Source organism: Panthera onca, chromosome E3 (genome assembly GCF_046562875.1).
Source record: "Panthera onca isolate mPanOnc1 chromosome E3, mPanOnc1 haplotype 2, whole genome shotgun sequence".
Classification (NCBI taxonomy): Eukaryota; Metazoa; Chordata; class Mammalia; order Carnivora; family Felidae; genus Panthera; species Panthera onca.
Window position 1 is genome coordinate 5,350,676 of NC_138354.1, and position 71,503 is coordinate 5,422,178.

Sequence of the window (71,503 nt, forward strand, 5' to 3'; positions counted from 1 at the left end):
GTGCAAAACGCTTTATGTTTAGACCATGGCTGGGGCACTTTCGTGAAGTTCTATTATACGTGGTCTAAAAATCACATCAGTATTCAAGAGAAAAACCAACGTCTAGCAATTACTTTGGGCAAATGCCTCAGAGTTCGCCCCTGCAGGTCCAGTGACCGGGGCGGGGGGGGGGGGGGGCGGGGAGAGGGGCGAATTCTGGGAGCTCTAGCAGCTCTAGAAAATCCCCAAGGATGAGCCACAGCCAGCGCCCACTGGGCGGAATGGTCTACAAATAACAGGCGCGAGACTCCAAGCAAAACCAGAATTTTAAAAACCTTAACAATTTATTAGTCTTATTTCCCAGTAAAATATTCACATAATGTCAAAAGAATGGAATGACGGGAGATGTAGCCGACTACCTTTAATTATTTCCACATAAATATGTAAAATCTAAAAACCCCAGGGGATCATCAGACTGAGTAGAAATTTGATTCTTCAAAGCAAGTATTGCTTTACTATTGTCATTAATTCAGTCAATAATATGACCAAGAACCTGCAGTGGTAAACAGAATGCCTGCGGAGTTGTTTTTTTAAAAGATGTCCCGGCGAGCCGTTATCCGTCAATCCAGGAAGAATATGTTATTGAACTGCGTCGCACAAAGTTTCTTTACCTCTTCTGCAAAAGACAGAAACAGGGAGTGAGAAACAGAGGTTTTCACTGGAAAGGTTCTATGACACAGACTGGTCCCTTAAACTCTTCTGGAATACAGCTGCCAGTAAATGGCCGCATCTGCCGACCTTCAGCCTCAGGCCTGGGCAAGAAACTTTCACGAGTCAAGACAATGGGGAAAAAAAGCCTCGTGTCCCCGGGACCTCAGTTGCCGTGTCACAGCCACGGGCCGCTCCTCCGGGCCCGGGAAGCGCACGCCCAGCCCCGCAAGCGCCTGACACACCCACAGGCTGGGGGCTGCAGCCCAATGTCTAAAATGTTGGGCCATCGGGTGCCACGCCCCAGAAACCCTAGCTGCCGCCCGGGCCGTAGTTCAAGTGCTCCGCGGAGGCGGCGCCATCGTGACGCCACTCAACTCCCACTGCACCCGGGGCCGCGTTTCCTGCGGTTTCTAACGCGCACGAGTCTCACTAGAGGCACCGATGGGAGAGACGAACCGTGTCCCAGCAGACACGTGCGGAGAATGAAACCTCACACCTCACTGTTGTGCATGCGGCGCTCCCCCAAACGTCCACTCCTTGCTCCAGGCCGTATGCGGTGCAGCAAGGGAGCAGAGGCCGTGAAGGGGACACGCTCCCCCCGCGGCCAGCGCAAAGAGCCGTGAGGATCAGCCAAGGCCGGTGCTGGAACAATGCGCGCACGGGGGCCTGGAAACTGCCAGTGAACCGGCCCGCCCTGCCACGAGGTGGGTCTTCGTCACCGGGGATCAGAGTGGACATCTGTATACACACTGTATGAAGCCACAGGATTTTTTTTTTCTTTTAGCATTACAGAAAATCATTTCCTTTGGCCAGTGCCAAGTTTCCGAAACACAGGGACATTTCCCACAGGAAACGTGAAAACTTTTTCAAGGAACTTTTTCAAGGAACTGTGCTTCTGGAGAACAAAGGATGGATCAAAGGACGGTTCCTTTGACATCAACAGCCGTGTCTCCTCTCTAGCGGGTTTCCGACCACAGTGAAAGGACAGACAGCGGCGAAGTTCTGCACCACGCCCAGGTTCTATTTACCATTTACTTCGATCAGGTTTGCATTTTTTTGATTCAGGATAACATACAGCTCCCGCTGGTCAGACTTCTTCCCGACCACCCAGTAGTCGCTCATCGCTTTTACGATGATCTCCTCGTCTTCATCCACTCTGCAAGACAAGGGTTCCCAGAGGCAACAGTGTGTTAGCTGTTTAGTGCAGCGCGAGCGACACACACTCTCACACGAAAAACCGGAAACTAGGGGCGGCTGGGTGGCTTAGTTCACTGAGCGTCGACTCTTGATTTTGGATCAGGTCATGATCTCATGGTATGGTTTGTGAGACCGAGCCCCGCATCAGGCTCTGTGCTCTCAGCTGATTCTCTCTCTCAAACATTAAAAAACTAAAGCAAAAACCTTTGAAGAAAAACAAAAGAAACCAGAAACTAGCCATCTGAAAAGTCTGGGGAGTCCCATGCAAGTGGCCAGTGACCCGGGGGCCTCCTACTCTGTTCGCAAGTGGGGCCCTCTGCAGCGGCTCTGGGCCGCTCGGCTTCGATGAGGATTCCTTCAGCGCCTCTTCTCCCGTTAGAAAGAGGACACCTCGGGGCACCTGGGTGGCTCAGTCGGTTAAGCGTCTGACTTCGGCTCAGGTCATGATCTCACGGTCCGTGAGCTCGAGCTCCGCGTCGGGCTCTGTGCTGACAGCTCAGAGCCTGGAGCCTGTTTCAGATTCTGTGTCTCCCCCTCTCTCTGACCCTCCCCCGTTCATGCTCTGTCTCTCTCTGTCTCAAAAATAAATGTTAAAAAAAAAAAATTAAAAAAAAAAAAAAAAAAAAAAAAGAAAGGGGACACCTAATCTGAGAAGTCCGAATTCGAGAAGTTGTTCGAATTACCTGGTAAAGTCACTGTTGATGTCACCCAGAATCTTCATCAAATCCGGATGCACGGATGTGAGTGACACACTAGGGGTTTTCCTCATGTGAATTGTACTTTTCTCTGCTAAATTCATATGGTTGAAGTAGATAAACTTAAACTGGGGCTCTTTCTCAGACCTGTGAAAACATGTCATCAAAATGGTAACGTTCTCAAAGAATAATTCTCCAAACAATACAACCACATTGTTAAAACCTTAAATCCATGTAGCTACGTAAGGCCTTATATTTTCGACTGCTGGGCCTTCAAATCGAGAATCTCAGTGAAGACGTTAACAGGCTCTTCGTTCCCTAGTAACTCATTTGAGATCCATGAGGTATTCAATAGGATGGAATTTTCCAGAAAGCTGAAGCTTAGCTTTTGAAAAACCAGTACTATAACCACTTTGCAATAACAGTGCTTTGGAAATGGCAATCACTTGATTATTTGCTGCATTTTAAATTTTTGGAAATAAATGCAAACTCAATACAGGCCATCTGTCTTCTAGCAGAGGGGTCAGCAAACAGAGTAGTGGCCCTGGGACCAAATGTGGCCTTTTTTTAAAAAAATCAAGTTTTATTGCAACGTGGCCACCCCCGTATGTTCGGGTATTGTCTATGGCCACTTTCTGCAACATATACGGCCGAAAGAATCTGAAATATGTATTATTTGGCCCTGTGCAAAAGTTGTTTGCTGACCTGTTTTAGGAGAGTGACAGCTCATTTATCTCCGTGCTGGGGGATGAACGTGCCCCCTGTGTTTAATCTGCCACAGAACTGAAGTTGGCTAGTCTGAGTCACAAAGCTCTCATCACCCTAAATGGAGACCATTCTAAGGCATTTGAGGCGCTTCTGCTGAACAGTGATGAATATTTTCATTGGAATACATCTTATTATTTGGAATGGCTGGACAATGCTACTCCGCCGCCTCCCGGGTCAGAGGCCGGACCCCTCGGGGAACCACTCCGATGGCCAGGCCACAGCTCCCGGGGCCTCCCGCCCTCCCTCTCACTGCACCCTTACTTAAGTGACATTCGGGGGTCTGGGACAGCCTGAGCAGCCCTGCCACTGGAGGGGGCTCAGAAGCCTTCTCTGCTTACTTCAGGGTTAGCAGCCATGTTCTGGTGGGCTGAGGGTGCCGGAAATCCGACCTCCGGAAAAGTGGGTTACTACTGTAATACTTTACATCTAGGCAAAGAAAGAATGTGGATGGCTTAGTTTCCAGGAAAATGAAAAGAGAATTCTTACAAAACCAGAATATGTTTTCAGTAGGCCCCTAAAACTAAGAACAGCAAGTATAACCCCAAGAAAAACTGGAAAGATGAAACATTTAAGATGCTTGGCCAGAGCTGTGAATTTAGTTGTCTGAGTAGACAAACTTCCACCCAACCCTGATCGGGCCTGCAGTTCCGGTCTTCTGACCCCAAAACCCTCTCTGTGGCCTCCCTCTTACCCTCATTCAGAATGTGTAAAATGCCTTCTTAGAAGATCTAAATTATTTCTTTGGTACCCCTCATGGAGATTTACATTAGCGAATGTTGTTCAGTGGTTAAGACAGGGGCCAATGTGGCCTCTTTCCACCGCCTTCCATGAGGAGAACACAGAGAAACAGAAAAACTGCTACTTGCTCTTCCACTATTAACTTGTACCGCTGAAGAAGGAGAGGCCCACTCACAGTGAAAACAGGACAATGTCCACCCTACAGGCTCCTTAGCTACATCCAAAGCACCATGGGACCAACGGTGAGCTGGTTTGGAAGGAGCAGCTACGGTCACCTGGTATCTTTTCCCAAGAGCTAACACAGACGCCTCTTAAACACCCAAAGCAAGTTTCCCCCTAAACACAGAAACACAAATTTCTTGCCGCCTTAAAAAAGAACACGCTGCATACGGTTAATGACATCAATGTAAAACACACTGAACCCGGGGAAATCCTACAGAATTCTTGCTGACGGTTTGTTAGGAGGTTAGGCTGACAAGACGGGAGCACAGTAATGACAGCCTCGAAGAACACGGGAAGGTGGGGCCTGTCTTAAGTGGTTGTATTCTACGCTGAGTGTCCGCTAATTTTTTTTTAAAAGATTTTCTGTTTTCTGTCTGCCCTCTGCCCCTTTCTTCTACTACTGGTAGAAAACCCAAGTAGCTGTGATTGGCAGGGTCACAGGGACGTCTCCCATGAGTAAACGGCGTCAGTTTTAGGAGACGTTTAAGGACCAGGTACGTGAACACCTAGCCAAACCTCAGAGGCGTGCCAGGGAAGGTCACCGCAGGCTCTGAACCAAGGGAGGAGGTCAGCAGATGTCCAGCAGGTGTTTGACCACTTGCAGAGTTTCCCTGGGGACGTCAACGGCTGGCTGGGGCCCCGAGACCATCTGGTGGCTTGACCTGTTCTGGGCCTCGTTCCAGGCGGCTAAGGTTTGCCAGACGCACGGTTTCTAAGTGAGGATGGCCATTCCACACTTAACAAACCAAACAAAAAGGGAAGATTCCGAATTGACCGATATGGATATTGTAAGAAGGAAAACTGGTCTTCATGTGGGAGTTACATGTTACAGCTATTGCTCCTCTGCGTGTCCAGGGGGATTAGGAAGGGAGGCACAGCTGAGCCCTTGTACTATGCCCGTGAACCACGCCCTGGAAGGAAGGCTTCCCTGCCCGGGCCCCCCCGGCACCACCTCTGCACGCCCGCCAGGCCAACCCACCACCCTCACCTTCTTCCTGCCTGGCATCCCGTCCTGGGTCTCATCGTTACCAACGCTCATCCACGGTTGCACTCCTCACTTCTTGTAGAAAGCCTAACGTCCTCAACCTCCGGAGCAACTGGGTTGAGTTCCCCCCCACCCCCAAATTCATTCAAAAAGACTGATGAAAAGGATTATAAAAATTGCCCACAGCTATGAGGGCAGCCTTTTTAAAGTAGGCTTTGCGCTCAGTGCAGAGCCCAACGTGGGGCTTGAAATCACGACCCTGAGATCAAGAGTTGGAAGCTTACCTGACTGCACCATCCAGGTGCCCCAAGGGTCTCCTTTGCTAATACCTCTGTACTTCGCCCTCCTCACACCTTTTCAAATTCAGTATCACAACTAGCCAGTGAAGAGACATATGCAAAATAGAAACGAACGTCTCAGACTCAGCAAAGTCTCAATTTGGGGGAAAACTTAAGTTAGAGAGCTGCCTCTAGTCCTTAAAAATTCCAGGTGAAATGGATGAAAGACCTAAATGTGAGACAGAAAACCATCAAAACCCTAGAGCAGAAAACAGGCGACAACCTCTCTGACCTCAGCCGCAGCAATTTTTTGCTTGACACGTCTCCAAAGGCAAGGGAATTAAAAGCAAAAATGAACTACTGGGACTTCATCAAGATAAAAAGCTTCTGCAATGCAAAGGGAACAATCAACAAAACTAAAAGGCAACTAACGGAATGGGAAAAGATATTTGCAAATGACACATGGAACAAAGGGCTAGTATCCAAAATCTATCAAGAGCCCACCAAACTCCACACCCGAAAAACAAATAATCCAGTGAAGAAATGGGCAGAAAACATGAATAGACACTTCTCTAAAGAAGACATCCAGATGGCCAACAGGCACATGAAAAGATGCTCAACGTTGCTCCTCATCAGGGAAATACAAATCAAAACCACACTGAGATACCACCTCACGCCAGTCAGAGTGGCTAAAATGAACAAATCAGGAGACTATAGATGCTGGCGAGGATGTGGAGAAACGAGAACCCTCTTGCACTGCTGGTGGGAATGCAAACTGGTGCAGCCACTCTGGAGAATAGTGTGGAGGTTCCTCAAAAAAATAAAAACAGATCTACCCTATGACCCAGCAATAGCACTACTGGGAATTTACCCAAGGGACACAGGAGTGCTGATGCACAGGGCACATGTTTACAGCAGCACTTTCAACAATAGCCAAATTATGGAAAGAGCCTAAATGTAAATGTCCCTTGACTGATGAATAGATGAATAAGATGTGGTTTATATATATTATGCATGTTTATATATACAATGGAATACTAGTTGGCAATGAGAAAGAATGAAATCCTGCCATTTGTAGCAACGTGGATGGAACTGGAAGGTATTATGCTGAGTGAAATTAAGTCCATCAGAGAAAGACGGATACCGTATGTTTTCACTCACACGTGGATCCTGAGAAACTTAACAGAAGACCGTGGGGGATGGGAATGGGGAAAAATAGTTATAAACAGAGAGGGAAGAAGGCAAACCATCAAAGACTCTTAAATACAGAAAACAAAGTGAGGGTAGACAGCAGGGAGGGGGGAATGGGTGATGGGCACTGAGGAGGGCACTTGCTGGGATGAGCACTGGGTGCTGTATGGGAAGCGATGAACCACGGGAATCTACTCCCAAAACCAAGAGCACACTGTACACGCTGTATGTTAGCCAATTTCATAATAAACTATATTTTTTAAAAATTCCAGGTGAATTAGATTGAGACACAGAAGATAAAACCATAAAAGTCCCTGAGATAAAAATGGCACATTCTTAGGCTACTGGGGTGGAAAATCACAAGCATGACAGTGAAAACAGAAACCTAGAGGAAACGACTAATAAAAATGACTACGTATAAACCCCAAACATATTATAACAAACAGTAAAACCAAAGTTAGAAAAACACGTATGATATGACCGAAGGGTATTACGTTAAGAGCACTGACGTAGAAGAAAGGATACGAAGCGCTTCAGTGGGAAGAGCCAATGGACCCAGACTGGCAATTTGTGGAAGAGACACAACCACCAACCTCGGCGTCACCTATCAGGCATCAAGACATGACACGGAGAACTAGGGCTGTAGCCCCTGTGGGAGGGGACTCACACTGTCACTATGCATTCCCTGTGCCCCAGACCTCCACTCCAGGGACAGGTCCTAAGAGGAGGAGTAGATGTCTGCACCAGACTGTTTAATGCAGAACCATGTTAATGCTAACAGCCAGAGGCAGACTGCCCGTCGACTGGAACGGCGACTACACAGAACGCAAACCATCCAAGTAAGTACCGTGAAGCCACGGAGCAGAATAGGCAGATCCGTATTCGTTGGTTTAAAATGATGTTCATGCCACATAGTTTTTACAAGCTACAGATCTACAGCATGATCTATTTTTAAAAACCCATCAGTAAAGGGGCATCTGGGTGGCTCAGTCAGTTGAGCGTCCTCTTGGTTTTGGCTCAGGTCATGATCTCATGGTTTGTGGGATCGAGCCCCCCCTTTGGGCTCTGTGCTGACAGCATGGAGCCTGCTTAGGATTCTCTCTCAAAATAAATAAACAAACATTTTTTAAAAACCCATCAGTGAAGAACACTATATATACCACTGTTTACGTATGTGTATGTACAAGTTTAAAAAGATACAATATTTACACTTTTGAATTCAAAAATAAGGACACAGGGCGCCTGGGTGGCTCAGTCAGTTGAGCGTCCGACTTCAGCTCAGGTCATGATCTCACAGTCTGTGAGTTCGAGACCCGCGTCGGGCTCTGTGCTGACAGCTTGGAGCCTGGAGCCTGCTTCGGATTCTGCGTCTCCCTCTCCCTCTGCCCCTCCCCTGCTCACGCTCTGTCTCTGAATAATAAATAAACGTTAAAAAATAAATAAATAAAATAAAAATAAGGACATAAACTACTCTCAAAAAAAGAAAAGGTTTAAAATAATTGAACTCTAAGTCCTTGAGTAGAAAAAAGTTGAGGCATCATACAATAGAAACCAAAGACCAAACAAACCCACTTCATGCCATTCTGTAAAGGGGTGACCTCAATTTCACAAGGAACATTAAAAGCCGTAGCTTTTGTGTAGGGATTCGACATTAAATATTACGCCCTGAGCTGGCCCTACGGGTGCTGTCCAGTGGGGGTGGGGCTGAGACAACAGGCGGGCACGGAGGCCCTGGCACTGACCCGTCCTGCCGAGCGCAGCAGCCCCCCACCTCTCAGCAACTGTCTGGAGGGGCCGACGTGGGGGTCTTTTGCCTCCCTCAGGCCTCCCTCCCATTTCTCTGGGACGCGTCTCCCAGGTCCTGGGACTGGCATGTAAAACGGTTTGACCTGGGTCAGGAGGATTTCCAGGAGAAAAGCACAGTATCTTTTGTACTCGAAAGCATTTCCCTCTAGTCAGCTGATACTTATGGTTTGGCAGGTGAGAGCCGCTTACATATAAAATCTCAGATACATCCTTAAGGTCAACTTAAAAAACAAATTTTTTTTTTTAATGCTTATTTTTGAGAGAGAGAGAGGAGGAGCACGAGCAGGGGAGGCGAAGAGAGAGGGAGACAGAGGATCTGAAGCGGGTTCTGCGCTGAAAGCAGAGAGCCCAATGCGGGGCTCAAACTTAGGAACCCGAGAGCCAAGAGATCACGACCTGAGCCGAAGTCGGACGCTTAGCCGACTGAGCCACCCAGGTGCCCCAAAATCAACTTTCAAAGTAAAAAACAATACGCCTCTGAGTCCCTGTGCTTCGGCACAGCCTTAAATTGTATGCTTTACCGTCAAGTCTTCCAGGTGCCCCACCTTTCAGGGACTGCTAAGGCTACACAGTGGTTCTGGTAACTGTCAGAAACCGTCCTCCGTGACAGACGGAGCTGTGCCAAACCATACACGGCAAAGTGTTAACCGTGGAATCTACGTGGGGGGCTGTGTGTTCACGGAGTCATTTTTCCACCTTCCTATATCTGGAAATTTTCCTAATAAAATATCAGAGAGAAAACGGTTTCTAATGAAAATAGATAAGTAGATAATATCCAAGGCCCTGTCCCTTCTTGAAACTGTATCAATTTGGGGAAAAAAAATCTTCCTTCCTTTAGCCCTTAAAAATTCCAGGTGAATTAAAGACCGAAACACAGAAGATAAAACCATGAAAGTTCTGGAGATAAAAGTGGCAGTTTTTTGTTTTTTTTTAGTTTATGTTTTAAGAGAGAGCAACAGAGGGCAGAGAGGGAGGGAGGGAGGGAGGGAGGGGGAGGGGGGGGAGAGAGAGAGAGAGAGAGAGAGAGAGAGAGAGAAAGAATATCAATTCCAAGCAGGCTCCACACTGTCAGCACACAGCCCCCACGTGGGGCTCAAATTCATCAACCATGAGATCGTGACTTGAGCCGAAATCAAAAGTTGGACTCTTAACCGACTGAGCCACCCAGGTGCCCCCCACAAATGGTATATTTTTACGATACTGGGGTGGAAAGCCTCAGATATGACACTCAACACAGGAATCTAATGGAAATGACTAGTAAAATGGACTACATATAAATCTCCAATTGTATATTATAAAACCCAGCAAAACCAAAGTTACAAAAGGGAAAAATGGGTGTGATTTCCGTACAACCCCGAGGGCAGTGGGACAGAAGGTGCCTGACGGCAGGACCACCTCCCACGTCTGTCACCGAGTCACTGCACATACGGCACGTGGGAAGCACAGGCAGACGTGCCCAGCAGTGTCCCCGGGTCTTGGGGAAGCAGGGAGCTTCAGTTTCCCTCGCTCCACTCAACAGTTCGTCCTCACACGGTACCAAACAGATCTGACTCCTGCTTCCTTCAGAAAAGACCATCTGGCAGTTTCGCGGTGAAAACCTTAGACGACGAAGCAGCACTGAAAGACGGAGCGGGCAGGTGCGCTCACTTCTCGGCTTTATCTTTTCTCACGCCCAGTAAGCTGCGGCCGGGAACAATCCACACACAGGCACGCAGCCCACGCACACCTCCACCTGCACCCTGCCTGGGACCTCTCCACAGGCTGGTGCTTACGTAAGACCACACCCAGCAGGAGATCACCGTAAACACAGGTTATACGTAAATTCACATGTTAGTAACTTCTCAAAATACGGACGCCCATATGAAGAGGGCTTTTATTTCTCAAAGTACTTCCCCTGTGCTCACTTCATCTTTCCAGCAATCTGACCTTACACTAAGAGAGGAGGAGGAGGTTCAAGGACTCTCCAGTGTTCTCAGAACCAATGGGAGTTTAACGTGAGTCTCCCGATACTCGAGCAAGGGCCCTGCAAGGCACCAGACTCAGGCCCAGCGCCCTAAGGGCCCACATCACACCTACCTTCACCCCACACATTTGTGCACAAGAGGCAAAGTGCTTTCTGTCCCCAAGAGGCAAAACCCTGCTGGTTACCACTGCTAGTGTGAATTTCACAACTGGGCTGGTCAAGGGGGATGTGAGGGGTCCTCACGAGGTCCAGCCCACAGGCACAGCCAACACACCGAACCCCGTAGTTTACGCCACAGTCAGGGGAGAGTTGAGGGAACGTGTCCACAGAAGACTCAGCCCCACCCCCCATCGTGGAGGAGGAAAACTCAGGAACAGTTCTCCAGGGAGCTTTTCAGACAGGAGTGAACCACACATTTTTCTCTGGATTCAGAAAAAACACCATTGATAATACCATCCATATTCTTATACAAAAACTACCCTTATTCTTCCCAAACCAGTTAAGTGCTAGAAAGTAAACACGAAGCAAAGTACAAACCCAGACATTCTTTTGTTGATGTTAAACTGCTCACAAATGTCAGATGCCAGCACTGTGAGCTGGGGCCCAACAATGCTGTCCAGTCTTCGGCAAAAATCCAACGTGGGCTGTACAGAGGCTAACGAGTAATTTAAAAAATAGTGTTATAATTCTTTGCGTTGAAAAGGTCAATATTCATCTAACTGTCTTAATTATAGTATTCCAATGAATACGCTTCTGATCTGGAAAATCAAACAATTAAATGACTGGATCTCCCCCCCACCCCAATAGAAGAGAAAAAGAACAGTCAAAATCAGTTATATTTAAGGAGAGAAGGAGTCAAAGACTTGTCTCACTGTGAATATCGATTTCAGCACACCCTGTGGGGCTGGCTGTAAATGGGTGGCCTACCCCAAGTAGGCCTAAGAAGGTCAAATAGTTAAACACGACGGGGCTCTCATGGGCCAGGTGCCGTCTGGTGCTTTACCAACATTACCTCATCGAATCCCCAAAGCCCCCTTTGCAAAAGGTCCTCTTGTGACATTTCACAGGCAGGAGGCACAGAAAGGTGCCCAGGGCCAGCTGCTAGGAAGCAGGGAGGCTAGGATGTTAAATATATGAATGAGAGCTCATCACCACGGCAGAGATCACAGAGGTGAGCCATGCTCACAAGGGCCTCTGTGACGGCATGGTTATTGTTTAGGAAGAGGACACGGCAAATTGTAAAGAGAAAAGGCTTATCTACTCAGGCTCAAGTCAGATACAGGTGGGTACCTACCATCAATCATAAAGCACACGGCTGCACTCATGGCCTGGGAAGAGAAAACAAGCCAAAGATTACAAAATGGCACCAAAAAGGTCTCTGATAACCAAACGCAGTGGCCCTGCCTGAATTTGCAATTAAATCACCTTTTTTCTTTTTTTTTTTCGGTCAACTGGAGAAATGTGGACACGGAGTGCCTATCGGGGACGCTAAGGAAGTGTCGTTGATTCTGTCAGCTGTGCTGGTGGTTATGTGAAAACAGACGCCTTTATTAGAGCCAACTGAAGCCTTTATGAGTGAAATGACATGATCTAACATGCTCTAGCAAAAAACACACAGAGGAAACAGATGAGCGATTAGCATGCCGTTCATTCAATTAAGCTGTGTGATGGGCGCCTGGGGATTCATTATTCTAGTGTCTATTTTCGCGTATGTTTGAAAATTTTCATGAACAGTTAAAAAGCCCCTAGCAAATGAATGTCTCCTTGTCTCCCTTTTGATCACAGCAAATGTTACAGTTACGACGTTGGCTACAGGAGCCAGACCAGGAATCAACCCAAAATGTTTCCATTTTTCAGTATACAGTGTATACACAGTACACAGAACCTATGGCTTCATGGGAAAAAGCCACAGAGATCCTCCGGAGGCCCGCTCCTCTAGGCAGCCACTTCTGACCGTTTTAAATACCAAGGCTCTACCACTGTGACCTTCAGATGCCACACTGATTCCCTACTTGTACCATGACACAAGTGACCCTTCACCAGCCTTCCTCTTCTTCCCTGTCGTTCGGAGCACTCCAGTTTGTCCACTGGCCACCTTACGGTCCCAAATGGCCCATTTCTCACACCACAGCCCCAGGCATGAGCTCCTAGATTGCCATTTATCATTTGAAAAATTCATTTGGGGCGGGGGGTGAGCATGAGCCGGGGAGGGGCAGAAAAAGAGGGTGAATCCCAAGCTGGATTCATGTTGCCAGCACAGAGCCTGACACGGGACTCAATCTCATGAACCATTAGATCATGACCTGAGCTGAAGCCGGATGCTTAACCGACTGAGCCACCCAGGCGCCTGGATGGCTGCTTTTTAAACGAGAACACTTAACCTTCCCCCGTCTCTGCACCCCTCTCCACATCCACTTCCCCACCTCCAGCAGCTGTGACTTTATTTTCACACACTCACACTTGAGAACGTCTGCACTACTTTGTAACTGAATCACAATTATCACCTGCCTATCAACAGGCTGCAAAACTGGGGGCTCACAGGCGAGTTCCATCCAACGGGTGTTTCTTCCTGGGTAATTCTGACTTCGATGCCAACTAGTTTTCTACCAAAATTCCACCATCCAGCCTCTCCTGAAATATCAGCCAACCTGGGACCACTAGCTGTGCATTTCCAAGTGCTACCTAGCGGATGTGAGTGGCCGCTGGCCTCCTTGTGACACATACGACTCTGTTTCACAGAACCCTCCATCCTGAAGCCCCGTTCGCTTCAGGGCTAATGGAACCCATCTGCAGGGTCCCTGCGGGGATGTGCATGTGTGACCCCTCATGGGCTGACTTTTTAAATGTGCCTTTCAAGACTCTGTTTAAAAACCTGAACTCTGACTACACAGAAAAGCACAGAGAATGGCACGATGAACCCAACAGACCATCACTTTCCCAACAACTGTCAGCTGACGGACTGTCCTGCCCACCCTCCCCGCCTGCCACATGTTCATCTCAGACACCACATCAGTTACTCCAGACACAGACCAGTAGGTATCTACAGAGGACCAGGACTCGGGAGCACATCCAAAATGGCGGCATGAGGAGGTCCACACTCTCTCTTCAAACACCATAATTGGAGGAAATTATAAAAAACAGTAATTTAAATTTCCAGAGGGAAACTGTTCTAAGGGCAAACGGCAAATGGAGGTCTGTTTCTTCAAGAAAATCTACTGAGTCCGAGTATTAACTTCAGAGCCGTCAACACATATACTAAAAGGAAGAAAGATCTCAGATCAAGAACTTCAACTTCCATCCTCAGATTTTGGAAAAAAGAAGAGCAAAGTAAACCTAAAGCAAGCAGAAGGAAGAAGAGAATGAAGATTAGAGCAGAAATAAGTGAAAGAGAATAGAAAAATAATAGGAAAAATACCAAAAGTTGGTTTTCTGAAAAGATGAGCAAAACTGGAAAACCTTCAGCTCGGTCAGCTAGACCAAGTGAAAAGATGTAAACCACTAAACGAGCAACTGAAGAGGGGACATCACTACCGACTTATAGGGGAAAATAAGATTCTTAAGGCTTTAAAACTATGCAACGTTCTATGTGAACAAACTGAAAAACAAGCAACATGAACAGATTCCTAGTAGGACATAAGCAACTGAAACAGACTCAAGAAGAAAGACAATAAAACCTGTAACAAGTACAGAGACTAATAATTTTAAAACTTCCAACAAAGAAAAGCCCAGATGTAGATGTTCTACCATGACCAAATACTCAAAGAACCAACAGTAGTTTTTCACAAAGTCTTCCAAAAAACAGGAGAGGAGGAAACACTTCCCAGCTTATCCGGAGGCCAATTCTACCCTGATAGCAAGCAAAGCCAGATGACGATTCAAAAGGAAAGAAAAACCACAGGCCAACATCCCTTCGGGCCCTGAGCCCACCCGGCATCAGTGGACCTCTGGAGGTCAGTGACTCTGGCGGTCAGCTGAATATGCGTGGCCAACGCCCATCAAACACTCTGGACATCGAGGCCCATCAAGCTTCCCTGGATGACAATTCTGCACACACATCACACGTCACCGCTGGCAGTAACAGGCCCTGCGCTGTCTGCACGGTTCTACCGCGAGAGGACAACTGGAAGCTTGCGCCCAGTGCCTCCTGGATCCTGCCCCGTGTGCCTCTTCCCCGGGCTGTCCTTCACCCATACTCCTTTGCTGCCATTAACTTTAACTGGGAATGCACCGGCCACTCCGGGTCCTGTGAGTGCCTCTAAAGAACTCCTGGCCTGACGGTGGTCCTGAGGGCTCCCGAGCCAGCAGTGTGTGTCCGAAGTGAGGGTGGTCCTGGGGACCCCTGCACTGTGCGGTTAGAAACGCCTGAACTGAATACATTAAAGAGGCAAACTATATGGTATGTGAACTACAACTCGATAAAGCTGTTTTGAGGAAAAGAGAACACTGTGAAATAACTGTGATGTCCTCTCACCACACTTAAAATTCTATCTATTGATTTGACTCTAAAAATGGAAATCCCATAAGAGACTGTACCAGGGTATTTCTTCCATTAGGGTTCAAAGTCATTACCCTGAGTCACTCAGAGGAGAATGATTTTAAGTGTGACAGAGAGGCGGGCCCTTCCCTACCCCCGTATGCCACACTTCACTTCGGTTCATTTTCAGACACATCTGTTGGTTTGTCTTGCCTGGAATTCTCTCCTTCTGGGCCCCTCCTTCTGACACCCAACACTTAATCAAATCTCTTAGTCCTGCTATGTCATGAACTCAACACCTTTTTGTTCTGGAGCCCCTGACCCAGGACAGAGCCCCCTTTCCTCTGACTGAAGGAAGGACACATGGGGTAACCTTCCTGAAACTTTGCATGTTTAAGAACATCCTTCTTCGAGGTCACTCGTGATGGATAGTTTGGCTCAGCAAAGAATTCTACACTGAAACCCATTTTCTCTCAGAACTTCTCAAATGACTTGATTTTCCTTCTGGAAGTTTCTAGGATCCTTATACTTCTGAAACTGCCCATCGTATGGGTAGAAATATGTCTTTTTGGTTCACCGTGCAAGACATTCAGTGGGCCTTTTCGGTCCAGCAAATGTGTACCTCTTAAGCAAAAGGTGTCCCCATAACCACTTTGTTGCTCTCCTCTCCTCCACATTGTGAATCACACGTTGAAATTCTCCTCTCCCGTTGTTCTTCTGTAGTTTCATCTCATATCCTTTCATCTCATGCTCCAGGCAAGACAATTCATCTTTAACCCTTACAATGAAGTTGTCAAAAATTATAATTTTGGGGGACAGGGGCTGAAAAGGTTGTTGTTTAATGGGTACAGAATTTGTGTTGAAGGAAAGTTCCGGAAACAGTGATGATGGCTGCACAACAGTGTGAATGTAGTGATGTCACTGAGCTGTACACTTAAAGATGGTTAAAACGGCAGGGTACCTGGGTAGCCGAGTCGGTTAAGTGTCCGACTATTGATTTCGGCTGAGGTCACGATCTCACAAGTTTGAGACCAAGCCCCACATCAGGCTCCGTGCTAAGCATGGACACTGCCTGGCATATTCTCTCTCTCTCTCTCTCTCTCTCTCTCTCTCTCCCTCTCTCTGCCCCTCCCCGGCTCACACTTTCTCTCAAAATAGACATTAAAGGGAAGAGGGTTAAAATGGCAAATTTCATGCCACGTCCATCTTGCTCCAGTCGATACGCTTAGGAACTGTATTTTCAGTTAAGCCTAGTTTACGCTCGTTCACGCTCACCCGGACTCTTTCGTGTCTTCCTGGTTCTATTTTATAGATACACTTCTCTAATCTCTGGACGCAAACTTTTTCAAGTTCTCTCTGTTCCCAGAGTCATTTTTGTTTCTCTCAGGACCTACAGTTTTGTTTTTCCAAACATGCTGAAGGATGAGGGAGTGCGTGGCCAAGCAGGGAGGGGGGCTTTGCTCTGGGGACAGGACGAGGGCAGCAGTCACACGGGTGCCTGGGGACGCCACATGCTCCCAGGTGCTCACGCCCACACCGGCCGCTCTAGGGCTCCCCCGATCGTTCTTCTTTAAAAGGACCCTCGACTTTCACCCGGGGATGGGTGTCAGCTGCCTGTGTGCAAGCACAGGAAAAGGGGTGGCCGGCCGATTTATATACATTTCACCTACTCCCCTTCTTTCCAAGCTCACGTCCCCCTTCCGACTCCTCAGGTGTCCCCCCAAGCCGGGAGCTTCTCTGGGCTTCTGGGGGGCGGGTGGGCTCTTGCCCGAGCACACTCCCTCCACTCATGTCCTCGGCCAGACTTCCTCCACCAGCACCACACTTACACCCCCTTTCTGCCTTCCAGGGAGAGACAGCCCCCTCGTGCTCTGATGTGCACTCCCCCCTGCGCTCTTACAACATCATTTCTAGGCCTTTACAAGTTGAAACATAATTGTACTCTCAGGTGGGGAAGAAGATAAACATACACGCTTAGCTTTCTTTCTTGAACCAAAACCACCTTTAAAAAAATCCAGCTTCTGGGGCACCTGGGTGGCTCAGTCGGTTAAGCACCCAACTTCGGCTCAGGTCACAATCTTGCGGTCCGTGAGTTCGAGCCCCGCATCGGGCTCTGTGCTGACAGCTCAGAGCCTGGAGCCTGTTTCGGATTCTGTGTCTCCCTCTCTCTGCGACCCTCCCCCATTCACGCTCTGTCTCTCTCTGTCTCAAAAAATAAATAAAATAAACTTTAAAAAAATCCAGCTTCTAACAATGGGGCACCTGGGTGGCTCAGCTGGTTAAGCTTCCGACTCTTGATTTCAGCTCAGGTCATGATCTTGCGGTTCGTCGGTTCGAGCCCTGCATCGTGGTCTGCGCTGACAGGACAGAGCGAGCCTGCTGGGGAATTCTCTTTCTCCCCCTCTCTCCTTAGCCCTCCCCCGCTCTCTCACGTGCGCTCGCTCTCTTTCTCTCGCTCTCTCTCATAACAAAGAAATGAACTTAAACAAAAAAACAACCTAACAAGATGATACCCTGAAACAAACGGACACTAAGGTTATAGAATCAGCAAGTCCTCGGCTTTCAAATCTGCAAAAGCAGAATTCACTGAGGCATAGCCAGGCCCACACCAGAAGGCACCGGACTACCAGGTAACACAACCTTTGGTGGCCTCTGGTTTGTGAGCGCCCGGGACTTCAAACCCTGGTGAGCCAGAACAGTATTTGAATACAGATACAGTATCTGTCACTCTGATTCTTTCGCTAATAACAAAAGTACTGAAAAGGAGCTGAAAATAAGCCCACTGTTCTAGAGGAGCACTCATTGTGAGTTATACAGTGATTAGAACTCTCAACTTTTGTTCCGAGAAATAACGAAGAGGTATGTACGTGCACACACTTGTGTACACACGCAAGAAGGATTTACTTTTCGCGTTAATCTGCAACAGTGGAGGGAAAAACAGTTGTTACCTTATAAACGATTAAATGCAGGGCTTCATACGTGTCGTCCGTATTTACAAAAATCTTGGGGAATCTGCATTTTGCTTCTGGATCATTTAGGTTCAAGGGTCCAGTAAGAAATCTGCAAAGTAAGCACGGAAATGACTCCATTCAATTAGGTAAAGTACAAACAGAAATATATTCCTACTTAATATATATTCATTTTGGGGGGGAAGACACCAAATCAGAATACGATAAAGTTTTAACTCACTGGAGACATCAGAATTTCCTTTGCTGATTATTGCCAATAAACAGCACAAAGGTAATTCAGTATTGATGATTTTATCTTTACCAAAAGAGATCATAAAATCTAATACTGTTTTTCAGAGAACACAAGTTTTACCTTCCATAATGTTGAAGATTTCCTGGCATCTCTGCCCTTATTGGAGAATCTCTTCCCGCCAACTGTAAACAAATACAATGTTCAGAGATGACTTCTTAGATATTCCTGCTTTTAAAGCTTTGAAAACAGCACTCATATCTACTAGTTGGCTCCAGACCATTTTTCTGTATCATTCTCTCCTCTTATCCCACCAAAGAGAGAGAGGAAGGATTACAGAGGAAAGAAGGCACTGATATGAAGCAGAACCATCATAACTTGATCATAACCTCAGCTCCATACACTGACTTAGTCCCTTTTATGCCAGTAACCAGAATCTCCCACGGGGTTAACAGATGCTAGGCGATGACCACCTCATAGGACCCCTCGAGAGAACACACTCTTCCTATCTCCTCGTCATGGAAACTCAAGTTAGTACAAGTTCACCAACGCACACAGGTCCTACATGGCAGAGCCAGGCATTGACCGCAAGCCTCTGTGACATCAAAGCCCCTGCCTCGGCCAGGACGTCACGCCCCCTCGTGGATCTGGATGTGGAGCATGGAGCACACTCCTGACATTCTTTCTCTGAAGATGTACTGCTTTCAACACACGTAGGAAAAGGGAAAAAAATCCAAGTCGTGTTAGCTAAAACCTGTTACTCTAAAAGTTTTGACATTCTTTCAGTCTGTATAAAGTTTTAGCATAGAGGTCCCCTCCGCAAAGATTGAAAAACATTCTAAGTGCAACAGTAAAAACATAGCTCCAACTCTCCCACGTGCGGTGGTCATGAGACAAGACCTCATGCATCCACACTCACGTTGCCACGTTGTGTACTGTGGCTTCCTATTTTGTAAGCCTGGCTCCTTGGACTTATCATCAAGCACCAAACAGAGTTCCCTGTTGCAGCAGTGGCACGGTCACACGTGGAAAAGCCTCCCGACGGTGTGCATGTAAGCAGCTAATTTAGCATCAGGCAGACCCTGAGATCAAGTCCTGGCCCTGCCACTTACTAGCTAGTTACTCCGGGCACATCACCGAAGCCCCCTAAGCTGGAGCATCCAACATGTAAGATGGGCCTCAGGATGCAGGAGATCGTTCACGTTTGCTGGTCGCTCGGTTCGGTGTCTGGTATGTGGTACGTTCTCAAGAAACATGAGTCACTGCACTCAAACCGCCTGGAAAGGGACTAAGTACAGGACTAGGTCCTTCTCAGAACCTTCCTTTCAATTTCTTTTTCTTTTCCTTTTTTTTCTTAAGTAAGCTTCACAACACGGGGCTTGAACTCATGACTCTGAGATCGAGACCTGAGCGGATATTGAGTGGGACGCTGAACCGACTGAGCCACCCAGGGGCCTATCAATTTCCTACCAAAGTCATTTTCTTCCTGTTGTTTAACTCACAGTCTTAAACAGAGGGAGGGCAAGAAGAGGGCAAGCACATATATGCACCTGAGCCAAAATGGTTTCTGGGCTACAAGTATTTTTCATCTTCAACCCGAGGAGGGCTGCAGAAGGGCACTCTGGGGAGAAGGCTGCAGCATTACTTACTGGTCTCTGCATAAAACTGGGAAGTACAGCACCACAGTGGAGAAGCCAGGCAGGCAACAGAACAGCCACTCAATGACACCTCACGTTGGTAATGACAAGGCTACGGGATTAACCTTTGTTCTGTCAAAGATCCTGGGTGTTTTCAAGTTCCCAGAACCCTACCTAAAATCCCAGCTTTTCCTCCGCTCAATGAATTGCTCCTCTTAAGAACAGACCTTTCTATTGCATTTGAACCTAACAAAACCAAGAGGTGGCATATGTGGTTTTCTGGGCTAATGAATACACAACCAAATATTTATCATACCAGCAACGTAAAATACAGATCAGAACTGCCCCACCCACCACCGTGTTACTCCGCCCTCCTCCCCAGCCCCCCAGCCCGGGCGCGCAGGTGTGCGGGGGTGTGTGCGTGTGTATACACACAGGATACACACACATAGAGACGGGGGTGGGTTGGGGGAGCGGGGGAGAGAGACTAGTACCCGGCCATACCTCAGGTTCAATATGCCTTGGAAATAGAGATGTGGTGAGGTATTTGTATAAAATTCTCATGTCATCTTGCTCTAACCCACTCCTGAAACATCAGAAAAGCACGGTGTTAAAAGCCTGGAACTGGTCTTCCGTCTTCCTATGGCTCTGATTGTAACAAAGCTCCTCTTTTTTCCTCGTTTCCATTTTATCAAGATGCCGTCTCTTTGTCAAGTTCCAGAAGGGAATGGATTCAACTAGTCTGGCACCGGCAGTTATCCTGACCTGGCGAAGGCTACTATTGTGCCATCCTGTACTCCACGTGCCATTTTAACAAAAAGCCACCAGTCTGATTTGATGGGACTTGATTCTCTCCTTGAATCCCATGGAGGATTCCTCAGGGAGCATTAACGACCACAACGCTCCACTTTGGGCCGCCGAGTCCCCTCCGCTTTCTAGGCCATGCGGAAATGCATATGCCATCGCCCAGCCTCCCGGCAAATACTGGCATGCTGTAGACGGGGGATGTGCTCCCGCCGGGTCTCAGAAACATACGAGGATTTTAATTCTATGATTTCCGTGTAGGCAGAAAGGAGCAAGACAAAGAAAGAAACTTTCAGGCAGATCTAATCTGACATGAGGTGAGAATAAGCATGTGGAAACGGGTGCGGAGACACTAGCAGGCATCAGACCCTGTCTGAAATCATGTGTCTAGGTAGGGGTATAAACAGACGATGAGGAGTCTGTCTGGGGTTTTTTCTCTTCAAGAGAACAGGAAAAAAAAAAAAAAAAAATCCTGCGCTAAGATCCAACTCTATATAAATCAAGCCTCTATAGCACATTCCAGAGGCTTGGTCTGCTTTTCCCAGAAAGACCATCTGTTAGAAAAATCTGGCTTGTCCTGGCAAATACATGCTGTTCCCTTACTGAGACTGTTCCGAGGCTGTCTCACCTTTTCCTCTTCCTATGCCACCCTCTTCCTTCCAGGTTCAATTTTCAAAAGGTCTGGTCCACAGCTGAAAGTGTAAGGGGGCTCTGGCCCCTTAAGCAGGTTTGTTCTGTTTTCCACCAAGCAGAACCTTTAAGGTTTGTCCTAGGACAACCCTAACTCTCCAACTCTCACGCAGCCAAACGAGGCAGACCAAATTTCCAAATCAAATGTGTGAAGTCACCTACTCTTTCGTTTTGCAGAAAAAAAAAAAAAAAAAAAAACTCAGGTAAGGGGAGAGAAAGAGAAAAAGGAAAACAAAACATTTTCTGGATGTTACGATCCTTTCAAGACAGGAGTCAGAAGTGCTGGTAGGGCAGGGTCGTCGATGGTCAAGTAGAAGAGATCACCACGTAAAGCACTATGTTCTGGGCCATTTCTAGCACTGCCACTAACAGCAGCTACTGGGCCCATCTGGCCACTGAACACTTGAAATGTGGCTGGTTGCGGTAAGTGCTAAAACACACGCTAGAGTTTTAAGATTTAGCACCAAAAAAAAAAAAAAAAAAAAGTCATTAATAATTTATGTTTTTACAAGTGGAAATAAATAAGCTTAGAAATACTGGGCTAAAATATTAATTTCACCAGTCTTTTTTTTTTCAACACAGCTACTGGGAAACTTAAAATAATACACGTGGCTTGACCCCTATTCATTCTGGATGGTGCTATTCTAGGCCACAGGGCGCAAAGTAGAAAAAACCCCGTAAGAAGAAATGGAAGAAAACACTACTTAACTGCTTCCTATGTGTGCCACGTTAGGGCTTGGTTTTTATCACTTAAGACTCAATGCTAGGCACTAAATACTTTGGTGGTGGTTTTCTGGATTGAAAACTTAAAAACAAAAATACTAAGTTGCAGCCAGCTGTCCCAAGCACAAAACCCGAAGCAGACAATTCCTGCTTTGCCTGCACTAAGGCCTGCCCTAGTGGTAGGATCTCCGTTAGCAACCCTCTCTCCAGGGTTTGCCACCCAGCCCTTCTTCTGCTCCCCTAAGAAATAAAACGCAAAATACAAGTACAGATACAAAAATAAATGAAGTAATAATGCATTATAATTATAGAGGATGTTACTACTGGGGAACAGTTTTTAGGAAAAAAAATAATAGTTAAAAAAATCAAAAAGTTCCTTCCTTAACACAAATAAGCAAACAGATAATACATAAAGCAAAAAATTCCTGCACTGGCAGGTCCAAATGATTCAGGATTCTATCAATGGCTCACATCAAACAGGAAACAGACTGCTCATGTTTAGACGTAAAGGTGTTCCTTCAAAGTCTCTCAAATATACTTATTTAATATGAATAATTAAAAAAATTAAAGTCTGTTTATTTTGAGAGAGAGACAAAGAGAACATGAGTGGGAGAGGATCAAAGAGAGAGAGGGAGAGAGAGAATCCCAAGCAGGCTCAATGCTGTCAGCAATGAGCCCAACACAGGGCTTGATCTCACGAACCGTGAGATCATGACCTGAGCCAAAATCAAGAGGTGGACGCTTAACCGACTGAGCCACTCAGGCATCCCATTATAATTTTTTTTCTTAAAAAAAAAAACAAAACAAACAAAAAAACACAAACTTTTCTTCAGCTTAAATGTCAACTGATCCACTTGTGTGCAATGCAAAATCCTTTCCATCAGGATCAGTTTAGTCTACAATATGGACTACATTAGTGTCGCGTATTAAATGTAAAATAATCTAGTCCAGATTATGCTCAACTTTGATTAACTTAAGTATCTAAAGCAGTTATTCATAAAAGCATTAACCTCTGGAAACTAAATCCATTCACTAAAAAGAAAATACTCTCAAAAAATAGGCCAAGGGGGGTGCCTGGGTGGCTCAGTTGGTCAGACGACCGACTTCAGCTAGGGTCATGATCTTACAGTTTTTTAATTAGAGCCCCATGTCAGGCTCTGTGCTGACAGCTCAGAGCCTGGAGCCTAATTCAGATTCTGTGTCTCCCCCTCTCTCTACCCCTCCCCTGCTCACACTCTGGGTCTGTCTCTCAATAATAAATACACATTAAAAAAATCTTTTTTAATAAAAAAAAAAAAAACAGGCCAAGAAAAAGCAAAATAAAACAAAACAGGCCAAGAACTCTGGACAAGAAAGCTGAATGACCTCCTACCAAAGAGCAGTAATGTCGAATGCTATCATGGCCACTGTAAAACCAAATCCATCCATGAAATGCAACACAGTTCAAACAGAAGAGATTTTCTACTAACCATTTGCTTTGAGCTCACAACCAACATTTACTGAGCACATACAGTGTACCAGGTTCTGGCCATGTCCTGGAACAGACAGATATTTCTACCCTCAATCAGTTAATTTCAAAACAATAAAGTAGCAAACCAAAACCATCAATACATTAAAAAAATCATATGCCACGATCAAATGGGATTTATTCTCAGAATGCAAGGGTGGTTCGATGTTCACAAAACAATCAATGTGATACAGCACATCATTAAGAGAAAGGATAAAACCCATATAATCATTTCAATAGATGCAAAAAAAAAAAAATTCGACAAAGTACAATATCCATTCATGACAAAAACCCTCTGCAAAGTAGGCCTAGAAGGAATATACCTCAACATAATAAAGGCCATGTATGAAAAACTCACAGCAAACACCACACTTAAAGGGGAAACATTGAGGGCTTTTCCCCGAAGATCAGGACCAAGACAAGGATGCCTATCCTCACCACTTTTACTCAACATCGAACTAGAAGTCCTAGCCACAGTAATCAGACAACAGAAAAAATAAAAAGGCATCCAAATTGGTAAGGAGGAAGTAAAACTGTCACTATTTGCAAATGACACGATACTCTGTATAAAAACCTCTAAAGACTCCACCAAAAAACTGCTAGAACCGACAAATAAATTCAGTACAGTTGCATACAAAATCAATGCACACAAATCTGTCGCATTTCCATACACTAGTAATGAAGCAGAAGGTGAAATGAAGAAAACAATCCTATTTACACTGCACTAAAAATAATAAAATATTTAGGAATAAATTTAACCAAAGAGGTGAAAGACCTGTACTATGAAAACTATAAAACAATGATGAAAGAAATTAAAAGCACAAATAGACATTTTGAAGAATATCGTTAAAAGGTCTACACTACCGTAAAGCAATTTACACACTGAATGCAACCTCTGTGAAAATACCAACAGTATTTTTCACAGAACTGTAACAATCCTAAAATCTGTATGGAATCACAGAAAACCTTGAACAGCCAAAGCAATCTTGAAAAAACTAATTCCAGATTTCCAATTACATTATAAAGCAGTAATTAAGACAGTATAGTACTGGCATAAAAACAGACAAATGGTGCTGGGAGAAGTGGACAGCAACATGCAGAAGAATGAAACTAGACCATTTTCTTACACCATTCACAAAAATGAACTTAAAATAGATAAAGGACCTGAATGTGAGACAGGAAACCATCAAAACCCTAGAGGAGAAAGCAGGAAAAAACCTCTCTGACCTCAGCCGCAGCAATTTCTTACTTGACACATCTCCAAAGGCAAGGGAATTAAAAGCAAAAACGAAATATTGGGACCTCATCAAGATAAAAAGCTTCTGCACTGCAAAGGAAACAATCAACAAAACTAAAAGGCAACCAATGGATTGGGAAAATATATTTGCAAATGACATATCGGACAAAGGACTAGTATCCAAAATCTGTAAAGAACTCACCAAACTTCTCACCCGAAAAACAAATAATCCAGTGAAGAAATGGGCAGAAAACATGAACAGACACTTCTCTAAAGAAGACATCCAGATGGCCAACAGGCACATAAAAAGATGCTCAACGTCACTCCTCATCAGGGAAATACAAATCAAAACCACACTGAGATACCACCTCATGCCAGTCAGAGTGGCTAAAATGAACAAATTAGGAGACTATAGATGCTGGCGAGGAAGTGGAGAAACGGGAACCCTCTTGCACTGCTGGTGGGAATGCAAACTGGTTCAGCTGCTCTGGAAGACAGTGTGGAGGTTCCTCAAAAAATTAAAAATAGATCTACCCTATGACCCAGCAATAGCACTGCTAGGAATTTACCCAAGAGATACAGGAGTGCTGATGCACAGGGGCACCGGTACTCCAATGTTTATAACAGCACTTTCAACAATAGCCAAATTATGGAAAGAGCCTAAATGTCCATCAACTAAGGAATGGATAAAGAAATTGTGGTTTATATATACAATGGACTACTACGTGGCAGTGAGAAAGAATGAAATGTGGCCTTTTGTAGCAATGTGGATGGAACTGGAGAGTGTTATGCTAAGTGAAATAAGCCATACAGAGAAGGACAGATACCATATGGTTTCACTCTTATGTGGATCCTGAGAAACTTAGCAGAAGACCATAGGGGAGGGGAAGGAAAAAAAAAGTTAGAGAGGGAGAGAACCAAACCATATGACACTCTTAAAAACTGAGAATAAACTGAGGGTTGATCGGGGGTGGGAGGGCAGGGAGGGTGGGTGATGGGCATTGAGGAGGGCACCTGTTGGGATGAGCACTGGGTGTTGTATGGAAACCAATTTGACAATAAATTTCATATTAAAAAAAAAACCAGACATACAGATCAATGGAATAGAACAGAAAACTCCAAAATAAACCCACAATTATACAGTCAATTAATGTTTGACAAAGGAGGAATGAATATCCAACGGGGAAAAGTCTCTTCAACAAATGGGTATTGGAAAAACTGGACAGCAACATGCAGAAGAATGAAACCGGACCACATTCTCACACCATACACAAAAATAAACTCAAAATGGATTAAAGACCTAAATGTGAGACCTGAAACCATAAAAACCCTTGAGGGGAGCACAGGCAGTAACGTCTCTGACATCGGCTGTACCAACATTTTCTCTCCCGAGGCAAGAGAAATAAAATAAACCATCTGGGACTCATCAAAATAAAGTTTCTGCACAGCAAAGGAAACAATCAACAAAACTGAAAGGCAAACTGGAATGGTAGAAGATACTTGCAAATCCAATAAAGGGTTAATATCCAAAATAAATAAAGAACTGATACAACTCAACACCCAAAAAACAAATAACCCAATCAAAAAATGGGCAGAAGACACGGATAGACATTTCACCAAAGACATCCAGATGGTCAACAGACACCTGAAAAGATGCTCATCATCACTCATCATGAGGGAAATGCGCACCAAAACTACAATGGGAGATCACCTCATTCCTGTCAGAATGGCTAAATTCGACATTCGACAACCCAAGACACAACAGCTATTGGTGAGGATGTGGAGAAAGGGGAACTTTCCTCCACTGTTGGCTGGAATGCAAACTGGTACAGCCACTGTGGAAAATATTATCAAGATTCCTCCGAGTGGAAACCAGTATGGAGGTTCCTCAAAATATTGAAAATAGAACCGCCCTATGTTCCAGCAACTACACTACTGGGTATTTGCCCAAAATATACAAAAACTCTAATTCAAAGGGATACATGCACCCCTATGTTTATGGCAGCATTATTTTCAACAGTCAAACTACAGAGGCAACCCAAGTGCCCATAAATAGATAAACGGATCAAGAAGATGTGGTGTACCCTTGTTAAGATGAAGACAGGGTGTTATACGTAAGTGATGAATCATGGAAATCTACCCTCAAAACCGAGAGCACACGGTATATGCTGTGTGTTAGCCAATTTGACAATAAGTTACATTAAAAAAAAAAAAGATATGGTGTATATATACAATGAAACATTATTCAGCCATGAAAAAATGAGATACTCCCATCTGCAACAATATCAATAGAGTGTAATGCTAAGTGAAATAAGTCAGAGAAAGACAAATACCATAGGACTTCACTCATATGTGGAGTTTAAGAAACTAATGAGCAAAAGAAAAAAAAAAGAGAGAGAAACAAACCAAAAAACAGACTCTCAACTATAGAGAACAAACTGATGGTTCCCAAAGGGGAGGCAGGTGGGGGTAGGCAGGAACAGGGGTGTAGGGATTAAACAGTATACTTATGATGAAAAAAACAAAACATTAAACACAGCAACACCACCACTGGGCTCCACTTGACAAAACAAACCATTCAAAACTAAAAAACGTATGTATATCTACGGTAAGCAATACGAGCAAATACATATTCTGCTCACAAAATACGAAATACTTCATAGGTATTTTCATACACTAGCTTTGTGATCAACAGCCGCTTCTCAAAATGTGCTGTTTTTCTTAAAGCTCCTTCTTGTGGTGACTGTCTGGGACCAGCTCTGTCTGCCCTGCCAGCATATTAGGGTGGGACCACAGAGCAGCTCTGTACGGCCACCAGAGCTGGGCACTGCTTAACCCCAGGGGGTGTCGGGACATCCTTCACAAAGACAAAGATACCAAGAGGATCCCAGGAGCTGGGCAACATTTAGCCCTGTGAGCTGAGGCTTCTGGAACGCAGCCAGGCTTGCTCGTCAGGCTGGCCCCACAGCCTCTCAGCAGGAGCTACTGACCTTGAGGGGACCCTCTTGCTCTAGGCCTGAACCCTTTCTCACCTCCCGAGCTCATACCCACGTCAGCCCTTCTGCTGTGCCTGGTGACTGGAATCTGAGCTGCCCTTCCTCTGCCAAGGGCACCAAGGCCACGGACTGCTGTTCAATTCCAGCTTGTCCCTCAATCTTGTCACCGTGGCCGTGTGCACCCTTCCCAGCATCTCCCTGTTAATTTCTGCCTTTGGAAAGCCACTCCCTCCCCAGACCTGACGCCCTCCAACCCCGTGTAAGTAACTCCCCTTCACCTTCTCGCGGCAGCATTAAGAATTTCATTTCACTACTACAGCGTGCATATCATACAAAGCACCTAGAACAGGGCCAGCTAATACAGCATCAGGTTCCCTGCTGAATAATTTGTTAAACAAAAAAGAAGAGGTCTTTTCATCTGGAATTTGTTGTTTTCATAGGAGAAAACAAACTCTACATCAAAACTCATCAATATGTTTAATAAACAATGTGTTTAACTTCTTTCAGTCAATTTCTCTTCCTAAAATGAGGCTACAAGACCTTGGCAGGGAGAGGACGGGTTTCGGGAACCGTGGAAGGTTTCAGGGAACCGTTACTGCCCTGTTAGCTGAACTCGGGTTTAGCGCTCAAACGTGGCCGCAGCCCTAACTGAAGAAAGCGGGGTATTAGTACAAGCAAACACGAACACTGAATGCGTGCGAGCACCCGAAGAGCTCCCGGACCCCAGCAGCCCATCTCAGACACAGATGAACAGCCGGCTCCACACCCCCTGCAGGTCTATGCAGTCGCATGCACGTGCGCGTGGCTTTGCTGGAGCTGTCTTGCCGCAGCTGAAAGCATTAGTTACAGTTTATCTTTTCTTCTCCAGGATTAACATTCTCAAAGAAATTATGTTTTTGTTCTCACTACAGGTTGCACAGTTTGTTGCTAGTGGGTAACTTCCTGGTTTTATAGCACATTTAACTTCTCGGGTATTTTTTTTTTTTCATCTAGCTTCTTTAAAACAAAGTCTGAAAAGTATGCTTTCCACATTGACTATACGGTTTCTTTAAAGACATTTTTGGAAGAACGCCAAAATAAAAACAGGCTTCTTAAACTCAGCTCGGCAGAAACGTTTTCTCCACCTTGCATGGCGCCAGTTTTAAGCTCCCCTGCTTGGTCGTTTTAACCCAAATCACCCTACTTTTGGTTTAAGTCATCACTGCTTTATTTTGACAGGATAAAGACGCTTCCCACCTTGCCCTTGCCCCCTTGCTATCTGTTCCAGTCCAACAGCCTGCTATCAACCCAGTCACTGCGGTTTTTATGATCCTCAAAGATTTTCTTCTTTTACAGGCCAAGCCTCGGGAGCATACATACCAGATCAGCTGATCGTTATAGAGGAAGGCGGTGTATTTGACTATACTCAGGCTTTCCTCCATTCTATTAATAAAGGATTGGATTTTCAAATAAGTCATTTTATCCAAGGGGAAGAAGCTGATTCCACCAAAAATGTCGAGGAGATCACATGACTGCAAATGCAACGTTTGCAAGTACTGTAGGGAAAAAAAAAGGCGTTAAACTTAGAGTACACGGAATAGAGCACTGACAGTTCAGGGTAATTAGTCAATTTATGATACGATTACGTACTACTGCGCCGATAAGACCAGTAAGGGGGTGAGCCACAGCTAACCAGATGTGCAGTCAGTACCAATTTCACGACATTAAGTTCAAACATAACTAATGTTTGTTCAGGATTGTGTCTTGTCTCTTGGAATCACTAACTCCTTACGCTAGCACTCCTCAAGTTATATCAACCTTATTAGGGATGTCAACAGTGACGTCGCGGACAGACACTGCCACCTCCTACCAAAATAACGCTGAAAGGACAGGTAGTCAGTTGTTAATGGACAGGAGGGTAAAGAAGGCAAGAACAGGAATCAGGAGGCAGCAGGAGGGTAAATAATTATGGTCAGTAAAGTGAAGAAACAGGGGCGCCTGGGTGGTTCAGTCGATTAAGCGGCTGACTTCGGGTTAGGTCATGATCTCATGGTCCGGGAGTTCAAGCCCGGCGTCGGGCTCTGTCCTGGCAGCTCAGAGCCTGGAGCCTGCTTCAGACTCTGTGTCTCCCTCTCTCTGCCCCTCCCCTGCTCACACGCGTGTGCTCTCTCTCTCTCTAAAATAAACAAATGTAAAAAAACAAACAAAAAAAACCAGATCAAAGATAATTTAGGGAAAAAAACAGAGAATTATTCCACTAAAATAAACTGATTTTTACCAGAGATAGAGTATATAAAATGTAACTTACTGTAAAACAGAGTGGCAACTATTTAGGGACACTCATTCATCATTTGGGAGGGAAAAATCACATTAAAAACCACTATGGGGGGGGGGGCGCCTGGGTGGCTCAGTCAGTTAAGCATCTGGCTCTTGTTTTTGGCTCAGGTCACGATCTCACGGTTCATGCATTCAAGCCCCACATGGCGCTCTGTGCTGACAGTGCAGAGCCTGCTTGGGTTTCGCTTTCTCCCTCTCTGTCCCTCCCCGCGTCACGCTCTCTCTGTAAATTAATAAACTTAAAAAAAAAATAAATAACCACTAATGGGATAAAGTCTGTGTCACAGCCAAAAATTTTACCTTGAGTCAACACAGATTACTACTCACTAAACAGAGTATTGTTTCATCAATCCATAAGAATGTACAACTCAGGCAAAGAGTTTAAATTCTGCTAATTAGCCAATCACCATGCAGTAAGCCCACACTGGCCAACCCAGGCGGGGCAAGGATGAAGTCACAGGGTGTCTCCAGGATGCTGTGGGGGTGCACACAAATGGCAGGATGCTCTGATCCCGCACAGAGGTGACAGAGAGATTCAAGAGTGCACATCTAAAAAGTTTCCTCATTGGTCTGGTTTTGCCGCTAAAGATCTTAGGCTCTCAGCCACCTTCAAGTACTAAGTTTTTTTTGTCAATGAGTAATGAACTCATGTATGTGTATTTCTAAGGGTCTGTTTGAAGACTACTAAGATTATAAATAAAATTCCAAGTACTTACCCGATGGAAGAATTTCTCTAATCTTTCTTTTAGGAGCTTGACACCTCCATCTTCCATGGCTCTCAGAAAAGTACCATTAAAAAGCTAATGATGTAAAAGATTTTTTAAAAAGTCAATTTCTTATGCCCTTCAATTTCCCAAGATAACAAATTCTTCTTTTCCTTTTACATTGACTAATTCGGCTTATTTAATCCCCGCCCCCCCCCCCCCCATCCCGTTCTTTTTAAAAGGGGAAAACATGTACAGGAGAAAGCCTGAGTTATAAAATAAATCACAAAAAATCAACACACTATTAAGTGATATCATTTCCATGTTATCACCTAATCATTTAGGATATATTTTTTTTTAACCTCAACTCATACTTAAGTTTCACTTTATATAAATTCTATCACCAGAATGTCTCTTCCTCAAGAACATGGAGTTTCTTGTTTACCAATGGGGACACATTCCTAGCACAAGGCTGGGAATAAAGAAAGACTGAATACTCAATGAATAAATATATGCATAAACCTCAACCCTGTTTCAAAGGCCCCATTGTTTCCTCCCCTAAAACAGATACATAGTCACCAGGCAGTCATCTAAAGAATTAAGATTTTTAAACAATCCCTGGAAACAGGTAACTGGCTAGACTCCATTCAGAAAGAGCATCATGCTTACCTTGTACATGCTATAGCACTGTTGTAGCACTGAACTATAAACCTTGTCCTGCAAACAAAGACATAGATGTCAATTTTAGGGGAAAAAAAGTCCGCTGTATAACAAATGTACAAAGGCTCTTGGCAAAGCAATATAATGCTTACAGACTCAGTCCCACAACAGTTGTGTGCTGAAAATAAAAGGTATTTAAATTCAGTTATGAAGCAGTAATTTTAGGAGGGCCTTGAACATATGACTAGGAGGCAATGGTGAGACGGGATGTACATTTTTATAAAACTATGCTAGCGTAAGCGATAAACATAAAGCTTCACTATGCGTATCCTGAGAAGCTTCCGTAAAAGTGACCCGGCTTAAATCTGACCAAGTCGCTCAATATATTCAGTAATAAACTTTCAAAAAATAAGAAATAAAAAAGGACACGTTACCAGCAACTCCTCCTCTTGATATTCAACAATTGGTTTCCCATCTTTACTTTGCTTTTCAATGATAGGATTCCGAACGACCTATGCAATTTTGATAAAACGAAGTTACACAATGAACCAATCATATACATTTTTAATCTTCCCTTAAGTTAAAAAATTTGAGCAGGTCACAATACCAGAAACACACCTTCCGGAAACAGCCCCAAGAACAAATACACTGAATAGAAGTCTGACTTTAAAACGGCAACCCACCCGACTGTAATCCTACTTTGCAGCAGTTAAGATGAAGGACTCTTGAGTTAACTTGAGGACTTTCCTCAAGTCCTAAGAGTAAAGCAAAGGTCACCCATAACTTCACCGCACAAATTCAGAGATGAAAGGGATATATACTGTGTATATAAATACCATGACCATCCAGAAATTTTCTTCTGGCTCGTTGAAGAACTGTCTGTTCTTCTGCGTATGTAAAGATTTTGCAGGTTTTGATGGACTAAAGGTCCTAAAAAGATTAATAAAAAAAGGATAATTGGGGACAGTTCTCCAAGTTGTAGAAGTTGTAAGAACTCGCTAAGCTCTGCAAAAGCACTTTAAAAGGTATTACCTGGTAAACTGTACAATAGCTTCACATAATCCGACGTTTCTAATTTTTTCATTCTTTTCTACTTCGTTTGGGTAATAAAACAAAATTTTATTTTCCTCCTAAAGTGTGAAGAGACAGAATCGCCACATTAGTATCAGCATTTTTCCCATCTCAGCTGTTGAAAAAGCTGTTCAAAGTCAACGTCTGACGTCACACGTGCTAACAAAAAACCAAAACAAAAACCCTTTTCAGTGAATCCAGAATTATCTTTTCCTCACTACGTAAATAACGCTCATGAGCCTGGAAGGCAATTGTGATCATCAGTAAGTCACATGTCATCTGAAGGAGCACTTAGGCAATTATTCTGAAAACTCGATCTCACGGTTTCTTGCCTCCTGCTCATTTGTAAACCAACGATTGTAAGAAATGAGCGTGTGCGCACGTGCGCAGACGTACGCCTCCAGGCGAGTCAAACTCAGCAGGTTCACGGGCACTGAGACTGACAGCCTTTAAAGCTACCGTGATTTTGCTGCCAGCGGAACCGGACATCCTTGGAGGAAGTCACCGTCCCCACCTAGAAAATAAACAAAACCCACCCCTGGGATTTATATATCAATTCGGAAAAGAACTTTCCAAGGGGAAAGAACTTTCCAAGGGCCCTCCAAGCCTGCGTTATTTTCGGGTTTACAAGTCCAGCACTCTCGATCCACGCTTCGGGGGGCGGGGGGGGGGGGTGGGTGGGTAACAAAAACATTAGCTCAATTTTAGTCACCCAGGAATCATGCAAAAAACAGAGCCTCAACCCGTGCGGAGTGACGAGCTTGCTGAAGCTTCGTTCGACACACGGGCTTAGATCCAGGACTCGGAAGAGACCCTGCCGGCGTGGTCCGGCCCCCGTCTACTCCCCGGCTCGGGCGTACACTTGGCACAAAAGCAGCCTCAATAAAAGCCGCTCCAGGAGCGCGGTGACAGGTGCTGGCCGGGGTCGCCTCCCGGGCGCGCCCCTCGGCTCCCGGGGCCGCCGCCGGCCTGCCGCCCCCGCCCTCAGGCCCTCCTCCGGCCGCCTGCTGACACCGGCGCGCGGTCCGGCTCCGCGTACCTCGCCCTCACGCGGCCCGAAGCGCGGGTTGTAGATGAAGAAGCTCAGCAGCGCCGGCGGGAACTGCTTCTCCTGGGCCGCCCCGGCTCCGGCCCCGGCCCCGGCCGCCGCTGCCGCCATCCCGGCCCGGCCCCCCCAGCCTCGGGAGCCTCCCTCTGCCCGCCCAGCGACAGCCGCCCCGAGGAGACCGCACTTCCGCCTCGCTCGCGGCCGCCCCGGAAGTGGTCGCCGCCGGCCCGGAAAAAGAACCCGCCGCCCAACGGCCCCTTCTGGCGAGCGCCCGTGAGGATTGGTTCCCCCTTGTTTGCTGGGCAGGTGTTTCTCTTTTTTTGAGTTAAGATGAAAGCGAAACTGTTTGCGCCCAGATGTCTGCCCTGGCGGAAGGCGAGGGCCGCGTAGTTGAAGAAAAAATAGAACCGGCATAGTTTTCTAGAAGTAGGTGAAGGCGCAAAGGAAGCTTCTGCGGTGAAAGAAACGCGGGTAGGGGCGGACGGGCGTTCAGCTGGGGCGACTGGCCCACTTCCATCATCTACAGGGTCCGTCCTGGCATTTCTGGGTTGTCTTAATCCCCGTTTGAGAGACCGCAGGTGGCTGGTGGATCAAACCAACCCGACGGGGTTTGCGCCTCACGCCAATTCCCCAGGCTCAGGCTTGGAAGATTGCGCGCAGAGGTGAAGGCGCCGGGCTCCGCGAGGCGTATTGTGTGCGGTCCAAGCAGGACCAGAACGCGGCCTTCTCCGCGGAGTGCCTGATCCCGGACCTTGGCCAACAGGGTATCGTCCTGCCTTAGCTTTGAGGACTCCCCTGCTTTTGAGCTCTGCATTGGGATATGATTGGAACAGCTCGTTACTTCTAGCTTCTGGCATTTGGAGTTCAAACCCGCTCAGCGGATCGCTTTGCAAGTTCAAGACGACCTTGCTTTAAGGTCGTTTCATTTGTCACAGATGAAGTTTAGAAACGGGACCTCTTATTCAGTCTGGAAGAATAGATCTTCATGTTTAGGAGCGAGATGCATCGGAATTTGGACATGAGATAGGTCTGGGTACTTAATCCTAGCCCCGTCGCTCGCAGGGTGTGAAACCTTGGACCGATCACCTAGCCTTTCTCCAGACTCTAGTTCGTATTTGTAAAATGTCTAATGGGGCGCCTGGGTGGCACAGTCCGTTCAGCATCGGGACTCTTGATTTCGCTCAGGTCATGATCACAGGGTCCGGGGATGGAGCCCCGTGTGGGGCTCGCTGCTGAGTGTGGAGACTGCTGAAGATGCTCCCTCTCTCACTCTCTCTGCCCCTCCCTTGCTCGCTCACGCTTTTTAAAAAATAATTACAAAATAAAATGACTGACAGTAAATGCTTAACTGATAGGAATTTTGCTTTGAGAAGTCAGTGCGACTATGGATTTGCCAATAGTACTCAATACTTCATCATTATTCAACAAAATGATTATCACTTGCTCTTCAAAGACTTTCCCAACTAGCTTACTCCAGTGGATGAAATTCTCCATTAGATAATAGTGTTTTGGTACTAAAGCAATAATTTATGAGTATTTAATAGTAGAACCCCCTTCCTCCCTTCTTTTGTCCCCCCAAGTCTCTGGGGACTTCTAATACATAAAATAGATGCAGGGCTTCCGTGGTTGAATGAGAGCCCCAGGGGTATGACTGAGGCCTAAAAGCACCCCTTTTTTTCTACTTGCTTCCCATCATTCCCATCTCCCTTAGAGACCCTAAAGCACCTGCCTAGATCCCTGCGACTTGAGGAATACTTTGAATACTCCAGGTGAAAGAAGTCCCTCCTTTGTCTCTGAGTACATACTTCTGGGAAAAGTAGTACAAAGAGCCCAGGGCTTAAGTTGGAACCCCTGAATTTTAGTTCTGGGTTTTGCCATTTCCCAGTTGAATGACCTTTGACTCATCACTTCTTTAATCTCCGTTTCCTCCTTGGCAAAATAAGGTCGGTACCTGCCTCACAGGGTTACTGCAGAATTACACTGGATGATACAAATGAGAACACCTTGTAAAGTACAAAGTACTATATAAATGTGGCACGAGGGCACTTAACAGTGTTAGTCAAGCTTTCTTCCCGGCACACTCCTACTTCCTTGTATGCTTTGCCTCCTCTGCATGCATTCAGCTAATTGAAATAATTGCCACGGGAAAGAAAGGATACAAAACCAAAAGGAAACCAACAAAACTCCAGAAATCAAAGTGCTTTCTCAGTTTCAAAAGGCAAGGAACAAAACAGCGTAGATATTGGCAGCCCCCTCTCTCACTGTCGGAGGGCAGACCTGGGTGCCGGTGGTGGAATGGGGAGGATGGACACCTAGGTATGTTGGAGACCGCAGAGTGGAGAGGGTGTGCCCTTGCTTCCTTGTGAAGCCTGGAGCTAGCAAGCCTTGTAGTTTCCCTCTGCGTCAAGCATGGTGCTGCGGCTGTACCATATCCTCATGAGCGTCCAGGCAGTAGGCTGTACTTGGCGCAGGACGTACCCAAATACTAATATACAGAATCCAGAGAAAGCCAGACCCGAGAGGCCTTAAGGTCAGGACCAAGTGGAAGTAGCTGTGGCCTTGAGGGGTAGGTCAAGTGGACCTACAGGGGTAGGTCAAGGCCACAAGACTAGAGAGGAATGAGGAGGACTTAGTGGTCGAAGGGAGAGAAGGAGGCCAAACTGCCTGACTTAATTCTGGATTATTCTATCACCTGCATGATAGGGAGTCCAAACTAAGTTCAGTTACAGAAATAGAAGATTACATCTTTTGGGGGCACCTGGGTGGCTCAGTCAGTTAAGCATCTGACTTCGGTTCAGGTCATGATTTCACAGTTCGTGAGTTCAAGCCCCACATCGGGCTCTGTGCTGACAGCTTCGAGCCTGGAGCCTGCTTCGGATTCTGTGTCTCCCTCTCTCTGCCCCTCCCCTGCTCATTCATTCTCTCTCTCTCTCTCTCTCTCAAATAAACATTAAAAAGATTAGACCTTTTGCACAAATAATTGGGGAACTCACAGAGAGGAACCCACACAGAGGCCCCTGAACGTCTCCCCTCCCACAACACTGAATATACAGCTACACAGAGCAATTCCTTCTGAGAGAAGAAACCCAGTAACCAGCTGAGTGACTCCCACACACCAGTCGAAAGAGGAAATATCCAAGTCAAATGGGTAGGAAAGGCTGAGACACACTCTCACCAGCTACAACCCCCACCCCGGCACAGTTAGGACGGAACCCTCAACTCCTAGCCTCTAACTGGGTTTGGACTACACATTTAGCACCCCAACTTTTAAGACTCCCATCTCCAGCCCTACCCCCAAAACATCTAACTTTGAAAGTCCATGCTGTTACTAGACCCACAGGACTATAAGAAACAAAGAAGCAGATCTTAATGAGCCCAGGAGCACTCACCAAGTCTATCCCCCCAAAGCTCAGTGCAGGGGGAGCAGGCAAAATGCCTATCAGTCTTTCCCTGGAAGGGATTTGACTGTTACTTTGCAAGCTGCTGCCTGAGGGTCTGGCTTCTAATTTAGCACACATTTAGGGGCTGGCTGCAATCCTTCCTGGAGCCCAAAATAGCTGGTTGGTAACACACCGGATTTCTCCCTCTGGTTCACTTCAAGAATAAAACCACGTCTCCCGGTATCTCTCTGGAAGGAGCTTATCCACACATATGGTGCCCCAACATTTACAGGCACTCCCCAAGAGATAGGCCCCCAAATTACCTGGTTCTGATAGCCAACAGACACACATGAGCCCCACAGCACCATAGCAAACATAGGCCACGGGCGCCCTCCAGTGGCTATACTCCTGGGCTCGGCTCAGAGAGAGAGCTGGTTCCTCTTGGATGAATTCCACTGCCCGTCTTTGAGTTCACTCATCCCCCCTCCAGAGGATCAAGAAGGAAACATCGGACATAAAGCACAAGTTAAAGCAAATGTCTCCAACAAACATTTATAGAACATGCCATCCAAGAGCAGAATTCTCATTCTTCGCAAGCCCACACATTTTCTAACATGATAGATCACGTTAGAGCACAAAACAAGTTTTCTTTTTAATGTTTATTTTGAGAGAGAGAGACAGGCACACACAGAGGAGAGACAAAGAGAGAGGGAGACACAGAATCCGAAGCAGGCCACATGCTGTCAGCACAGAGCCCAAGTCGGGGCTCAACCTCACAAACCTCGGGATCATGACCTGACCCAAAATCAAGACTCGGATGCTTAACCAACTGAGCCACCCAGGTGCCCCAGAGCACAAAACAAATCTTAACAAAATTAAAAAGGTTAAAATCCTATCAAGCATCTTCTCTGACCACAAAGGACATTGAAACGAGAAATCAGCTACAAGAAGACTGGAAAATTCCCAAATAGGTGATTAAACAAGATGGTCCTGAGGAACCACTGGGTCAAAGGAGAAATAAAAATGGAAATAAAGGGACGCCTGGGTGGCTCAGTCAGTTAAGCATCCAACTTCGGCTCAGGTCATGATCTCACAGTTCATGGGTTTGAGCCCCATGTCGGGCTCTGTGCTGACAGCTCAAAGCCTGGAGCCTGCTTTGGATTCTGTTTCCTTCTCTCTCTGCCCCTCCCCACTCATGCTCTGTCTCTCAAAAATAAATAGATGAAAAAAAAAAAAAAGAAATGGAAAAGTTGCTAGAAACGTTATAACCTAAGACTAAATGATGAAGAAATAGCAAATCTGAACAGACCAATTAGAGAATTTAAACTGTATTCCAAAGTTTGTTTCAAATGATTTTAAAAAGCTGTAGTAATCAAAACAGTCTAGTATTGGCATAAAACAGACACATGGATCAAATGGAACAGAACTGAGAGCCCAGACATAAACCCATATATGGTCAATTAATTTGCAGCAAAGGAGCCAGGAATATACGATAGGGATAGTACAGTCTCTCCAGTAAACAGTGATGGGGAAGCAGGATAGCCCCACACAAAAGAATTAAACTAGATCTATTTTATATCAGACACAAAAATCGACTCAAAATGGATTAAAACTTGAATGCAAAATTAAAGACTTAACTTGGATGTAAAGACTGAAACAGTAAAACTCCTAGAAGAAAAACAGGTTAAGCGCCTTGACATTGGTCTCAGCAATGATTTTTTAGATCTGACACCGAAAGCAAAAGCAACCAGAGCAAAAACAAACAAGTGGAGAAAATACCTGCAAACCACATATCTGATAAGGGTGAATACGAAAAATATCAAGGAACTCATGCAACTCAATACAAAAAGACTCAAACAACCCAACTGAAAAATGGGCCAAGACATGTGTCCAAATAGACATTTGTCCAAATAGACATTTGTCCAAAGAAAAAGGTCAAAGGTACGTGAAAACATGCACGACATCAGTAATCAATCATCAGGCAAATGCAAATCCAAACCGCAAAGAGATGTCACCTCACACCTGTTAGGTCAGTTTTTCTTTTCTTTTCTTTTTTTTTTTTAATTTTTTTTAATGTTTATTTATTTTTGACAGAGAGAGAGAGAGAGAGAGAGAGACAGACAGACAGACCATGAGCAGGGGAGGGGCAGAGAGAGAGGGAGACACAGAATCTGAAACAGGCTCCAGGCTCTGAGCTGTCAGCACAGAGCCCCACACGGGGCTCAGACTCACGGACAGTGAGATCATGACCTGAGCTGAAGTCAGACGCTCAACCGATTGAGCCACCCAGGCACCCCAAGGTCGGTTTTTCTAAAGGACAAAAAATTTAAAAAAAGCTGTCCAGAACACGGAGAAAAGGGAACCCTTGTACACTGATGATGGGAATGTAAATTGGTGCAGCCACTATGGAAAACAGTTTGGAGGGTACTGGGAAAAATTAAAAATAGAACTACCATATGAACCAGCGATCCCACTTCTGGGAACATATCCAGGGGAAATGAAATCCTTATCTAGAGATCTCTACACTCCGTCTTCATTGTGACATTATTCTCAATAGCCAAGGTAGAGAAACAACCCAACGGAAGAATGAATAGACAAAATGTGGCACAGGTGTATACGATAGAACATTATTCCACCGTGAGAAAGAAAGGAAATCCTGTGGTTTAGGACAACATGGATGAACCAGAAGGGTATGATGCTAAGTGAAATAAACCAAATACTGCATGCCATCGTTTACATATGCAATCTTAGAAAACAAACAAAACCTCATAGAAAGGGAGTAGAACGGTGGTAGCCAGGGATTAGGGAGCGAGGGATACGGGGAGAGGCTGCTAAAGGGTCCAGACTTCGAGCTGAAGTATACAGAAGATCCGTCCTGCCTCTGTTAATAGCTCTCTCGGCAAAACCAACGCAGAACGCTCTTTTTGGGTTTCCCCTTTCTTTGTCAAAGCGAAAGCGACTTTGGCTTTCTTTCACTTAGTGAAACCACGTACTAATGCAGGTCTTATTGTAAAAGTGAGGCGGCGTAACTTGAACTTTTGAGGGGCAGGAACTACCTGTATAGGCCTGTCTCTTCTACAGGTGCTAGCGAGAGCCGGTTAAACAGTCTGTAAGGCGACTGCCTCCGTGGATGCTGAAGTTTGGAGTCTGCAGCCAGGAAGCTGGGTAGGGAGAATGGGGGAGAGCGAGGACAAGCTGGCCCCCGAGAGAACAGACTGGAACTTGCATCAGTCTCTCCCTGCCTCCGGCTCGGATGCCCGGCGGGTGGGGGGGGCTCCCCCAGGAACAGCTGGTAAAGTTTGTCACAGCAGGGAAGACACCCCCGGAGCTGGGAGCTAAAGGAAGACCCCACACCACGGAGAGGAGCCAGCGGATAAATGACCACCCGTGCTGACTTCTGGAGCCTAAATACTATGGCTGCCTCTTCGCTTGAAAAAGCGAGGGAGGGGGGAGGCGCACAGGTGGGTCATGTTGTCGCGTATTCCCATCTTCGTGTTCGAAATATTTCACAACTTAAAAATAATTTAAGGATGTGAATGCATGTATTTACCTTCATTGTAGCACTCCTAGGGATTCAGAATCTACTCCTTACCGGGAAAAGCGGACTCTTTTTGAAGCCGGTTTAAACCTCATGTAAGAAGAGTAATCCTCCCAGTGACTAAGTTAACAGGCCAGGTGGAAACGAGCCTGGCGCTTCCAATTTCATCTGTTGTCTTCAGTGTTTGCAAAGTAATCCTATGCCTTCACATTAGCAGGAGAGAGATAAGATAGGTTTTTGCTTGAAAATGGATTCCCGAGTACTCATTACACAAAAGCAAACTGCATCATCACACAGAATGAACTCTGTGCTTTGCAAACCTGAACAAACAGACGATGCCTTCACATCCTTGCTGTTTTCCTAGGCTTTGTTTCTGAGCTGGGGATAACTTTGGTGAAAACCTGTATACTTAAAAATTAATATATTTTGTAATGTCCAGATGCTGCAGCAAAACACCCAATAATGTTTGAAGTGTTTTGGCAATTCTTTATTGTTAGCCTCAACAGTTAAGCACATTCAGGGGACTGGCTTTCAGATCATGTTCCATTAAATGATAAACTACGCCACCAAACTGTAAGTCAAAATTACAGTTAAAAGTAATCCAAATTAGGGGCACCTGGGCGGCTCAGTCAGTTGGGTGACGGACTCTGGCCATCTGGAGGTTCGTGAGTTCAAGCCCCGCATCAGGCTCTGTGCTGACAGCTTGGAGCCTGGAGCCTGGAGCCTGCTTCGAATTCTGTCTCCTTCTCTCTCTGCCCCTCCCCCACTCGTGCTCTGTCTCTGTCTCTCAAAAATGAGTAAACATTAAAAAAAAAAAAAAGTCCAAATTAAAACCACTTCCGCAGCCCTATTTTAGAAGCAATTAGGAAAACAGTCTTCTGTAACCTATCATGCACTCATTTCAAAGTTGAAATACATCATCCTACTACTCTCTTGAGGTAGGTTGGTGGTCATCTGCAAATTAGTTAAAAATCAAGAAAGCAAGCACAAAAATAAAGTTTTTTACGTACTTGTCAATTTCTTTTCTGGATTGTTACAATTTTAGGATTTTTTTTTTCCACTTTTGATTCGACTCCGGGTATGTTATATTTAAAATCTTTCCTCAGTATGTAAAAATACAAATGAGTCCAAAGGAATGAGTAGAAATTTCAGGAACAGAATAGTATGCAGGGCTTTCATTCATTCGCGTGTGGGGTACATCTTTGGCGTGAAAGTTTTTTAAAATCAAAATTTGTTACTTTGGCTCAGTGACAAAAATTGGGTGAATTCTACATCTGTTTTTCATTTCTCTAGTTACTATGCTCCGTTTCTTAAAAGGCTTCAGTCTTATCGCATTGTTGCATAATCCTTCCAGCTGGAGATAACCAGTGTGAACATTTTGCTATGTACCGTTTCTCTCTTCTTTGGTGAGGTGCATATTAAATATGACTCATTTTAAAATGAATTGCTTTGGGGGTGCCTGGTGGCTCAGTCAGTTGGGCATCTGACTTCGGCTCGGGTCATGATCTCACAGTTTGTGGGTTCGAGCCCCACATCAGGCTCCGTGCTGACAGCTCAGAGCCTGGAGCCTGCTTCTGATTCTGTGTCTCTCTGTTTCTCTCTCTCTCTGCCCCTCCCCCGCGCTCGCTCTCTCTCTCTCTCTCTCTCTCTCAAAAATAAATAAAAATTAAAAAAAAATTTTAACTCAGAAAATAAAAATCACTAATTAACAAATACATTCAAATGCCCAGAGTTGTTACCTGAATTCAGAGATGGAGTTCCTCCTCCCAACAATGTAATTAATCAAAATCCAAACAACATAATTAAAAATTGATATGAGTAAAGACAAGATTGTTTTATTTAAGCATACCACCCAACACTTTTTGGTTGTTAAATACAGGGAGATGGCTCCTTATGATTGCTACTTATTATCTATTTGATGGAGACTCTGAAATTAAGCTCCTAAAACTGAGTTGGAACAAGGGAAGAGCAATGTATCTGCATTGGGCAAGCATAATTGGACTTGTCACTTTGAAACAGTTGAATGAATAAAATTCATGAATAACCAACCATAATTCTATCCGCGGAAAATGTGTGGCACTTTTCCTTCCGTAGACATCCGTCTTCTAAGTATCTTCCCCAAGGCAGGATATCATCATGACCCGGTGCACAGTGGCCCCTGGGTGCTCCATATAACCCCTCCAGTCATTATCCCTAGACAGACGCCCTCCTGAGGGAGAGAAAAGAAATAAACCCACGATCTTCACCTAGATTAGGGTGATGTTGCCTTCGCAGCTCCAGCAGGTGATGGATTGCTTAGTCAACTAATAGCTCATAACCTTTATTTTAAAGCATCATCATGTACCTGGCTTCTCGGAGGCGTGTGGTGGCCAGAGCCTCCTGGAAGAGTGTCGCAGGCTCACTCTGAGGTATTTAGAGTTGTAGCTGGGATAGAGAACCATTAGCTGGGAAAGGCTAATGGAGCCAAGTGAAATAAAAGAAGGCGCCGCATGGAGACGAAGGCACCATGTGGATCGTTTGAAGAATCAAAGCTCCGAGGTTTATCAGTATTGGTCGAAAAGGCCCTCTTGATGTCTCTCTTTTGAGCGATTCCCCGATGCACCTGGGAGACATTTGCACACACGGAGGGGAAGCTGAGGTGGGGAGAGCCTCACCCGCCAGATTCCTGCCAGGAAGACTGGGGCGTGAAGAGGGAACAGGAGTGCCATTTAAGGGCTTTGTCCCGCAAGATAGCACCTCTAATATTCCTTGATTGTTCTTCCAATTGATGCACTTTGAAATCTCTGACGTTCCCTTTAGCCTCAGTCTAACGCAGCGCTATAGACATCACGTGCTTGTGCTGGTTGAATTTTTTTCCGAATGCATATGAAAATAAATACGTAGTTATGAAAATACAAATGTTGATCCCTGGCCTCCTCAAGTCACCTAGAGGCCCCCTCGTATACACCTCACGCTTTGAAAAGCTGCCCTAACGCGGCCCTTGAAAAAACGGATTCAAAACTCGCTAAGCTACGTGGTGTGATGGAAGCAATCCAGGAGAGCCCAGGGCCTCATGAGCTTGGAGGGTGCAGTGAAAAGTGGGAGCCTTTCAGCAGGCTCCCAGGAAAATGCCTCAGCTCCCCTGTCTTGAAGTCCTCAGCTCCCAGGGTCAGCCAGGAAAGTAGTGACTGCGAAAGACAAGGAGCCAGGTGGCAGGGGGCTGGGTCAGAGCGGGAGGGTCTCAGATACCTTGCTTTTCTAAGAACAAACAAACAGACAAAGGCAGGCTTGAAAACGGGTCTGCTTGTGCCCACCGGCTCAGCAAGTCTCCTTGGCTTTGGGGCCACTGCAGTCGCACACTGGTTTTCTGTCCTGTCCTGTTTGCTTTTAAGGCTGTCTTATGGTGATCTAACACCCAGCAGCAGAAAACACACAAGAGTGATTTTACGCTCTTTATAAATCTCTTCATATTAATTTCAGACTCTGATAACTCCCTGACCCAAATCCTGCCCTGACAGTGCCATTTGTGACTCCCCCCCCACCCCGCCCCGCCACCCAACCTGTTTTCTCTGATGGCTGGTACACTCCATTGTGACTTGCTGAGGGCTTGATGGGACCAGAAATCTTTCTAAAAGCCTCGGTCCCCAGATTGTTTTCATCCCCCTACCTTGCTGAGAAAAAACAAAAAAAATAAAACAAAACAAAAAAAACACAAAAAAACAAAAAAACCCACCACCACACACACACACACACCCACACATCAGCAGATGATGAGAAACGTATCTTTATTGGGTGAATTTTAAAGGCATCGTCTGCCAAGGGCCTTACAGGAGTCATCAGGGCGTACTGACCACCGAAAATTCACGAGTGACTGCCTTGTTACCTCGCTAAAACAGGGGGCAAATTGGAGAAGCACATCCGGGGGAATGAATACATAAATTAGGGGCAGGTAGTGGGTTTCCCATTTCTAGGGGCTTTGGAGGCCTTCTGGCTGATTGTCTCTATCTCCACAGCCTGCGGCTTTTAAGAATGCACCATTTCCTGGAATTCTAGAACAGAAGAGGGTGAGAAAACGTCAGTGGAGATGGCTTGGTATTTTACAGACAGGCCATGTGGCCAGTGAGAGCTCAGAAGACGAGGTTGTCAGATGGTGGGCTTGGCACCCCTCTCAAGGGCACAAAAGGAGGGGGAAAAACGTGTCACTGACTGCAGGTGCAGGAGGTCTAGAGCGTCCCATCTTCCTGCATAATCTAACAAACATCTTTAGCTCTGCAGCAGAGCCCCTTGTATGAGAACTTGTCAGCCCAGGGGCACCTGGGTGGCTCAGCCGATTAAACATCCGACTCTTGATTTTGGCTCAGGTCATGATCTCATGGTTTCACGGGTTCGAGTCCCACATCCTGCTCTGAGCTGACAGTGTGGAGCCTGCTTGAGATTCTCCCTCTCTCTCTGCCCCTCCCCTGCTTGTGCTGGCTTTGTCTCTCTCAAAATAAATAAGTGAACTTGAAAAAAAAAAGAAAAGAATTTGTCACCCCAGCCATTTCTCTCTGACGATGCATGGATTTGGTATAATGGCCTGTCGCAATCCGGGGCCGCTCAACTTTCTGTCTGGCTACTTTAAGATAGAGAAGGAGAGTTTTCTTCCTTTTCTTCCTCCTTTCTGCAGACGTAGGAAGCAATTCACAGAGTGGGCCTTTGAACTCCCTTTTGTCCCTTTTCTCTGTTGAACCCTAACCTTACCCTCAAGAGCTTAGGTTACTAAAAGAAAGACGACAATGATGATGGTAACAATAATGATGAGTCGCTGCTACTGATTGGAGTCGAAAACCGGAGATTTGCTTTATAGTTCTTGGTATGCTTCGCCTATTTGGAATTTTTCCGTGGTTAGATTTAAATAAATCCATCTTCTTTTACCTAAACTCTTGTTCTGAACTATCTATAGAAGCTACATTAACTCCTGCATAGTAAGTTACAGTGGTATCATTTGGACAGGATTTTAAAATGAGAATTTTTAATTTCCAATTAGTACCGCCATAAAGACCAGGCATAAATTCTCCCGAGTTGGCATGCACAGTGTAGCTAAGAAGCGTGTAAGCAACATGACTGAATCGGATTAAAATAATCCTCCAGCCATGTAGTTATACTAAACTCTGAATATAGGGCTCTGCACACAGAAGACCCCGTACATGACGTTTGATCTATTCTCTACTATTGTCCACTTGGGCTACTGTCCAAGAAAATGTGTTTGTTTAACCCCTTGAAAGCTAAGAGGCTTTCCTATGCAAGTCAATAGACATTTTAGGGGCGCCTGAGTGGCTCAGTCGGTTCAGCGTCCGACGTCAGCTCAGGTCATGATCTCGCGGTTTGTGAGTCCGAGCCCCGCGTCAGGCTCTGTGCTGACGTCTCAGAGCCTGGAGCCTGTTTCGGATTCTGTGTCTCCCCCTCTGCCCCTCCCATGCTCATGCTCTTTCTCTGTCTCTTAATAATAACTAAACATTAAAACTAACTAAATAAACATTAAAAAAAATAGACATTTTGACATGAGACACACTTGAGAATGTCAATCCTTCCCTTATTCAGAGGGGCTCAAATGCCAGCAGTGGCAATTCCTTATATTATTTCCAATTTGCATTGGGCATCTTGCAAATCATTAGCCAGGCAATAGCTAGTCCCCTGGTCAAGTGAAGGCTATTTTTTGGGTCATAGATAGTGAGTGACTCACAGGACCAGCTTCTACGATACATCCCCAGGCATCACGCTAGTCTCTACATATATCATTTGTATCCTCGCATTAGGCCCATTTTACAGATGACAAGACTGAAGCGCAGCAAGGTTAAGAAAGAGAGATTTTAACTAACCACATCTGCCCGATCTCATGGCCCAATCCCCCGGGTTGCTACAGGAGCTAATTCTTTTGTGCCGTGTACAGGTGTGAACATACCGTCAGCCCCGATTTTCCCGTCACCGTCATTATCTGCAGCCGCCATCAAGGACTTGGTTTCTGACTCTGTCAGCTCTCTAGCGCTGCTCTCAAACTTCTGGAGGAAAAACCTGCAGGGCAATAAAGATTATGGAACTTTTCTGAAAGACCACACACGTCTGTGCTAACCCTCTCTTTTCCTCTTGAAGCAAATCATCCGTTCCCAGCAACTGTGATATTCAAAGGTCTTTGTAAGCCAAACTCGCCTTCCTTGTAGAAACTAACAGTGGGCATTTTGTTTTTAAAAGTTTTTCTTTCTTCTTCTTCTTCTTTCCAGGGGTGCCTGGGGGGCTCAGTCGGTTAAGCATCTGACTCTTGATTTCGGCTCAGGTCACAGTCTCATGGGTTCATGAGTTCGAGCCCCTCGTTGGGTTGTGTGTTGACAGTATGGAGCTCGCTTGGGGTTCTCTCTCCCACCCTCTTTCTCTGCCCCTCCCCTGCACACGCGTGCACACACACACACACACACACACACACACCACTCTCTCTCTCTCTTTAGGGTAAAACTTACTTAAGCTCTTCTTCATCCAGATACCCACTCTGATCATTGTCTATGAACCGAAAAACATCCTTCACCTGACTGGCCGACATCTTGGAGAGGCCCGATGTCTGGAAGAATTTTTGGGGTTCAAAAGTATCTGGGTCTGAAGAACAGAGAGAGGGTTATTCTCAGGCTCACCGGATCACCTTCCGTATTGGGGCCAAGGTGCTGAAAACATAGGTCATCAAAAACCCTCCTCGGGCCATCATTGAGCTACAAGGATGCTCTGCTCTTAACTTTTACCAAAAGACAAAGCCTATGTTAACTGACTAGAATTTAAATAAAGACTTGGAACAAACAAACAAATAGATAAAAAAACAAAGACAAAGAGGGGGCTATGACTGGTGCAAGATTTCGAGGCAGCCAAGACTGGGCAGCTTGGTGATGGCATCTCCTGTGTCCCTCCCCACCTTACCTGTCCACTTGCTTTTACCCATCTCTTGTCCCTCTCCTCTGGGCCGCCCCCCCTCCCTTTCTACAGGCTGTGTGGCCAAGAGGCACTGGTCTAACTGGTGGGGCGAAACGCAGTCACTGGGTTCCATCAGGCATCCACAGGCTTCTTCCTTTTTTTTTTTTTTTTTTTTCACTTTTAGTACATTCCTTTGGCCTTACGGAAATGTAACCATATGCTCAGCTCTCGTATCTCTATAATTTTAGTTCTTTGGTTGAGGACCGTTTTATTCTCTGATCCCACGAATTTTCAAATGTTCACATTTTTAATTTCCGTGGCTTTGCTGGAGGCGTGACTACGTGGGAAATACGCACCCCTGCCTCACTCTCCTTTTACCTTGGCACTCCTGCAGGGCTGCGGCAATGTCGTCAGCACTAAGGACGTCTGTGATGCTCATTTTCCACCTGTTCACACAGAACACATGAGATGTGGTAAATGGCAAGCGGGAACACGCACGTCCAGGAGCACGACCCCTTCCCAGGCCCCTGAAACTGTCTTTGTGGGGAAGGTTTAAAATGTGATAAGCGTGCTGTTGTATTAAGTGATGGGACAGAACACCCACATAAAAACCATAAGCGGGAAGGATCCCAGCCCCCTTTGTCTCCTGAACGTTCTTCAAAGACAAAATTTAAAAAAAATACAACTTAAAGAATGACTTGATCCCGTTTTCTTGCAAAAACTGTATTTGCACAATCAACCATTCACGTAGCCGTCTACAAAACGTTCAGAAGTAAATCACGTTACAAAGGCAGTGGCAGTTTGCTAGACCAGCCTGCAAATACAGTGCTACCAATTCCTCTCACAGCTTGGCCTCCTTGGAGACCTTTGGTGGAAAAGATGCTATCTATCCCGAAGGATGCGAATCAGAGTCACGAAAAAGCCAACTGCCAGAGGTCAAAATCCTTCCAGGAGTCAAGCCCACGGGGAAAGAGACATCTGAGCACAGCCTGCACCAGCCTAATAGGAACGCATTAGGAAAGAAAAGTCTGGGGTCTCAAAGGTCCACCAGCTACTTACCGTTTTAGACTTTCCCCCAAGAAGAATCAGGGAAAAGAGTCGAAGGAGCAAAAAACAGATGTGCTTTTGCTGCCTTACTGACCTATCTTATATAGGATTGAAAAAGTGATAGTAAGAACCTCTTAGATTTCCTTTTCAAGGATCAAGTAGACGTAGCTCAAATGTCTTGCCTTACTAATTAAACCTCTTTTTTTTTTCTATTTATATCACAAGGGAATGTGGGTGGGAACAGCCAATATTGAAGAACAAACCTCAACAAACCTTAACTAGGGTTTCAGTTCTGCAAACGAACCCCACTGGCGGTGTGGAGAAGACGTCAGAAGCCTGGCAAAGAGGACAGAGTGGCTGAAACGAGGTGAACGCAAACGGAGGTGCTCTGTAAACTGGAAAGGGCTCCCCAGGTGACAGTGGCTGCCGTTTGAGGCAGGTCTGCTCTTAACCTCTGAGGCTGTGGACGTGCGAGGCTGACTTCGGTCCAGGGTTGACCCAAAGTCAGGGTCAGATGGACACAGTAGACTCGTCCATCACAGCAAATGGCACTGGATGGACGACTTTCCAAAAAAGTCTTGACTCTGACATTTCCCAGCTCTCTCCTACATTGCACACACTAAAAAGGAAAAATGGAGGAAAGCACCCAACCATTCCCAAACCCCAGATCTAAAATTGCAGGAAAAACGGGGCATTTGAGACCTCCCTCAAGGTTTTTTTGCCTTTTTTTTTTTTTAATGTTTATTTTATTTTTGAGAGAGAGGGACAGAGCATGAGCAGGGGAGGGGCAGAGAGAGAGGGAGACACAGAATCTGAAGCAGGCTCCAGGCTCTGAGCTGTCAGCACAGAGCCTGACGTGGGGCTCGAACTCACGAACCGTGAGATCGTGGCCTGAGCCAAAGTTGGACACTCAACCGACTGAGCCACCCAGGCGCCCCTGCTTCTTTTTTTTTTGTTTGTTTGTTTTTGTTTTTAGCTTTTAGCAAATATTTGTTGAATCCCTATGTAGCCAGCACTGTGTTAGACTCTTTTCTTTAATCGTGGTAAAAAATACGTAATATAATATTTGCCCTTTGAGCTGTTTTTAAGGATACGTACGGTAGAGTAGTGTTAGCTATATGCTCATGGTTGTACAAGAGATCTCTAGAACTTTTTCCTCCTGTAAAACTGACCTCTATGCCCATTGAACAAGAAGTCCCCCTTCCCTGTCCCAACACCCTGGCAACCACCGTTCTCCTTCCTGTCTCTGGGAGTTAGACTACTTTAGACATCTCTTGTAAGTGGGATCTTGCCTCATTTGTCTTTTTGTGACTGGCTTATTTCCTTAGCATAATATCCTCAAGTTTCATCCATGGGTTCATCCCTGTAGTGACATATGCCAGGATTTCCTTATGTTTTAAGGCTGAATTCAAATTAAAAAAAAAATTTTTTTTAACATTTATTCATTTTGGAGAACAGAGAGAGACAGAGTGCGAGCAGGGGAGGGGCAGAGAGAGAGGGAGACACAGAATCCGAAGCAGGCTCCAGGCTCCAAGCTGTCAGAACAGAGCCCGAGGTGGGGCTTGAACCCACAAACCGTGAGATCATGACCTGAACCGAAGTTGGGCACTCAACCGACTGAGCCACCCAGGCTCCCCTGAATTCAAATTTTTTTTTAAGTAAAAATTTTTATTTTAGAGTACATGAGTCGGGGAGAGGGGCAGAGGGAGAGAGATAATCTCAAGCAGACTCCATGCTCAGCCAGGAGCCTGACGTGGGGCTTGATCCCACGGGCCTGGGATCATGACTTGAGCTGAAATCAAGAGTCAAGATGCTCAAATGACTGAGCCACCCAGGCACCCCTGAATTCAAGTTTTTTTAAAGTCAAAAGCCAATCCCATGTTGCAATCAGAAATAGTCAGTGGCTTCGAAGAAGACAATTCAGGATCGTTAGACTCTTCCCTGGGAAATACCGTCAGGATAGTCACCTTTAGTTTGTCCCCAAATATACCCCCCTACGTACTCCCAGCATTGCTGGTGTCGTCAATGAGAACTTTCTCTCAGGAACACCCACAGCATTTCTTAAATTACCAAACGTCAAGTCAGCACTATTTCTGTCTTGCCCACATGATATGCCCCAATGCCTGGTACAGTCCCTGACCTAGTTAGGTGCTCAGTAATTATTTGATGAATGGATAAATGAAATCGGCAAAAAAGGGCTTGAAAACAGGATTACCAGCCAGCATCAACTTGCCCAGCCCTAAGAAAGCAGTTTCTGAAAATCAGTCTCAAGAATGTAGGTTGCTGACATTAAGTTGCCATAGAAACTCGCTGAGTCGTTTCTTTCCGTGGAAGGGCTTACAATTGTCCATAGAGATAAAAAAACATTTTTAAAAATCTTCCCATTTAAATGAAAATAGCATATAGGTTAAACCAAGACACTTTAGATTTTCATGCTACTTTTCTGATAGGGAGTAAAGATAAGAAAGACCCAGTAAACATATCCTCTGAATCAACGAGGCAGCCATGATTATATGTGAATTCCAGTGTGTGCAATCTGGGGGTCAAAACGTTGGTTCGTGCAAAAGAACAAATATTGTATGGCTCCCTTTTTATGAAGTCCCTCGAGTCATTAAATACACAGGGACAGAAAGAATGGTGGGTACCAGAGAGTGAGGGAGAGGGGAGAGGGGGTAGATGTTTAATGGGGGCAGAGTTTTGGGGCACCTGGGTGGCTCAGTTGGTTGAGTGTCTGACTCTTGGTTTTAGCTCAGGTCATGATCATGCAGTTCGTCAGGTTGAAGGTCTGTGTTTGCTCAACTCTGTATCCCCAGTGTGGATGCAAGTGAAGACCAACAAATGAGAACAGGCAAAGGCTATTAATCCAGAGCCTCCCCGAGAAAGGGAGTGAGCCCTTGAATTCGGCAGAGACTCAAAGGCAGGCAGAGGAGCTTTCGGGAAAGCTTTATAGCGGAAAAAAGAGAGGGTTCACATATGTCCTGAGAGGAGGCTGTTGGCCTGGGAAAGCTGACCATCCTATGTGACGGTGTGAGCGGACATACTTGGCTTCCTCTGGTCGGTCCTAAGTTGGAAGCAAAAATTAAAACGAAGGAAGCTGGGGGCGCCCGGGTAGCTCAGTCGGTTAAGTGTCTGACTCTTGGTTTCAGCCCAGGTCACAATCCCATGGTTCATGAGTTGGTTCATGAGTTCAAGCCCTGTGTTGGGCTCTGCACTGACAGTGTGGAGCCTGCTTTGGAGTCTGGCTCCCTGTCTCTCTCTGCCTCTCCCCCCCTCAAAATAAATTAAAAAAAAAAAATAAAAATAATACAACCTACTCTATAGGATTAATGACAGGGAATACAGGTGAAGCACTTGACATTGGGCCAGGCACAGAGTTAGCCAACAATAAATGGTGGCCATTGTTGCTGTTATTTGCTTTACAGCCTTTTCAAAACAAAGATATTCTGGGTAAAGCTCATCTAAGGTGCCAGAAGGGACAGTAGTTACCCTTGAGGGGAGGGCAGGGAATGGGGGTGAGGAGGTTCTGCTGTGTTGATATTGTTTTATTTATTTATTGTTAAGTTTATTGATTTATTTTGAGAGAGAGAGTGGGGGGGGGGAGGGCAGAGAGAGAGAGAGAAAGAGAGAGAGAGAATCCCAAGCAGGCTCTACACTGCCAGTGCAGAGCCCAATGCAGGGACCGAACTCATGAACCATGAGATCACGACCTGAGCCAAAGTCCGATGCTTATCCGACCGAGCCACCCAGGTGCCCTGGTGCTGGTTACATTTTTATGAAAATTTAGTATTTTCTGTGTGGGTGTTTTACTTCCACAGAAAGTTGACTTAAAACAAATTTTTTTTAATGTTTATTTTATATTTTTTGAGAGAGAGAGACAGAGAGACAGAGTGAGGGAGGGAGGGGCAGAGAGAGAGAGGGAGGCACAGATCTGAAGCAGGTTCCAGGCTCTGAGCTGTCAGCACAGACTCCGACATGGGGCTCAAACTCATGAACCATGAGATCATGACTTGAGCGAAAGTTGGACGCTTAATTGATTGAGTCACCAGGCGCCCCAAAAGTTGACTTTTAATAAATGGTTGAGCATGGAAGAGTGGAGGGTCCTGCTCTGTGACCTTGGCCCTTAAGTGTGGCAGGTGAAGGTTGTGGGACCAGGCATTGGCCAGCTGTGACCTCTCTCTTTCCTTTGGGCTGATTGATCACAGGGCTTTTGGGACATCAGTGAGTGAGGCCCAGACACTCAGCTGTGGTGCCTCCTGTGTCCATAGCAGGGCTGAGAAAGAGAAGCTTAACAGGAACCATTAGGTGACTGTGCCCTGTGACTGAGGGAAATGACCTCACAACTCAGAAAGAGAAGCCATTCTGGCCCTAAGGGGATCAGACTCTGCCACCCCAAAATATGCCGCTTGAACTATTTTGAGCCGAAGGCAGTTGAGGAACAATGAACACAAGAGGAGGTCTCTGATCTCTGCTTATCTGTCTAAAAGTAGGGCATAAATTTCCCGAGAGGAAAGTTCCTTCCCTGTACCAGGAACGGAGAGCAACCCATTGCTGGGGATGGAGAGTTGATGCCGGGAGAAGTTTGCATAAACTAGACCTTTCTAAAATACCCCTTCTCTTCCATTAGTCCCCCATGTATTTCCTAGTCACTTCCCCATGGTTTATTACTCCCAGGAGCCCGAATCCCCTTTCCTTGGTTTAGCCACTTCTCCAAAATTTATCGCTCTAAAATATATAAGCTCCTAGGTCTAGTTGTTCTTTCGAGTTTCGCTTCTTTGCTGCGAACTCCATGTAAGTAAAATCATATTGTGCCTTTTTTTTCCTGTTAATCTGTCTTTCGTTGGTTTAATTAGCATGTCCCAGTACAAGAACCTAAGAGATTAGAGGGAAAGTTTCTTCCTCCCCTACAGCCCCATCACAGAGAGGCCTCCCTGTCTGCCCATCAGTCTCATCACCTTGTGTTTTTTCTCCAGAGCACTTACCATGATCTGGTTTCTTTTGCTTGCTCAGTGTCCATCTCCTCCCCCAAAACAGAAGCTCCTGGAAGGTAAGGACTGGGTGTGTCCTGTTTACCCTCAATCCCCAGGGCTTGTCATTGACTAGCCTCAAAGACTCCAGCTGTGGAGACTAGAGGGCCTGGGTTCCCCTGAGGGACAATGACAGTCATAAGGTGGACCTGGTTGGAGTCTCAAGTCTTACTTAAATAATGGCCAGTATGGTTAAAACCATCCATCATGCTTTGTTGTTCCCCACCTATTCCAAAAGAGTCTCAAATGTCTTACAAGACTGCAGCAAATTACTTGAAAACACAAAGAGCTGAGATTCTTAAATGTCAGGGATGAAAAAGCTAGGATCACGGGAAAGCAACTTCTGGCTGGCAAGGTAAGAACCCCTCCTCCCCCAAATCTGAATTTTAATACCTCGCTGATGCATCTCTACAGTGATATGGGGAGACATCTAGTTGCTGGAGTTTATTTACAAGTGAGATGTTTCTCTGGTGAAGGCTTTCCTTTACCCACTCAAAGAGACTTGGAAAACATTTGTTAAATAGGTTTTCACCCAGGAGCTTAGAATAAGCTCCTTAGTGAGAAGATACTGCTATTTGCTAACAAAAAACCGCACAACGTCTTAGGGGTGAATGGAAAGGACAGCTTGCAGGTTTCACAACAAAATGAGTAACGAGGTATGGTAGTTTCTCAGAGGACACAGTCTGGGTCTGTAAGGATTGACCTCCACTGGGTTTAGAGTTTTTATGAAACCTTGGGTAGGATGCATCCCTGTGACCTCCTGTGGGTGTGGCCACGAAACGAGGTTTGTAACCAACACCAGCTCCATAATCTGTGGGACCCAGTAGAAAAATTAAAATGCAAGGCTCCTTGTTCACAAATTAAGAATTTCAATATGGCAGCAGCAGAGCATTAAATCAAGCGTGCGGCCCTTCCTGGGGAGCCTGGGGGGCTCAATCGGTTAAGCGTCTGACTTCCGCTCAGGTCATGATCTCACAGTTCGTGGGTTCCAGCCCCACGTCGGGGCTGCTGGTATGGAGCCTGCCTGGGATTTTCGCTCTCTTCTCTCTCTCTGCCCCTCCCCCACTTGCGCTTTCTCTCTACCTCTCAAAATAAATAAACTTAAAAAAAAATAAAAAGAAAGCGAGCATAAGGTCCTTCCAAGCGCAGATCGCACCCACAGAGCTGACCCTGCTCATGACTTACGTTTGTTCAACGTTGCCTGGTTTGCCAATACCATGTCACGTCATTAGTCGTCCCAACAACTCTGTGAAATATTACTATCCCCACGAGGAGAAGGGGAGGTTAAGAGACACTCCAGGCCAATTAGCTACTTAAGTGGCAGGGCCTGAACTCATCCTCAGAATTTTCCTTGGTGTCAGCTGAAAAATTCCCAAGACAGCCAGGCTTCTGGGTTTCCACAACCGCTTCTTCCCCCTAGAAAGAAAAGGGTTTAGGTTTGCTTTCAAGCCCACTAGACAAAGAATGACAGGTTCTCTGGCATAGGTGAATCATCACCCCCATCCATTCCCTTACCTCCCCCTGCCCTGGGAGAGGGTCACGATAGGCGGTCCTGAAGCATCATTTCAAGTTGGGGAGCTGGCAGCTGTTTGGGAAGTTGAGCATATATATACATATATATATATATATATACACCCACCTATCGATTGCCCTTGATGGTTCACTTCAGATCCAGGGAGCCATGCATGTTTCCTTAGGGAGAGTTTGTAAGGGCAGGACAGGATACCACACTTTAACAAGACAGCAGCTTCACTTAAGCGTAATGTGTGTCTAGACATACACTTAAAATTGGGAACACTAACACAGTACGTGGCTAGGCTAGGACACATTCAGCAAATGAGTGAACAAGCCTCTAGCCTGGCTTATATATCTCTCTGTCTCTTTGCCACTTGCCCCCACCCCACCCCGTGTGCATGCATGTGTGTGTGTGTGTGTGTGTGTGTGTGTGTGTGTGTGAAGGTTAACTAATTTTGAAAGTATTATTAAAAACATGCTCTTGGTAGAAAACATAGAAAAGAAAGAAAGAAAGAAAGAAAGAAAGAAAGAAAGAAAGAAGAAGGAAGATAGGGAAGGAAGGAGAAGGGAAAGAGAAGGAGAAAGGGAGAAGAAAAATGAATGTAATTCATCACTAGCGATGACAATGTGAATATTTCAGTGATTCTTTAAGATGTATTGATTTTTAAAAATATTTTAAACATTAAAATGGAGCCATGACCTCAACAACTTGCTTTTTCACTTAATGCACTGTAAACATTTCCCCCTGTCAATGAGTATAAATCTATATACCGTGATTTTTAGTGGCTGTGTATAACTCTCCTGCATGGGGTGGGGGGTGGGGGGGGCTCTGATATCATCAACCCCAATTATTGGACCTCTAGGTTTTTTTCATATTTTTACTATTATAGGAAGTGCATGGAGCACCTGGTTGGCTCGGTTGGTTAAGCATCTGACTTCAGCTCAAGTTGTGATCTCACGGTTTGCGAGTTTGAGTCCCACATCGGGCTCTGCACTCACAGCGCAGAGCCTGCTTGGGATTCTCTCTCTCCCTCTCTCTCTGTCTCTACCTGTGCACTCTCTCTCTTTCTCTCTCAAAAAATAAAGTAAACATTAAAAAAAAAGAAGTGCATGGATGAACATCCCGATAGCAAAATCTGTGAGTCCATCCTTAGTTATTTTTTTCTTTAACGTACATTCCCCGAAGTATCTTGTAATACTCATTTGTTTAGCCAGTGTCTGTTGGATGCCTTCTACACGCCAGACATTGTGCCAGATGCTGGCTTTTAAACAATGAGAAATTGAGTAATTGCCCAGTTAATTTCATCTAACGTCACGCTCGGTGGTTGGTGCAGTTGGCAGAATTTCTATGGACATCCCTCAAAAGTCCATACCCCAGTGCCTGGACCTGCAAAATATAATCACACTGATCACTAATGAATGAATACTTACAAAATGAGGAATTATTTGCAAGACTTTGTTGGCCATGTTAAGAAGTTGGCATTCAGAGCAAAAGGGATCCACTGAAAGATCCTATGGAGGGAGTGACTGAATTAGATTTGTATTTTCAAACAGTGCCTCTGGCTGCTGCGTGGAGAAGGACTGGCAGGGGCCAGAGCGATACTGGGGACCAGTGAGAAGACGACCGTTGTCGTCCAGGGGAGAGAGGAAAGCTTGGAGCAGGGGCGGTCGTGGAACTGAAGAGGAATGAGTAGATTTGAGAGGTATTAGGGGGTTAAGCAGACTGAGTTTGGTCATGGCTGAGGGCAGGGAGGGACACAGGCGTCAGCGATGGCTCCAGGCGTGCTGCTGTTACCCTGCACAGAGGCAGGGCGCCCAGGGAGGCAGCTTGGTCTGTGGGAGTTTGGCCAGGTTGAAGGGAAACATCCATGTAGAGGCATCTAGTTCGATGTGTGCCCCTGGAGCTCAGAGGAGAGGTATAGGCAGAAAGTGCACATTTTTGAGTCCTTCTTTTTTTTTTTTTTTTTAATGTTTATTTATTTTTGAGAGAGAGAGAGAAACAGAGACAGAGACAGAGTGCGAGCAGGGGAAGGGCAGAGAAAGGGAAACAGAATCCAAAGCAGGCTCCAGGCTCTGAGCTGTCAGCACAGAACCCAAGGCGGGGCTTGAACCTACCAATCATCAGATCAGACCTGGACCGAAGTCAGCCGCTCACCCGACTGAGCCACCCAGGTGCCCCCACTAATAGCTATTTAATTAGTTAGCCAATCAGTTAACTGATAACATTCTTAGTACCAGGCACATAATAGGAACTCCCTAAAAATGTATCAAGTAAAGGAATAAGCTGACGGTCTAAGAGCTTGGGTGACTACCCCAAGGTCAGACAGCTGGGAAAGTCAGGGGAGGGTGGGCTCCCGAGCCTTCTGATTGTCTGTCTATTCAAGGCCACGTCTAGATAAGAACATGTAAGGGACTCTTGAGGCTTAGAACGGTCTCCTCAATTTGAACCTGACTCTGACCTCCGAGGTCTCTACCACCTTTGGATGACAATGCTCCCTCCTTGAAGTGTCTTATTGGCTCGTTTTCCTGGAGTCCTGCTTCCCCGGGACGATGTCCGGCCAATCCAAGGAAGCTCCCCAGAGCATCACAGGGAAAAAGAGACGGATAAGAAGAGTGTGTTCCCTGGAGGAAGAGTCGTGGCCCCTCTCTCATTATGTTGGGTTTAGTTGCGATTTCTTTTTAATTAACTCACTCGGTCTCCGTTAAACATTACCTCCAGCCCAACAGTAAGTTGACACGGAGATGCTCACATTTCTTGTTCATGAAAAAATCAGCCTTCTAAAGCATTTTGTTTCTTTTCTCCTCTAACATTTCATACGTGCCCGAGAAGTTTGGGGCTCTCCTAATATTGTTTTGCCCTTGGTCAACAATCGATAAGATAAAATAAAAATTGACCAAATAAACCACAGAGTTGGCCAGATGGCAAAAACATCGAGGACAGGTTTTTGGTGAAATGCACTCAGGAAGTTCTTGGTGAGAAGTCCTCAGGTGTGGGAGCCATGGGGCTGGTCCCACCTGCTCTCATGGGCAGCTTGAGCAGGGCTCGAACTCACAAACCCCGAGATCATGGCCTGAGCCAAGATCAAGAGTCAGATGCTCAACTGACTGAGCCACCCAGGCGCCCCGTGGCTGGTCTTTTTACTTTGGGACACACTCCTTGGCACGTAGTGGCATCTTGTTGTGGTTTGAATCTGCATCTCTCTAGTAACTAGTGACGTTACCCATCTTTTCATGTGCTTACGCTGCGGACTGAATGTTTGTCTCTCTCCTCAAATTCAAATGTCGAAACTGAATCCCCAAATGTGACGGTATTTGGAGGTGGGGCCTTCAAGAGGCCATTGATGAGATCATGAGGGTGGGGCCCCCATGACTGGGGTTACGCCCTATAAAAGAGACCCCAGAGCGCTCCCCTGCCCCCTTCTGCCTTGCAGGGGTGCAGAGAGCAGGCACTGGCTGCGGTCCAGGAAGAGGGCTCTCCACAGGCACGAGGTCTGTCCACGTCTTGATCTGGGACTTCTGGCCTCCACAACCGGGAGAAAGGAGTTTCTGTTGTTTAAGCCCCCCGGTCTGTGGCATTCTGTGATAGCAACCCGAATAAGACAGCTTATCTGCCGTCCATATGGAGAATTACTTTTAAAGATAAGATCAAGGGGCGCCTGGGTGGTTAAGCGGCCAACTTGGGCTCAGGTCATGATCTCACGGTTCATGGGTTCGAGCTCCGCGTCGGGCTCTGTGCTGACAGCTCCGAGCCTGGTGCCTGCTTCGGATTCTGGGTCTCCCTCTCTCTCTGCCCCTCCCTCCCTCCCTCTCAAAAAGAAATAAACATTAAAAAAAAATTTTAAGATAAGATCACTAACAGCATGTTTGGGTGAAAATTCGGTGATGGAGGAGAGGGAGGGGGCGGTAAGTGAAGAGATGTCCGTGACTGGGTGGGAGGGGACGGGGTCCGGTATGCACCTGGAGACCCACCTGGTTCATCTTAGAGGTGAGGCATGAAGGCAGGTGGAGGGGGCGGGCAGGTGCCGGGGGAGGGCAGTAAAGCTCTCTTCTGATGGCTTCTGTTTTCTCAGCTAGGGAGAGAGCAAGTCATCTGCTGAGAACGAAGATGTGTTGAGGTTTGAGGAAGGAAAGACCGACCTGGGTATGTGTTGGAGAGAGAGGGCGGGAGAGAGAGACAGGGAGAGAGGGAGAGACAGGGAGAACAAGAGACAAAGAGCATCGTGTCCCAGCAGGAACTCTCACTTGCAGGAAACACTGAAGATTTCAAGGACCTGCAGAATGAGACAGGCTCTGTCTGTAGTTTAATACCAACTGGATCTGACCCGGGATTCCCATTAACCAAATGTGGTGTCATCGTGACCCAGTCACCTGATCTAGTCACCTAGAGCCTCTTTGTAAGTGCCGAAGGTGTTTTTTGGCCAGCATCAGCACAACTGAGCAGTATGATGGGCAAATGTCTGAATTATTCATGTTTTTGACCTATTCTAACGAGAACTTTGTCCAAAAGGCTAAATTATTAAGCACCCGGGTGCGATCTTGCAGTATGCTGTCTAGAAAACTGGGACACAGTGAATTTTCTTGCTGGTTTTGCTTCTTAAGGGAGGTGAGACTTTACTAACCATTCACAGTTGCTCCCCAAATAAAGACGGTGATGCCGACAGAAGAAAATTAAATTCAGGAAACCAAACATACTCAGCAGTGCCGTGGAAGTCCAATAAGAACAACTGAACGCTTGGACAACACATACCCTACGCATTTAGAGAAAGTGAGTTCAGTTATAAGTGTAAATAAATAGGTAATGGCAATACTGAAATCTTTAGTTCTTTTACTCGGTTTGGGAAAATGAAATTAATACACACATGGAGATGCGAGGCAAATACGCTAATCTTTTAATAATGGTCGAGCTGTCTGGTTCTTTGCTTTCCATTTAATCCCATAACTACAGGGAAGTTTAAGGGCTGTTCCTGAATATTATATGCATTTGTGCAAAATTTCAGGGCTGCAATTTTCCATACAGATAACACTGAGGTTTCGTGATTTGTATTCAGGGACTTCTAGGGATATTGGGTATTATTAGAAGGACATTATATGCATGCTGACAGGTGAAATGACATATTCTGTCTTGGATTTGCTTTACTGCCCAGCAAAAAAAAGGGGGGAGGGGCAGTGGGAATAGGACACTACTAGAAAAATAATTATGGGTGATGGGTGCACAGCAGTTAGATTATTCTCTCTACTTTCGTGCATGTTTGGCCATTTACAGAATGAAGTTTAAAAACATGCCATAAGACCCTCTTCTAAACCGACATTAGGAATAAGCAGGTTACACTTTCTGAACTGAAATTAAACGTCCATGAATTTCCCATTTCTGTGACTTCATGTTCCGGTAGTTCCTGACAGACCAAAACCAAGATGAAGGTCTCAAAGAGATGTTTATGCACCTATGTTCATAGCAGATGTTTGCACACCATGTTGACAAAAGTTAAACACGGAGGCAACCCAAGCGTCCATCAACCAATGAACGGATAAGCAAAATGTGGTCTATTTATACAATGGAATATTATTCAGCCTTAAAAAGGAAGGAAATTCAGGGTGCCTGGGGGGCTCAGTCGACTGGGCATCCAACTTCGGCTCAGGTCACGATCTCACAGCTTGTGAGTTCGAGCCCCGTGTCAGGGTCTGTGCCGACAGCTCAGAGCCTGGAGCCTGCTTCGGATTCTGTGTCTCCCTCTCTCTCGGCCCCTCCCCTGCTCACGCTCTGTCTCTCTCTCCTTCAAAAAAATAAATAAACATTAAAAAGAAAGAAAGAAAGAAAGAAAATCTGCAGCATGCTACAGCTTTGACGAAGTTTGAGGACATCATGCAAAGTGAAATAAGCCAGGCACCGAAAGACAAACATTGTATGATTCTACCTATAAGAGGTACTTAGAATAGTCAAAATCATAAAGACAGACGGTGGAATAGAACAGTCGTCGCCAGACTGGGGAGCTAGTGTTGAACGGGGACAGAGTATCAGATTTATGAGACTAATGACTTATGGGGCCGGATGGCTGTGGCAGCTGCACTCCGTGGGAATGTGCTTATTGCACACTTCGCAATGGTAGATTTTGTGGCTTTGTGTATTCTAACACAATCAAAAAGAAGTAAAAACCACGATGAAGACCAAATCAAACTCCCCTACTCGATGGGCAGAATGAGTCTTCAAACTATTTGGCATTCATTCTTCTAAATTTATCTGCGGAGCGCCAACTGCATACAGCACGCTTTTTTTTTTTCTCAGCGGTGGGGATGCAGGGGCAGACAACACAGACGAGGAGCCTCCCTTCCCAGAGCTCAGTGGCTGGTTGGGGAGACAGACTTTTAACCACCAAATAGGTGCATAAACATGACAAGTGACAGCAAACTAGAGAAGATGCCTTTTGTTGGAAAGAACGGTGGGGGTTCGTGGAGCATATGGCATTGAACCTGAGATTTGAAAAACGTGTAGGGGGCTAGCCAGGCAAGGTTGTTGGAGCGTGGCAGAATTTGTGGGGGGCGGGGGGGAGGAGTGGTCCACACAGAAGGGACACGTGTGTGAAGACCATGAAACGCACCTTATCCTAAAATCACTGGGGGTTCTGAGTTTGCTGTGGCTCTTTAGAAAAGTTGTAAATGTTTATTTATTATCGACAGAGAAAGAGAGACACGGAGCGAGACACAGAATCCAAGGCAGGCTCCGGGCTGTCAGCACAGAGCCTGACGGGGGGCTTGAACTCACAAACTGTGAGATCATGACCTGAGCCGTAGTCAGACGCCTAACCCACTGAGCCACCCAGGCACCCCGGCTGAAAGTGTTTTAAAAGTCACTCCAAAACTTAGTAGCTTCAAACTCCAACCACTTTCCTTGCTAACAGTTCTGTGGGTCAGCAATTCGGTCGGGCCTCAGCTGGGATGGCCCATCGATCCTGTGTGGTATGAGCTGGGCGTACTCACCTCTGGGGCCTCAGCCAGGACTCCTGGGGCAGGTTGATGACGGGGGCCCTCACCCAAAATGGCCTGTCGTTCTTAAAGAGGCTGAACTGGTATTCTTTGTGGTGTGGTCGTTTCCGGATTCCGTGAAAATGGGAAAGAAACTGGAAAACCTCTCGAGGCCTGGACTCGGACCTCACGTAGTATCATTTCCACTGCTCCTTACCAGGTTAATCGCGAGCTAATCCAGATTCCACCCTGTTTGTCCCCAGGTGTAAAGAATGGTGGGCATTTAAAATCTGCCTCAGAAGGCTTCAAAGATGGGGCACCTGGCTGGCTCAGTCAGTAGAGCATGCGACTCTTGATCGTAGGGTTGTGAGTTCGAGCCCCTTGTTGGGTGTAGAGATTACTTAAATAAATTAGAAAAGGCGGGGAGGGGGGCGCCTGGGTGGACCAGTAGGTTAGGCATCTGACTTCGGCTCGGGTCACAGTTCATGAGTTCGAGCCCCACATGGGCTCTGTGCTGACAGCTCAGAGCCTGGAGCCTGCTTCAGATTCTGTGTCTCCCTCTCTCTCTGACTCTCCTCTGCTTGCACTCTGTCTCTCTCTCTCTCAAAAATGAATAAATGTTTAAAAAAAAATTAGAAGCAAAAGCCTTCAAAAAAGAAGGCTTTACAGATGTTTTAACCTTTAACACTATTTTTTACACCCAGTACTCTTTATTTCATTTTTACACAAAATTTTACAAAGAGTCAACTATAACATCCATGCGTACGTGAAGTGTGCAGGTCCCGTGTACAACTTACTGTAAGAATCGCAAAGTGATCACATCTCTGTGACCGGCCAGCCCCTCTCCTGGCCACTTCTCTCTTTTCTCCTCCCAAAGATAATCGCTGTCCTGCTGTCTAACATCATAGCTGAGTTTTCGGACTTCATGTGAATGGGATATATTGGATGGATGGTTTCATCTCGCTGACACGTGTCAACACAGGGCACACTGATTCTCCAGGGCCAGCAGCCTCACCAGCCCCTTCTTCAGACTCTGTCTCCCGGACCACCTACCTGTCTAGCTCATCACATACCTGTCAGACACCCTGGTCACTGAAGTTGGAAGCGCAAGATGACAAAAGGTGGGTGGGGGCTGTTTTATGGCCGTGGGGCAAGATGGGTGTTGGCCCAGGGTGTACCCCAAGCAGCAAATTCCTTGTCAGTCTGGAGCTTTGCCAGGCGGGAGCTTGAAGGGGTGGGGGGCACTGGTATCCTAGGGACATGCCCGGGAGTGTTAGAAACCAAGTCTCTCAGGGCAGGGGAGGGGGGAGGGGGAACGGGTGAGGAGGGTAGGGGGCTGACGGTACGGATGGTGCGGGAAGTTTGCAGCTCTCACAGGTCAAGGCTGAGGCCTGGTCCAGAGCGGGGCTCAGAGAACCTGCCTAGTGGGGACAGTGGAAGCTCAGATTTGGAAATTTCCCTTGGGGGACTTCAGTCTGTCTCCTTGGCCGGAATAAACCCTAACTGTGAGTACGACAGCTCTCGGTGAGTCCTGTGAACCCTTCTAGAGAATGATCTAGAAGCTGAGGGTGGTTTGGGGGAGCCACTCAGACTCGTAATTGGTGTCCAAAGTGAGGGTGGTCCCCGGGGACCTTTCCCTGTGATTTTGTAGTGGGCCAAGCTCCTGGCACCCCATCTTTGTGGGTGCTGTTGATGGGGTTTGGGGTGATGGTGGGGTTCGTGGGGTCTGGAGCCGACAGCCAAGAAAGAATTCTTGAAGACATCTTTGGTGCAAAAAAGGGATTTTATGAAAGCACGGGAACAGGACCCGTGGGCAGAAAGAGCTGCGCCGGGGCTGTGCAGAGCGACTGGTTATATCCTGTGGGGGTGGAGGAGATACAGTCAAGAGGAAGTTTCTTAAAGGGGTTTCCATATGCTAGGGAGGATTTACAGATCACCGGAGGGCTAGTACTGTCCAGCTAAGGTTGTTTTTCCCTCCAGCAAAGCATTAGCAGTAAGACAGTAGGGAGTTTCTGATTTGTAAACTGATGGAGACTGTCAGTTTAACCTTTTGTTTTCTGTCCTTTCCTTTGCTCTGGGGCAGCCGGGAGTGCCTGAGGGGCATCACATATGTCCCACCTGGGGGGAGGGGGTCGTGCTAGCTTGTGCTTGGCCCTCACCTTGCCTTATGTTCCCTCCACGCTGGGTCATGCGTTGTGGGTGTCGCCCGGCAGGGCGTGGGGCTGGGAGCATTGTCACTGCCACGAGGTCCTTAGGCCGGGGCCTGGTGACGACCTGGCCGCTCTGGACACACGCTCTGCTGACCACAAGCGACTGGTCCCTGCTGCTGCTGTCCGTGAGTCTTGCGGATGGGATTCGGGGGGTCCCCATCCTGCTGTTCTCCATCTCACCCACACCGGCCTCTCCCAAGGACACGGATTCGGTGGTGCCCATAGAGAAAGCTCCGGACGTTCCAAGCCTGGGCCGCTCTGTGGGGGAAGAAGCCTCGCTCTTCACGTGGGCTGCTCAGCTTCCAGACAGTTCCGCTGGCTCAGCATCCCCCCCACTCCCCTCCCCGTGGTCTCTTCTTTTTACTGACTTCTCTCACCACACTCTATTTCCAGTGGATAGATCTGGACTGAAACCCCAATCTGGGGCTAAATGTCATAGTTTTGGGAGCCAAGTCCATGCTAAAAAGAGGCTCCTAAGGATAGGATATAGGATTCCAAATACCAAATTCACGTGATTTTGTAAAAAATACCACATTACTCTTTCCTCCATACGATGCCCTTTTGTCCATAACATCTGACAACATAGACAAGTCAACATAATGTCATCAAGAACATCAATCTGTTAAAAAATATATATGGAAATCCGTATTTCCAGGTCTATGGACGTTCTGCATGTTCTTTCTACCCTCCTCCCACCTCGTTTGAAACTCAATTCCACAAAAAGAGTAAGGTATTTTCTCTCCTTATTCATTGTAATATCCGCCGAACAAATGTTCAAATGTCTCAGAATCATTGAGAAAAGGAAAAAAAAAACCACACGCAAGTGTGAATAACTGAGATTCAGCACGTGTACACAGAAAGCAGTCATTTCGGATCTGAGGAGAGACAGGATGCACACGTGTGCTGTGTATCTCACCGAGCCTCAGTGCAAACAGTGATCGGTTATGTACATGTATCTGCCACCTGTGAGTTGTAAAAGATTTATTTATGAAATGTTACATCTGGTTCTAAGTATTAATAACCCCTTGAGGCCAATGGTGGCAATTAACCACGTGGGTAGTATACAAACATGTGTTTCTAAAAACTGAAGCTTTGCAAAGCTCCCCCTGGGTCTCAAAGAAGCCTCCATGATGCACACGGGAGTGCAGAAAGGGCTGGAAGAGAGAGGGTGCCGTGAAGGGTTCCTTAAGGACTTGGTTTGGACCAAGGCTGTTAAGAACCTCCTTCATGGTGGGGGGCGGGGCCTGGGTGGCTCGGTCAGTTAAACATCTGACATCGGCTCAGGTCATGATCTTGCGGTTCGTGAGTTAGAGCCCCACATCAGGCTCTGTGCTAACCGCCTGGAGTCGGCTTCAGCTTCTATGTCTCCCTCTCTCTCTGCCTCTCTGCCCCTCCCCTATTATCTCTCTCAAAAATAAATAGACATTAAAAAAATAATTACAGATCAACATTAAACCATCCTGCACACTAGAAAACTGATCTGAGGATTAACACAACAATCTGCACAACTTGAACCACAGAACTCAGCAAGTATGCGGTGCAGAGAGGTGAACTGGGAGAGAGAGAAGGCACAGAGGGGAGGGAGCTGTTTTTGCTTGTGGAGAGAGGACAGGGACGGGGGTTGGATAGAATACGGGAAAAGCAACCCCCCCCCCCCCCAAAAAGCAGTTGGAGAGAAGGTGGAAAAGTGGAAACAACTGCAGGGACTGAACAAAAAAGGGAGAAAGGAGAAAGGAGAGGGTTTAAATTCCATTAAGACTCTATAAACAGGGGGAGTGCAGAGTCTGAAACTCCACAGCTCAATACCCGGCGGTGCTCTGATGAGAAGGGTGAATCCTCAGGAGCAGAGTGGGGCCCAGGGGTCTTTAGGCCACATGGGGAGAGGTGGTTCCCCTGCTGGGAGGAAACTGGGTAAAGGCTGTGCAGCCACCCCACAAGCAAACCTCACAGCAGACCCCGGAGATCAACCACATTTGCTGGTGCTGGAACAAGGTCATCGAGGTTGAAGCCTGGTGCCAGATGTGTGTTGTGATTTTCCATAGTCCCCGAAACACTGCCGCTACATGATCACGTGAACTTTCTCTGGGGCGGGCTGGCACCTGGCCGCAGTCTTTGGGTTTCGGTCCTGCAGATGTTCCTGGGTGTGGCCAGCACTGGCCATTGCTCGGTGAGACCCTCCTTCAGAGGGGCAGAGCGGGTCAAAGCCGCAGTCCCTCAGAAGTGAGGGGTCAGGAAACACAGCCGCATCTGAGATAAAACTCAGGAGGGAGGTGACACCTGGCAACCTGATGGCTTGGTCACAGACAGTGTAAAAGTGGGGAGTGGATGGAAGCCAGAGAGAAAGGACGGCTGCACGATTGCTGATGGGGGAGAACAGAGTTCTGATACTAGAGACTTGGTAGCTGGGTGACGCCATTTTCACCACTCCCACGCATACGCACCCACAAGCACCACAAAAATACACCCCAGCAAGCCAAGCAGCTCCATCTAGTGGAGAATGGAGCCGTTACACTAAGCCCCGCCCAACTGGGCCAACCTCACTCTTCAGGAACACAAGTCTCTCCACCTGCTTAGTTTACAGACTATAAAGCGCTTCAGAGTTTGACTTATAGGAGAAAACGATATAATTTCAATCATATTTCAGTCTGCTCACTGGTCCATCTATTCAATTTTCTTTTTTTTCTTTTTTGTTTCTTTTCTTTTTCTTGAATACAGAAAGAGAAAAAATTTTTTATTTTCAATTTTTATTAAAAATATTTTTCTTTAATTTTTTTCTACTATATTTTTTATGTTTTTGTAAATTAAAAAAATGTTTAATGTTTATTTATTTTTGAGAGAGAGAGAGAGACAGAGCGTGAGTGGGGAAGGAGCAGAGAGAAAGGAAGACACAGAATCCAAAGCAGGGTCCAGGCTCTGAGCTCTCAGCACAGAGCCCTATGCGGGGCTCGAACCCATGAACTGTGGGATCATGACTTGAGCTGAAGTCAGACGCTTAACCAACTGAGCCACCCAGGTGTCCCACATTTTTGTAAATTTTTAAAATTATATTTTACTTCCATCATCTCATTTTATTCTATGTCATTGTATTAATTTTTTCAAATTTTCAAATGTTTTCTGTCCCTCCCCCCTTTTCTCTAATATATCAAGCTCCTTTCAACATCCAGACTAAAACACATCTAGGATCTAGCATCATTTATTTGATATTTGTGTGTGTGTGTGTGTGTGTGTGTGTGTGTGTGTATGTGGTGTTTTTAATTTTTTAATTTTAATTCTTTTGACCTTATTAATTCCTTTTCTTCCTTCAAAATGACAAAACGAAGGAATTCACCCCAAAAGAAAGAGCAGGAAGAAACGACAGCCAGAGACTTAATCAACACAGATACAAGCAAGATGTCTGAACCAGAATTTAGAATCACAATAATAAGAATACTAGCTGGGGTCAAAAATAGATTAGAATCCCTTTCTGCGGAGATAAAAGAAGTAACAGCTAGTCACGATGAAATAAAAAATGCTATAGCTGAGCTGCAATCTCAAATGTATGCCATGGCAGCAAGGATGGATGAGGCAGATCAGTGAATCAGTGATATAGAGAACAAACTTATGGAAAATAATGAAGCAGAAAAAAAAAAAGGGAGACTAAGGCAAAAGATGTTTTAAGAATTAGAGAAATCAGTGACTCATTAAAAAGGAACAATATCAGAATCATAGGGGTCCCAGAAGATGAAGAGAAAGAAAAAAGGGTAAAAGGGTTATATGAGTAAATCATAGTGGAAAACTCCTAACCTGGGGAAAGTCACAGACATCAAAATCCAGGAAGCACAGAGGACTCCCATTAGATTCAACAAAAACCAACCATCAACAAGGCATATCATAGTCAAATTCACAAAATACTCAGGCAAGGAAAGAATCATGAAAGCAGCAAGGGAAAAAAGGTCCTTAACCTACGAGGGAAGACAGACCAGGTTTGCAGCAGACCTACCCACAGAAACTTGGCAGGCCAGAAAGGAGTGGTAGGATATATTCGATGTGCTGAATCAGAAAAATATGCAGCCAAGAATTCTTTAGCAAGCAAGGCTGTCATTCAAAATAGAAGGAGAGATTAAAAGTTTCCCAGACAAACCAAAATTAAAGGAGTTCGTGACCACTAAACCAGCCCTGCAAGAAATTTAAGGGGGACTCTCTGAGGAGAGAAAAGATGAGAAAAAAAAAAAGACCAAAAGCAACAAAGACTAGAAAGGACCAGAGAACACCACCAGAAACTCCAACTCTACAAGAAACATAATGGCAATAAATTCATATCTTTCAGTATTCACTCTAAACATCAATGGACTAAATGCTCCAATCAAAAGACATAGGGTAACAGAATGGATAAGAAAACAAGATCCATCTATATGCTGTTTACAAGACCCACTTTAGACCTAAATACACCTTCAGATTGAGAGTAAGGGGATGGAGAACCATCTATCATGCTAATGGTCGACAAAAGAAAGCCAGAGTTGCCATACTTACATCAGACAATTTAGGCTTTAAAATAAAGACTGTAACAAGAGATAAAGAAGAGCATTATATCATAATTAAGGGGTCTATCCACCAAGAAGACCTAAAAATTGTAAATATTTATGCTCCAAATGTGAAAGCACCCAAATATGTAAATCAATTCATCACAGATATAAAGAAACTCATTGATAATATTACCATAATAGTAGGGGACTTCAACACCTCACTCACAGCAATGGACATCTAAACAGAAAATCAACAAGGAAACAATGGCTTTGAATGACACACTGGACTGGATGGACTTAACAGGTATATTCAGAACATTTCATCCTAAAGCAGTGGAATATGCGTTCTTGTCCAGTGCACATGGAATTTTCTCCAGAATAGATCACATACTGGGACACAAATCAGCCCTCAACAAGTACAAAAAGATCAAGATCATACCGTGCATATTTTCAGACCACAACGCTATGAAACTTGAAATCAACCACAAGAAAAAAAAAATTAGGAAAGGCAACAAATACTTGGAGACTAAAGAACATCCTACTAAAGAATGAATTGGTTAACCAAGAAGTTAAAGAGGAAATTAAAAAGTACATGGAAGCCAATGAAAATGATAACACCACAGTCTAAAACCTCTGGGACACAGCAAAGGCAGTCATAAGAGGAAAGTATGGGCAAGCCAGGCCTTCCTAAAGAAGGAAGAAAGGTCTCAGATACACCACCTAACCTTACACCTTAAAGAGCTGGAAAAAGAACAGCAAATAAAACTCCAAACCAGCAGAAGACAGGAAATAATAAAGATTAGAGCAGAAATCAATGCTATCAAAACAAAAACAAACAACAAACAAACAAAAAACCCACCCCCCCCCAAAACCAAAAAAAACCCAGTAGAACAGATCAATGAAACCAGAAGCTGGTTTCAAAATTGATAAACAAAACTGATAAACCACTAGCCAGTTTGATTAAAAAAAAAAAAAAAAAAAGGAAAGGACCCAAATAAATAAAATCAAGAATGAAAGAGGAGAGATCACAACCAACACAGCAGAAATAAAAATAATAAGAGAATATTATGAGCAATTACATGCCAATAAAATGGGGAATCTGGAAGAAATGGACAAATTTCTAGAAACATATAAACTACCAAAACTGAAACAGGAAGAAATAGAAAATTTGAACAGACCCATAACCAGTAAGGAAATCAAATTAGTAATCAAAAATCTCCCAAAAAACAAGAGTCCAGGGCCAGATGGCTTTCCAGGGGAATTTTACCAAACATTTAAGGAAGAGTTAATATCTATTCTCTTGAAGATGTTCCAAAAAATAGAAATGGAAGGAAAACTTCCAAATTCTTTCTATGAAGCCAGCATTACCTTCATTCCAAAACCAGACAAAGACCCCACTAAAAAGGAGAACTATAGACCAATTTCCCTGATGAACATGGATGCAAAAATCCTCAACAAGAGATTACCCAACCAGATCCAAAAATACATTTAAAAAAATTATTCACCACAACCAAGCGGGATTTATACCTGGGATGCAGGCCTGGTTCAATATCTGCAAAACTATCAGTGTGATTCATCACATCAATAAAAGAAATGACAAGAACCACATGATCCTCTCAATAGATGCAGAGAAAACATTTGACAAAATACAGCATCCTTTCTTGATAAACAGCATCAAGAAAGTAGGGATATAAGGATCATACCTCGAGATCATAAAAGCCATATCTTTTGGGGAAAGACCCACCACTAATATCATCTTCAATGGGGAAAAACTGAGAGCTTTCCCCTAAAGTCAGGAACAAGACAGAGATGTCCACTCTTGCCACTGTTATTCAACATACTATTGGAAGTCTTAGCCTCAGCAATCAGACAACACAAAGAAATAAAAAGCATCCAAATTGCCCAGGAGGCAGTCAAGCTTTCACTCTTTGCAGATGACATGATATTCTATATGGAAAACCCAAAAGATTTCACCAAAAAACTGCTAGAACTGATCCATGAATTCAGCAAAGTTGCAGGGTATAAAATCAATGCACAGAAATTGGTTGCATTCCTATACACCAACAATGAAGCAACAGAAAGAGAAATCAAGGAATCAATCCCATTTACAATCGCACCAAAAACCATAAAATACCTAGGAATAAATCCAATCAAACAGGTGAAAAAGCTATACACAGAAAACTATAGAAAGCTTATGAAAAAAATTGAAGAAGACACACAAAAAAATGGAAAAATATTCCATAATCCTGGATAGAAAGAATAAATGTTGTTAAAATGTCAATACTGCCCAAAGAAATCTACATATTCAATGCAATACCTATCAAAATAACACCACATTCTTCACAGAATTAGAACAAACAATCCTAAAATTTGTATGGAACAAGAAAAGACTCTGAATAGACAAAGCAATCTTGAAAAAGAAAACCAAAGCAGGAGGCATCACAATCTCGGACTTCACGCTGTATTACAAAGCTGTAATCATCAAGACAGTATGGTACTGGCACAAAAACAGACACAGAATAGAGAACCCAGAAATGGACCCACAAACGTATGGCCAACTAATCTTTGACAAAGCAGGAAAGAATATCCAATGGAATAAAGACAGTCTCTTCAGCAAATGGTGCTGGGAAAACTGGACAGTGACATGCAGAAAAATGAACCTGGACCACTTTCTTACACCAGACACAAAAATAAACTCAAAATGGATGAAAGACCTAAATATAAGACAGGAAGCCATCAAAATCCTCGAGGAGAAAGCAGGCAAAAACCTCTTTGATCTTGGCTGCAGCAACTTCTTACTCAATATCTCTGCAGGCAAAGGAA

General features: G+C 45.5%; 2 protein-coding genes across 3 annotated transcripts; both read right to left on the reverse strand.

The window, feature by feature from the left end:
• Positions 1-304: 304 nt before the first annotated feature.
• Positions 305-33,803, reverse strand: CCZ1 (CCZ1 vacuolar protein trafficking and biogenesis associated). Its single transcript, XM_060649525.3, has 15 exons — positions 33,590-33,803; positions 32,512-32,609; positions 32,316-32,409; positions 31,914-31,991; positions 31,489-31,536; positions 30,832-30,915; positions 29,159-29,334; positions 20,347-20,428; positions 18,329-18,390; positions 17,956-18,067; positions 11,828-11,861; positions 11,071-11,188; positions 2,571-2,729; positions 1,719-1,846; positions 305-655 (listed from the first exon to the last, which is right to left on the reverse strand). Exons 1-15 carry the CDS (start codon positions 33,707-33,709, stop codon positions 600-602), a joined length of 1,449 nt encoding a protein of 482 aa, XP_060505508.1. The 5' UTR covers positions 33,710-33,803; the 3' UTR covers positions 305-599.
• A 10,432-nt stretch (positions 33,804-44,235) lies between these two features.
• Positions 44,236-48,045, reverse strand: OCM2 (oncomodulin 2). Of its 2 annotated transcripts, none has more exons than XM_060649535.3 (4): positions 47,804-48,045; positions 46,987-47,119; positions 46,437-46,546; positions 44,236-44,544 (listed from the first exon to the last, which is right to left on the reverse strand). In XM_060649535.3, the coding sequence occupies exons 1-4, from the start codon at positions 47,862-47,864 to the stop codon at positions 44,519-44,521; spliced, it is 330 nt and encodes a 109-aa protein (XP_060505518.1). In that variant the 5' UTR covers positions 47,865-48,045; the 3' UTR covers positions 44,236-44,518. The 2 variants fall into 2 exon arrangements, with proteins under 2 accessions (XP_060505518.1, XP_060505519.1); XM_060649536.3 differs by lacking the exon at positions 47,804-48,045 and adding an exon at positions 47,432-47,524.
• Positions 48,046-71,503: the final 23,458 nt, after the last annotated feature.

What these genes read in the sequence shown, in the direction of transcription:
- CCZ1 (XM_060649525.3), bottom strand. Translation starts at nt 33,709, where the DNA reads ATGGCGGCAGCGGCGGCCGGGGCCGGGGCCGGAGCCGGGGCGGCCCAG. An exon ending in AATCTTCAACATTATGGAAG is followed by an intron (nt 18,068 to 18,328) that starts GTAAAACTTGTG and finishes CTTACTTTGCAG; the next exon opens with ATTTCTTACTGGACCCTTGA. An exon ending in AAACCTGATCGAAGTAAATG is followed by an intron (nt 656 to 1,718) that starts GTAAATAGAACC and finishes TGTCTTTTGCAG; the next exon opens with AAGAGGTAAAGAAACTTTGT.
- OCM2 (XM_060649535.3), bottom strand. Translation starts at nt 47,864, where the DNA reads ATGAGCATCACAGACGTCCTTAGTGCTGACGACATTGCCGCAGCCCTG. An exon ending in AGCCCTGCAGGAGTGCCAAG is followed by an intron (nt 47,120 to 47,803) that starts GTAAAAGGAGAG and finishes TCTGTTCTTCAG; the next exon opens with ACCCAGATACTTTTGAACCC. An exon ending in CTGGATGAAGAAGAGCTTAA is followed by an intron (nt 46,547 to 46,986) that starts GTAAGTTTTACC and finishes ATTGCCCTGCAG; the next exon opens with GTTTTTCCTCCAGAAGTTTG.